Source organism: Perognathus longimembris, chromosome 9 (assembly GCF_023159225.1).
Source record: "Perognathus longimembris pacificus isolate PPM17 chromosome 9, ASM2315922v1, whole genome shotgun sequence".
Lineage (NCBI taxonomy): Eukaryota > Metazoa > Chordata > Mammalia > Rodentia > Heteromyidae > Perognathus > Perognathus longimembris.
Window position 1 is genome coordinate 27,435,595 of NC_063169.1, and position 72,089 is coordinate 27,507,683.

Sequence of the window (72,089 nt, forward strand, 5' to 3'; positions counted from 1 at the left end):
TTTGTTCATCATGAGAGAGGAGGATCAAATTTCAGTCTTCTACATGTGAATATCCAGTTTTCCTGGCACTCTGTTGAAGACATATGTTTTTGGTTCCTTGGTAAAGAATCAGATGGCTGTAGATGTGTGGGTTTGTTTCTAAATCTATCCTATTTCACTGGCCTATAAACTACAAAAAGCCCCGCATTTGGAGTGGTTATTTTAGTGATGGAATCTAGTGAACTTTCCTGCTTGGACTGCCCTCTACCCAAGATTTTGTGAATCTCAGTCTCCTTAGTGGCTATGATTATTAGGCATGAGCCATCAGTGATCAGCCATACCTGTTTCTGTGCCAGTAATATGCTGTTTATTACTAGGGTTCTATAGTATAATTTGAAGTCAGATATTATAGCTGACATCTCTCTTTTTGCCAGGCTTGTTTGGGCCATTCAGAAACTTTTGCTTTCGTGTGTACTTTTTGATTGTTAGTAACCAGTATAGACTCTGGATGCTATGATGGAAGTTGCTGTTCAGGATAGAAGATGTGAGAAAGTCTAAGAACTCTGTTTAATAAGGTATAACCAAAACCTTGCCACTTTCCCCTCTTAATGTTTGCTGAAACCTAGGTTCAATTCTAAGTTTTCTGATGCTGGGAAACACCTTTCAATCTGTAGTTTTCTCAGAGATGTTGTGAAACTAGTATCTTCGGACAATATCAGAAAAGATGAGTGACATGGACATGTCACAGCCCATGAACACGTACATAGCATTTGAGACTCTCCTTTGGCATTTGCTGGTTTTAAATTGGGTGTGGAAGCTGTATTAGACCTGTGGTTAAAACAACAAACTGACAAAGTGTTGCCTTAAAATTTTTTCTTATATAGTTAATACTGTGGTATTGCCTTTCTTCACACTAAGAATTTCACTTTAGCTTTGTTGTATTTTGCCCTGTGTAAGTTTTTTTTTTTGGGGGGGGGGAAGTCCTGGGGCTTGGACTCAGGGCCTGAGCACTGTCCCTGGCTTCTTTTTGCTCAAGGCTAGCACTCTGCCACTTGAGCCACAGCGCCACTTCTGGCCGTTTTCTGTATATGTGGTGCTGGGGAATCGAACCCAGGGCCTCATGTATATGACGCAGGCACTCTTGCCACTAGGCCATATTCCCAGCCCCACTGTGTAAGTTATTTTTAAGATAACATGTTCCTGCCCTTTCCTGTGTTAAGTGCCTTAGGAAAACTTTTGGTCAAATTTTATAAAGTTCTACTCTGTTATAGCTTATTTATTTACCTCTATGATGAATCTCAAATTCCTTGTCTATAGACGTTGCTACTGTGGCCTTCTGTGCCTGCTCACATTTTCCTTTCTTGTCTAGGAAGTAACCCTCAGTCTGATCAGGACCTAGTGTTGGGGTGGAAGGAGCCAATGCTCCCATGCCAGATGGGTTCATGCTTTGGAGAAGTGGACTAACTCCATCTTCCCTAGCAATGACAGCAAGCTTACAACTGGTCCTCAGCCTTGGTATGTAGAATGACTTCCACGTTCCACTTCCTACTTCTAGTTTTCAATTCTTCAGCCCTGTTTATTATGGCAGTGCCTACATACAGAGTGGGAAATCTATCAGCCACAACCAAATAAGACCATCACATTAGACTTCTCCAATTCTTTCTTCTGTATCTTAATTTGTGGCTGGTTTTGCCACTACTTGGCCTAGTCTGTCCTCATTCTCAATTCTCTGTGTTCTGTAATAAGCAGTTGTTGGACCCTGAAGAGTGCTTGTGAAGTAGAAGTAGGCTCCTTCTAGAGCTTGTCTGGCAACAGGAAGGAAATAGTGGAAACTTCAGGCATAGATATATGTAGAATGACAAACTGAGAAAATTATTATGAGTTACCTCTATGGTGTTCTTGAGATATGTGCGTAGAAGAATAACAGGAGGAAGCAGGGAGATACCAGAGAACAGAGAAAGAATATAGTGGGTTTTACAGAAGAGTGAAAGTCTGAAAGACTGAAAGCATGGAACAAACTCCTGAATATGTCATTTGATCCTTCAGATTCTTAATTTTATCATCAACAAAATGGATAATAATGTCCCTAGCTCTAAAGGTACTGAGATTGGGCTAACTTCTGTTAAACATCTGGCACAAAGAGAGTGCTCAGTAAATATTAACTATTAGTTATTATTATTCAGCTGAAGTGTGAAGGCCAAGTAGGGGGCAACCATGCTTACATTCTGAAGGAACAGTATTTCAAGATGGAACAGTAGTTTCAAAGATGGTAGCTTATAGAATCTATCAGAAGACCAATGCTGCTAGAACTCTGTGAGTGAGTGAGTCGGCTGGAGAATGAGGTGGGTGGGACCATATGGTTGCTGTGGGCTTTCTCCAGCCGTACTTAGCTGCATGAGTGCCAGCCTAGGGAAAGCAGATGCTGGATTCCTCCAGAACTAGTTTTTTCCCCTACAAAATAGGAAAGAAAGGATGAGGATTTTCAGAGCATATATGATAGAGTGGTTCTAATGAAAGAAAACCTAAGGTAGAGAACATGAAAGATAACTGAAACTAACAAATAGACCAAAATTTTTAAAAAGAGGAAACAGATTAGTGACATCAAATTTACAGGAACATCGTCTCTATAGTGTTTGAATAAGAGACCTAGAAACATAGTAGGTTAAGGTAGAAAAGTAAGGTCTCTGTCGCTAAGATTTAGAATCTTTAAGATTTTGAAGGCAGTTTTATCTCTGGAGTGTCAAAAGCCAAGGTATGACTCTCACTCAGATCATATGGCTGAAAAGGGATGCTAATCAAAGTAACTGGTGTGGAGACAGTTAAGGAACAGAGGAGCTAGGGTCTTTGAGTTACCCTATGCATCCTACCACTAGCCAATAAGGTAGCTTTGTGCAAATTAGAAAATGTGCCCATTTCTTAAAATGCCTTATCATCACCTGCAAGACTTTGTCAAATTATCTATGCAAATCAATGATCTCCATCACTGAGCAGTCCTCTGGCTAGCACAGTTCTACCTGTGTTGAACTGCATGTGGGAGTAGAAGTCAGGGTGAAGATTAAGTTGTCCCAGGGATTAAGTTTGGTAGAAATTGATGGAAATTGACCAGAGGCTATTGTCTGAGAGTTAAAAGGAGGGGCAATGATGAGGAGCCTAGTGGAAGAAACCTGAGAGCTTTGTTAAGATGGAGAAGAAATGATGGTGTAGAAACAAGAAGAGGGTACAGGAAGAGCACACCAAGCCCACCTGTGTGATATTTAGGGGAAAAGCAGGCTCAGTTCAGAAGAGAAATGGCAAGTTCTTCATTTAGCTCAAAATTTTCTCCTCCATAAAGTATTTCCTAGTTTTTCTCAACTGGAAATATTTTTTTCTTCCCTAAAATCTCTGCCAAATAATTGATATATTTTTACCACCATATGTTTTGCTGTTTTAACTATAACTCATTTTGATAGGTTCTTGTCTACCTTAGCCAAATGTTTGCTACCGTCTGGTACCTCTTTGTATCTACTATAATGCTGTCTTCATTTATTTAGTTGTAAAATGGACTTAATAAACGTTAAGTGAATGGATAAAAACTACTTTTTCATTTTGTTTCCAAGTCCTAGTAGAAATAATTGTTCATGTTTTTGAATTAGTTGTATGTATATTTGATCTACAATCATTACAAATATAAACTTTGGGTATGTGTACCAAAAAACTGTATTCATGAGTGTTGTCTTTTTTCTCTTATCAGAGTTATTCTTTCTTTTGTTGCTTTCTTCTACTGACAGCAATAATTTCATACTCTTGATAATAGTTTCATTAAAAGAATCCCTTTATGGGAGGCAAGCACTCTTGCCACTAGGCCATATTCCCAGCCAAAGAATCCCTTTATATCTTACCTTTTTTAAAGCAAAAACCATTTTGTTCTTTTAAATGGTTATTATACACAACAATGAATGGGAATTGACAGTTTTCCTTTGTAATTTTAAAGATATCTTATTCTTTTGAATATTTAGAAATCTCATGCTATTATTTTGTTATTAATTCAATTACATATTTTGATTTATAAAAATTTGGAATAGTGACATTTATCTTGTTTTGAGGACAGTCGAAATTCTGAATAAGTATTTGGACAACATGACATAGAGTGTGTAATTGTTTGATATTGTTAGATTAGTCTTCATCATGATGATACAGCATACATTCACTTTGGAACAGTAAATGAAAAGTTTACACATTTCTTCTTTGGTTTCTTAAGAAATAAAGTTTGGTTTCTAAAACATAAAAAAGAGCTTCTAGTTTTTAAATAAGTGATGCTAGAAAACTGGAAATGCACATGCAAAAAGTTTAGAGACAGAGATTCCACCCATTAAAACTAACTCAAAAACCAGGTACTAACTACTCAGGAGACTGGGCTCTGAGAATCACAGGCCAAAGCTGGCCTGGGAAGGAAAGATCATAAGACTCTTATCTCCAATTAACCATCAAAAATCTGGAGGAAGGGCTGGGGATATAGCCTAGTGGCAAGAGTGCCTGCCTCGGATACACGAGGCCCTAGGTTCGATTCCCCAGCACCACATATGCAGAAAACGGCCAGAAGCGGCGCTGTGGCTCAAGTGGCAGAGTGCTAGCCTTGAGCGGGAAGAAGCCAGGGACAGTGCTCAGGCCCTGAGTCCAAGGCCCAGGACTGGCCAAAAAAAAAAAAAAAATCTGGAGGAAGAGCTGTGGTTCAAATGGTAGAGTGCTGGTCTTTGTTTTGTGCAAAAAATCTCAGTGATAGAGCCCAGGTCAAGTCCCAGGACCGACACCCACCTCCATAAAAATAAATAAATAAAAGTCCTAAGTCAGAATGGATCATTAGCCTAGATAACCTTGGGTATTTCAGATACAACACCAAAGGCATGATCTCTAAAAGAAATAATTAATAGGCTAGATTTAATTAAAAGTAAAAATTTCTGTTCTGGGAAAGACAAAGTTTACAGAAAACATAAGACTTTCTGAAATATACACTTAACACATAGAACAGAACAAGAAAACAAACAACTGGATTAAAGAATGGTAAGTGATATTAAAAGACACTGCACTAAAGATGATATACAAATAATCACTAAAATGTTCCACTTTTGGCATCATTAGGGGATTGCAAAATTAGAGAGATACCACTGGACGCCTACTACAATGGCCATCATTTAGAACACAAACAGCACCGAAGTCTGGCAAGGATGTGGAGCAACCGGAGTTCTGTGGTTTAAAGAGTTTGGCATGATTTTACAAAACTAATCCTACTCCAATTACACACCCCAGCTCCTTGGTATTTATTTACTCAAGTGTGTACAATTTTACGTCCACACACAAAAATCTGCACATGAATTTATTTTTTTTTCTAATTTTTATTATCAAACTGATGTACAGAGAGGTTACAGTTTCATTCATTAGGCATTGGATACATTACTTGTACTGTTTGTTACCTTGTCCCTCATACTCCCCTCCCCTCATCCCCTTTCCCTTTCCCCCTCCCCCCATGAGGTGTTCCATTCACTTAGACCAAACAGTTTTGCAAGTATTGCTTTTATAGTTGTTTTTCTTTTTTTACCCTGAGTCTCTCAATTTTGGTATTCCCTTTCAGTTTCCTAGTTCTAATACCAGTATACATGGTTTCCAATATACTCAGATAATGTTACCGAGAAAGTGTAGGTACAACCACAGGAAGGTGATACAAGAACATCATCTATAATTGATGCTACAGATACACATGGTACGTTGAAAGTAATTACAACTGTGATTTAACAATCGTTTCCATAACATGGAGTTCATTTCATTTAGCATCATCTTATGTGTTCATAAGGGTATAGCTAATGGGCTCTTGTGATCCTCTGCACATGAATTTATATGATCATTTAATGGTCATATCAAAGTTGGGAAGCAACTAGAATTTCTTTCAATAGGTGAACAAATAAATTGTAGCATACCTAGAAAGTGGAATATATTCAACATTTACAAGAAATTATCAAGCCATAAAAAGATATGGAGCAACCTTAAATGAATACTATTGTGAAAAAAAGCCAATCTGAAAATGCTGCATAATTCTAACTATATGAAAAAGAACTATGTAGACAGTAAAATAAAAACGAAAGAGATGAGTAAGTGGAACACAGAAGATTTTTTAGGGCAGTACAATTTTTCTGTGTGCTACTATAATGGTAGAATCATGTCATGTAGATTTTCCCAGATCTATAGAATGTCTGACACTAAATGTAAAAGCTGATGTAAACTATGGACTTTGGTTGATTATGATGTGTCATTGATTATAACAAACATATCACTCTGTTGGGCGATGATGACAGTGCGGGAGGTTGTGCATATGTGAGCGTAGAGAATAGATGGAAAATCTCTTTTCTTTGATTTTGCTGTGAAGCAAACTGTTCTAAAAATATAGTCCTCTTATTTTCTTTTAAAAGTTCTCCTGGTGTTCAAAACAAGATTATTTTCTATGGGTGATGTTACTGGCCCTTCTTGATTTGACCTTAATTAGTTTTTCTGTCCTATTTTATCTCCTATCATATCTTTCCATAACACCATTAGTCCATGCATCTATGTATCCATCCATCTGTCCATCCATCCATTTGCCTACTCACCCATCTATCCATCTACCCACCTGCCTACTCATCCATGCATGCATGCATCTATCCATCCACCCACCCATCCATCTGCCCACTCAAATGCCCATCCAACCATCCACCCACTCATCTACTACCCATCTAGCCATACACCCACCCACTCATCCATTCACACATTCATCAACCATCCTTCCACCTTCCCATCCATCCATCCACTCACACACCCATCGAACTATCTACCCATCCATCCACTATTCATCTATCCACCTACTCATCCACCATCCATCTATCCATACATCCACTCACTTACCACCCACCCACCATCCATCCATCCACCCATCCCTCACCCATCTATCCACCTATGAAATATTTACTTAGATTCTAGATTACCAGATATTGCTAGGTGTGATGGCACAGCAGAGAAAAGACAGACAGTATTGTAATATTTATAAAAGGAAGTAATAATCATTGATTTTTTTATTTTCAGAGTTTGAACACTTAAGGGTAGAGATTTTATGTTCCGTTCCAGTATGATAGGTGCTCAAATACAGCTTGTGGTTAGATATATGAATAAATAACTACTTAAATAACGTTTTTCCATTCTGACACTCAGAAATTTGAATTCAGTTTGCATACTTACATTTCCCTCTGAATACTTTTTTTGAAGATGTAAATAAATGAATACTTATTAAATGCACATGCATTATTAGATTATTATCCTTGCTATTTGGTAGCTCCTTAGTAGTAGAAGAGCAGGTTCCATTTGCAGCTGGACAGCTTGTTAGTGCTTGAAGCCTTTGGAACAGAGAAGTGCTTCTTTCTCCAACTGCTTATTTTCACAGTGACTGCCAGAAGTCTTGGAAGAAGAAATAGAATATCAGTAAAAGCTTGGTTTTAACTGTTTACCAACTAAAAGAACAAAGATTTCTGAGTCATTCCTATTTCAGATGGTCTTAGTTGTCCATCTTCTTTCTTTTCTTTCTTATTTTCCTTTAGGTGTTGGGGGTTGAACCCAGGACCACATGCATGCTAGCACATGCTTTATCACTAAGCTACCCTTCCAGCCCTCAACTTTAATATGAATGTGTAAGAAAGCGAGAGAATAGAACTTAAGAAAAACAAAACAATATGGAGTTTGAACTTAGAGCATATACTTGCTAGTGTTCTATCACTTGAACCAGGCCCCCCAAATTTCAAAGTTTTGTGGGTTTTGCCCAGGCAAGTATAAACTCTGAGCCTCCTAGTTATGCTTCCTTTGTAGCTGATCTGACAGGCATGTAGCACATGCTTGGCCACTTATTGGTTGGGATGAGATCTTGTGCATTTTTTGCTTGGGCTAGACTCAAACCATGATCCTTCCGACCTCAGTCTACTGAATACCTGGAATTACGGGCATGAGTCACTGCAACTAGATGACTAAAATCATATTTAAGAAAAATCTTAAAATATAGGAAATCTATTTGAGAAAGCAAAATAGAGAATCTTCAGGAGCAAGCACCCAGCACCAACAATGATTAACACTTAGCCTGGTATGTTTTATCTAAATCTCTACCCACATTTCATCTTTCTCTCTCTGCTCACCACATGGATTATTTGAAATAAATTTAACATGTAAATATACACACATAAAAATATATGTAAAGGCTCAAATCAACATCAAATAAGTTTAATAAATAACAATTGGTTGATAAGTCTCAAATTTCATAAGATTTCCCGGGCAATTCATTTGTCAAAAAATAACCTTAATTACATGTGTATATAATTATATATAATATTATTTATAATTATGCATAATTTGTCTTGAATACTTTCTAGACTCTTCCAGTTTTATCTATATCTTGAAGAATTTCTGGGTTGTATCCATGAGGAGTAGTTGAACATATCCCTCTAACCTGTGTATTTCCTATAATTGGTAGCTGTAGATACTGGCCAATTAGATCCAGTTAAATTTTTTACAGAAATAGTTCAAGTTTAGTGATGTACACTTTCACTAAGAGCGATATAATAATGTTCAGTTATTTTCACTTTTTGTGATGTTAGTATCTCAGGACAGTCATTGTCTAGATGCATTATTTCATTAGGGAAGGAAGACAAGTCATTGTGATACCTTAGAATTTTAGTGTCCTTTAGAAGCCCATATGGTGAAGCTTTGATCACAAGCCTGTGGCACTATTGGAAGGTAGTAGAACCTTTAGGATGTGGTACCTTCTAGAAGGAAGTTAGATCATTGGAAGCATGTCCTTGAAGAGGATATTGGGTCCTAGTGCATTCTCAACTCTCCTTTTGTGTCTTGGTTACCATGAGGTGAGCAGGTTCTCTTATGACAATGTATTTACTGCCTTGCAACAAACCCAAAGCAACAGGGACACTGATCATGAACTGGAACCTATGAAATTGTGAGTTAAAATAAACATTTCCTAGCCAGGTGCCAGTGGCTCTCGCCTGTAATCCTAGCTACTCAGGAGGCTGAGATCTGAGGATTGCAGTTCAAAGCTATTCTGGGCAGGAAAGTCCATGAGACTCTTATCACCAATAAAGTACTCAGAAAAAGCCAGAAGTGGTCCTATGGCACAAGTGGTAGAACACTAGCCTTGAGTAAAAGAAGCTCAGGGACAGTGCCCAGGCCCTGAGGTCAAGCCCCAGGACTGGAAAAACAAACAAACCTTTCCTCTGTTTTGAAAGTAGAGTAGCTTATATATTTTTGACATACTGGCGGAAAACTAAAACAGTGGCAAGATTCTATTTTCTTTCTACAAATATTGGTTGGAATTCTGTGAAAAGAAAGTTCCCTTCTGCAAACATTTTCTTATCTTGTGCTGTAGTTCATACTGGAAAATTAGGGGAAAAAATGCTTTACTCTTTCCCCAATGTTCCATTTCTTGCAATAATAAATTGATTCCCTCATATTTTCCAAAGTTGACCAATGATCTTTTCTTCCACTGAGTTTTTCCTTTACACATCACTATGATTTAATTAACTTAAATGCAATCAATGTGTTTTAAATATCAAATATATTTGATAATTTAGTAGTCCTGTCATTGGGTGGGCAGACATCTCTCCAAGTTTGATTCTGAAATTTTTTGACATGACCAGGATAGATTTTAATAACTTCACAATGTTCTATGTGCCATGTGAGGCTCATAATTGCCCTTTGATAGAAATCACCCATTTCTATAACAAGCTTCTCACCCAAACTATAATGTGATTTATAAAACAGATTGTTTTCACATATATCTATTTTTTTCTGCCAATCCTGGGGCTTGGACTCAGGGCCTGAGCACTGTCCCTGGCTTCTTGTAGCTCAAGGCTAGCACTCTACCTCTTGAGCCACAGTGCCACTTCCAGATTTTTCTGTGTATGTGGTACTGAGGAATCGAACCCAGGGCTCCATGCATGCTAGGCAAGCACTCTACTGCTAAGCCAGCCCCACATATACTTTTATAGTGACATTATTAAAGGCTTTCCAACTTCAACTTCAATAGATAAAAGTGAATCTGGAGTAATTGTTTTGGTTTGAGATCTTTCCTTTAAACAAATCCACACTAACATTTTGTAAAAGGAAGCAAAAGCAATTTAGAGAAAGTACACATAACCAAAAATGACTTTAGCTTAGTTCGATATCACAAAAATTTTAGTTTACTATGAGGCCACATAAAACACTCTATGTACTTAATTCAGTATCATTTGAAAGACATATACAATTCAGAGATTAGTTCTGGTTTTTCTGGAGGGGGGGGGTGCTTCAAAATTCTTATCACACAAAAGGTATATGTATATAAAATCCCAGTGTCAGTTTTTATCTTTGAAAATTGGGATGCCTATTTTGGGGCAAAAAAAAGTGTTGTCAGAAAGAGAAAGACCTTAGTATTTTCTATACAATACTCTGCATTCTTATCTAGCTTGTTTTGCTTCAGAATAAAATTGGTAGATTAATTTGTAACTTTATCAGACTTCCCAGGTGTATAAGATTGGGTGACAAGTAAAATGTTTTTAGACATTCTTGTTGTTTTCTTTACTATTTTATCACATTCTGTGTATTAAGATTTCTGGGTTTATACTTTTTTGGCATTTTCATCTGACTAAATGGACAGGAGCAGAGTGGAACAGAAATAGCTTTACCCCCAAGTCAATTTCCCATACATTCTAATTCAGGAGTGTGGAGGAGAGACAAATTATGAAGTCCCTATTTTTGTCAAAGTCTCTTACTCCCCCTTATTACCTCTTCATCTCTGAAAGATTTTTATCCTGTCATTAAAAGGACTGCCAGCAATGTGCTTCGATATTTGGGAGTTAGATTCATTATTATGGAGAACACATACATATTTCCCCTTCAGCTAGATGATGAAAAAGTCCTTAACTGATCTAAAAGGAGTCCAGGTTCTGTGCCAACCATTGCCATTTCTATGGGCCTTTGATGTTGCCTGCCTCCTGAGACAAAGATGCTGAGAACTGGGATGGATTGAACCTCTCCCTTAAGCAAAGATAAAAGAAATGTGGGTAGTACATGTATGAACAGTCTGGTAGGAAAAATGGGCCTTTGTTAGTGTCATACTTAGGCTGGGGGACTGGAGAATTTGGAACACCTGGAATGAGACATTGAAGATCTGGTATTTGAAAAATTTCAAAATTTCTTCATAGACAAATGCCATCATTCTCTGTTAGCCATCAATGTAATCAATTTACTTCAGATGCACCACTAAATTTCACTACATTGTATAAGGATTTAGGACTAAACAACATAGCTGAAGATGAGAAAATTACAGATAAAAATGTGGTTCCATCAGTCCTTTGGGCCCAAGTACAAAACAATACAGAAGCCTAGGTGCACCTATTGATGGTTCACTTTCAGACCATAACATCTTCTGATATGTAAAGCCTCATTTACAGTTCAAGGGATTCCATAAGACTGGTTATTTGTTTTGTGTTTTTTGTTTTGTTTTGTTCTTGTTTTTTGGTAGAGAAGAGGATATAGGAGTCATTGACCTCTTTAAAAATCTTCCTGCTCAAGATTTAATTTCCCCAGGAAAATACAGTCACATACACACACACTCACACACACACACACACACACACACTCACACATACACACTTTCATAAACTATTTCAGAGGTGTATGTGCTTCTTCCCCATTTTACTCCATTTTGAGTTTCTGATCCAGTCTATTTCTTAATTTCTTGCCTTTGAGCTCTTTCCTGGTGCTAGAAGATTAAAGTCCTTGCAGAATGAATAGAGCCTGGACCTGATGCAGGCTGGCTTCTAGACACTGAAAAGCCAGTGGCTGTGGAGTTTTGTGCCTGCTCTGGATTTCTCTATGTAACGTGACTATCTGAAACATTTTGCTGGCTTGATTTAGAACTTACTATCTTTGAAGTCTGCTGTGGTTCTACCTGTCCCCTCCCTCCTCCTGTCTCAACTTTGCAGAAACCCCCAGCTCTGGGACAGACATAGCATTCAGCTCACCACCCCTACCTTTACAACCAACAGCTCCTGTGGGGAGCTACAGTAATGACACCTTAATGACAATTTCACTGTCTTTGTTCACAGATTTGAAAGCACTCAAGACTACTGCATTTACATTTTAACAGGAGAATCATTAGTTCCTTGATGGAGAGATTTTAGCTGTTCAATTCATGGGAGGTTTTTTTCTTAACAGTAGGAAACGTTTTATCACAAGTCTAGACAAAGAAGATAAAATATGACTTAATGGCTCCTTTCATGCATATATTTCATTACAGACTGCTTTGTCTTCAGAAGTACAAAGAAGCATCCCACATTATTTTCATAACTTGAAAATAAATCAAATCAGTGTATTTCTTATTTAACTAGTTCACAAAAGTAGTAATATATGAGAGCTAAGAGCTGTATATTAAACTGCAAAGTGTTTTTTTTTCTTCTATAGAGAAGTAATAGAAAATGATTAAAATTACATTGGATAAACATGCCCGGAATCTATGGCAATTAAATTGTTATAAATTTTATTACAAATATTATAAATATCTTTTTCTAGAGGTAAAGCAACTTTGACTAATTTTAATTAATTATTGATCTGAATTTCAGGCAATTATGTAGTTTATTACCTAGTACTTTGGTGTGATTATTTGCTTTCCAATCCTGCTTTTTTGTCGTTTCTTTTTATGTTCGGAATAATGTCTACAGGTATAACTATCATGTTAAAAGCCACTATTGTAACACTCAACTGAAACAGTAAGGCAGACTTCATTGGGTTTATTGTGGTAGGCACAAGATCTGCTTCACTGGAGTTTTGCAGTAAAAAGAGAAGGTTTTGAAGAAATATTCCCTTTGTGATTTTATTTGAGTTTCTGGGGGACTAAATAGAGGTAGTGAGCTATTTCTTGTATTATAGTAAAGCTTAGCAGTAAAAAGATATAGAAGAAAAAGTGGAGCTAGTAGAGTTAGTGATGTCTGTGTGATATGCCTTTGAGACTATGAATTTGATGGGGCTCAGGACATGCCACTATAAAACAGAGCCTGACACTGAGAAAACTGAACAAAAGACAAGGATGTCTTTTGCCTTTCTGTCTGGAGGCAAGATTACAAACACTGAAACAATATTCTATTCCTAACATCACAAAAGAACAATCACAAAAATCAGTTTTCTGATTAAACCATCATAAGAAAACCAACAACACAGAAACACAGAATATTGTCAAAACAACTTTTGCTAGGTTTCCCTCTGGTTTATCACAAATCAGAATAGTATTCCTCCTGTTTAATCACACTTCTCATCAAGCTTAGCCTAATAGTGCACACCTTTTTCCATTTCTCTGGGTTTTCATTTTTAAAGCCTCCAGTGTCACAAAAAACAACAACTTGTATTTAATAAGTTTGCATGCTTGTCTCTTAATAATCTGCCTTGTGCTGTAGGGGTGTCCATGATAAATCCAGTGAGAAAATAATCTTTTCTTCTTGAATTTTCAATAACAAGATATTAACATGAAATTTATTAGCAGCTATTCAGAATTTCTCTAAAGATCACAGCACAGTTTTGAAGACAAAATGAGCTGAATGTGAAGAGTGACACAGCAGCCCAAAACTTTGTCAGCATGGAAGTGGGATGGGAGGGTGCCTGCTTACCATGCAGACAGCCCTAGGTTCAACCCCCACTATCTCGTTTGCCCTCTCCAAAACAAATGGAAATGAATATGGTTTAGTTTTTGGTGCCCCTAGTGCCAGCTCCATAACTGATGATCAGTGATATTTTCTTAAATGTAGATATCTCAGTTCCCTGTTACATTTTTTCCAGGACTATGCATTAGGATTTCATGGTTCCTTAATGCCTGTTGAGTGACAACCTGGTGGAATGCTCAGCAGATCCTTGTTTCCAATATTTCTCTTTAGCTGCCTTGCCTGATTAACAGTAAGTCATCCTTGTATTCACTAAGTTCAGACTCCTTCTAACCACTCTGGAGTGGGTGATTCTCTCCCATCACCTGTGCTTCTGCTCTCACAGCCCAGAAATCAACAGCACCAAACTAGTGTAGAAATGACTTCAAGAGGAAAACATCTTAACTGGAGAAGAATTTTGCCTGAACTTTCCTTATCAGACAAGGAGAGAGGTTTATGTGAGTCTGCTGCTATAAAAACACCTTTGGAAATATGACATCACGGACTGAAACAAACAATCAATCAATAAATAGAATAAGCCTACTAGAACCTTCCATCCTTTAGAACCCCTGTTCCATAAGTGGGTTGGTATGCAAACATCTATACCTAACTGTTCCAGAGTTACCCTATAAAGAATATTCCTGAATATGTAATGGTTTTTCTTCTATTTTTCTATTGTTAATTAATTCATAGATTCCCTCTAATCATAGAACCTATGTTGGTAGAGAAATTTTCTCTCTCTTCATTGTTACAAATTGATTTTAACGTGACAGTGAGAGAGCAGCAACTGTCTAATACTTGTTAAGTCTTCATGAAGATTCCTTAAGCCTATGCTTCTCCTTGACTCTTCGATCATTTTTTACTTCATTCATGAACAACAAATTAATTAGATATAGAATCTGTGCAATGCAGCCCTCACACCTCCACCAAACCCAGTGATAATGGGATATTTCTCAGTTGCACTACTTCTTTGATCCTTGGTGGATTACAGATTATTCTCCTTATCCTAGCTCCCATCTCACTTTCTAAGTCTATTCTGTGTTGTCCTACCCTGCTCTTATCCTTCTCCAAAAGGTTGACAGATACTGTCTCCCTCTGCTGGTGCTCTTCCTGGGGCGCCTGGTTGGGTTCAGCCAATGAGAGGTACCACCAGGAGTTGAAGGGAAGATGAGAAAGAGTCCACTGTTCCTTTTTCTGGTTCATTTTCTCCTCTTCAGTGATAGTAGCTGAGCCCTTTGTAACTTTAAAAGACATACAGAGCCCCAATTCCATGGTTCTAGCTCATGAGGTTCTTCCTACTCTATTTTCTCTTCAGTTCCTCCAGCCTAGGAGGCATCAGCAACTCCAACCTGTGGGTGCCTTTACTTGCCTTATTTGCATTTCCAATTCACTCTGTAAATACCATCTATTAGTTGTTTATTGAACTACCAGGGATGGTTCTTGTTTCCTGCCAGGGCGGGGGGGGGCGGGGATGCTAACAGATACAAAAGGTAACTGAATGATGGTTGTTGGCTTTATTGTGTGTATATATAGGGTAGAGAGATGTGAAAATGTCTAGGGTTAATGCATTTCTTTAATAATTATAAGTGGTTATTAATTTGACCTACAAGTACCTTCTGACATTTGTCTGAGGATATTTTGCACACTCTTAATGTATAGATGTTTAGATTAAATTTCTGTAAGTCGGCCAAATTTTCTTACAATAACATTGGTTTCTGCTCTATGTATTATTTTCTCTCAGGAACTCTGTTTCTTGGTAGGGTGTTCATGATCTTTCCTCCAAGTTCATATGTTTTATTATCTCCATCATTACCTCAATCTTTTAAAAATAATTTTTATCTGTATTGTAAAGGCGATGCATTACTCCAATCTTTTAATCATTTCTTCTATGTCCTGGCAAAGTTTTGAAAAATTTTTATAATTGACTTTTTTTTTCAACATTCCCCATCTATAGGCTGTTTCCATCTTTGTTTTAAATTTGGCAGTCTTGTTTTTCAAATTCAAGCAATCCTTCATTACTTCACATTTTCATAATGGTTTGATCAAGTTATATAAATGCAATTCTCTCTTGAATCTTAATGAGAAAACAAACCAGTTATTTTTCAAGACAGACTACTGAAAAATGGCTATTTTCTGAGTTAGATTATTCCCTACCCCAAGATGTTTGGGGCTTTGGTTTACAAATATATTTGGAGAGATGTGATTTTAGTGTTTATCCATCATTCAAATGATGCAAAATACTTCTCCATGCTTACTTATAATTAACTAAAACCTGACTGGGTTCTTGCAAAGATTGGCATCTATAAACCTTTCTATCAGAAGGACCAGGATTGATCTGGATTGAAGAAATAAAGGGAAAAGGATTTTAAAAGTTAATTTTTGTATCCAATAGGGAAGAATACTCATTACCTTGCTTATGTCATGGTAACCCCTCTCTCTGTATATCACCCCAACAATAAAATAAACATTTAAAAATTTTTTCAAAATACAGTTTTTGCATCTCAGGGGGAGGAGTTGATGACTTGGAGCCTAAATTGCTCCCAGAAACCAAGTTTTACTCTTCTTTTTGTTTCTAGCACAAAATTTGAGGTTTTCTGCTTTTGTTGATTTTTTAAAAGTTAGATGAGCAGATGATCAAATGAATGAATTCAGAGTTTCAGTAACTGAAATAAGTTTTTCTATACTAAGAAAAAAATCAAACTTTTAAATATTCATTGTTTTAAACACACTGTCAACGCAACAAAATTGTAGGTTTAGAGAACAGATTAATTTGATGTTTTTAAGTCCCCAAGTGTCATTTTTATTAAAATGGCATTGTTTTCTAAGTTCTGAATCCACATTCTTTTTCCTTGTACTAAGAACAAATATGCAGATGAGTCATCTGAATTGCAAATAGGCCATGGGAGGCAAGATGGTGTCAAGAAAAGAGCAAACTCATTTAGTGAGGGCAGACCAAAGTCCCATTTCCATCTTTTTAGCTATGTGACTTGCATATGTCATTTAAATGAAGTCTCAGTTTCCTTATCTGAAAAAAATCTGCTTTATCTCTTTCCCAAGAATTACATGGTAACCATGAAAGCACTATGGAAATCTTAATTGTGATTATTATTATAGCTTCATGTTTTAGTTTTAAACAAGATGTTTTTGGAATTAAAAGAGAAACATGGGGAAGACTCAAGAATGTGAGAAAAAACTTAAATGGCTTAAATGCGCTGAAGGCAGAAGAACAATATTTTAACTAAAGAAGCAGAAGTTGGGGAAGTACCTTGAACTTCAGATTAACTACCAGCATGGACCCCTGAAGTCAGGAAAACACTCTTCCTAAATGCATCCAAAAGGGGATAAACAGACCATTCTATGGTGACCAGAGAATAGCAATAATATCAAATCTATCCCCAGGATAAACTTTGTTTCACTAACAAATATGTTACTCTGTGTGTGTGTGTGTGTGTGTGTGTGTGTGTGTGTGTGTGTGTGTGTGTGTTAGTACTAGGGCTTGAATGCTGAGCCTGAGCATTGTCCCTTAGCTTTTCTGCTCAAGACTAGTGCTGTACTATTTGAGCTTCTCTTTCACTTCCACATTTTTGTTGGTTAATTGGAGGTAAGAATCTCATAGACTTTCCTGCCCAGGCTAGCTTTGGACTATGATCCTCAGCTCTCAGTCTCCTAAGTATTGGTGAACGTGATTATAAGTCACTGTTGCCTGGTCTTATGTGGCTTTTCAAGCTCTATTGATCTGTCCTTTCCTTTCCTTTTTTCTTTTCTATTTAATGGGTTTCCTTATGACATCCTCATACATGTATATAGTATACTTGGGTCATATTCACTGCCCATTACCCTGTCTCATCCTCTTTTCCCAGTCTTGCTGGTCTCCTTCCTCTTTCCAGACATTGTCTGAATGGGATTTTCCACAGAATGTCTGAGCTCATTAATGCCATTCATGCTTTTGAGAACTGACTGGGCAGTTTCAGGTGCTAGGACTAAAATGATAAGTTAAGCATAGTGGTCCCTACACCCAGGTGGTTTGTATTCTGGACCATAAAGCTAGTGATTTAGTGATGAAAGCAGATTTTTAAATTCTTTTTTAAAATTTTTATTGTCAAACTGATGTTTAACAGAGAGGTTACAGTTTCATATGTTAAGCATTGGATACATTTCTTGTACTGTTTGTTACCTCCTCCCTCATTCCCCCTCCCCCCTCCCTTTTCCCTTTCCCCCATGAGTTGTTCAGTTGATTTACACCAAACAGTTTTGCAAGTATTGCTTTTGTAGTCGTTTGTCTTTTTACCCCGTGTCTCTCGATTTTGGTATTCCCTTTCAGTTTCCTAGATCTAATACCAGTATACATGGTTTCCAATGTACTCAGATAAGATACAGAGATAGTGCAGATACAACCACAGGAAGGAGATACAAGAGGATCATTAATAATAGAAGCTATGGTTTCACATCGCATGTTGAAAGTAATTACACCAGTGACATAACATAGTCGTTTCTATAACATGGAGTTCGGAACCAACCCAGATGCCCCTCAGTAGACAAATGGATCAGGAAAATGTGGTACATATACACAATGGAATTTTATGCCTCCATCAGAAAGAATGGCATTGCCCCATTCGTAAGGAAAAAATTATACTAAGTGAAGTGAACCAGACCCAAAGAAACATGGACTCTATGGTTTCCCTCATCGGGAATAATTAACACAGGTTTAGGCTAGTCACAGCAGAGGATCACAAGAGCCCAATAGCTATACCCCTATGAACACATAAGATGATGCTAAGTGAAATGAACTCCATTTTAAAATTCTTTTTAAAGTTTCAGTTTTGTTGTAATATTATAGGTAGTCAATATTTAGGAACAATTCCATATGTGAAAATGAAATTAAATTCAGAAAAATGTGATAAAATCATCTTAGGAGAAAAAGACACCAGAAAATAGTTTAATGTGCTATGGATTAATATTATAGTTATCTAATTTAACACAATGTCTAAGTTTATCCTAAAATATCGGAGTTGGAGGCTGTTGTTAGTGTACTATATGCTAAAACATACTAGCTTGCACTTATACTCTCTTTTCAAGCCTAAAACTGCAAACCATCACCATGTATAGTGCCTAGACATGAATAAGGGTCTTGTTTTTATTCTTCTTTGGGAGATTGGAAAGGAAAGCTCTTCTTTATATATACAAATTGTCTGGTCCCTTCATAGTACACTGGGCAGGACTGACCTGCCTGAGCTGTGTTCTCTATGGATGCTGGGTAAGATTTGAGTAACTCATTATGTATGTGGTCTGGGGCTCAGAGGGATGGGTGAGAGCTTCAATAGCAAGCCAGAATGACTCTGAGAACCAGGGCCTCCACGAGCCAGCATGGCTCATCTGGATGGGAAATGTGACTATTCTCTAGAACAGGGTTTCAATCCTGTTGCACATACATCTTTCTATAACAAATATTTTGTAATGTAACCTTAAGTGAAATAAAATTTATAGGAGATATAATTCACGCTATACATGCTTTTTTAAAGAAATCAATAGAATTCTCTAAATAAAATAAATGAAATGAACCAAAAGGAAAGTAATTTATACACTACCTACTTCATCATTATAAGTTTAGGCATAGTGGTGGCATGGCCAAATTAGACAAGAGGCTCACAGTGAATGCACTAGTTACAAATATAGACTGAAAAAGATATGTTTGTTGAAGGCTTCAATCCACAGTGATGCAATTTTCCAAAAATGTTTAACTCTTAATTCAATATATGTTAAGGTTATAACCAAGAAATAGGACCCCTAAATTTTAGATCTATGTGTAAAATAAGGTTAGCCTCTGGGTCCAGAGTAATGGCCAGGTTCTTTGCCAACACACCACAACATTTCTAAATTGTGTAAAAAACAGGATAGGGTTGTTTGTTTGTGTGTGTATGTGTGTGTGTGTAAATGGCCTGTACATTGCACCATATCTAATATCTTTGCCCCTCATTTCACCTTAACAAATGTAGGAAACACAGAATACCTTCCCTTACACATTTTCAAAGTTCCTGGGAGGTGTTACTAACTCCTGGTCTAAGACCTTTAAACTAGTCCCCTGCCATCCTAGAGATGTGATCTGAATTAATTTTCACTTGAATCCAGCCTATTTAAATGAGTTGACCAAATCTGTTTAAAGGAGTTGACATTTTCTTTCAATATCTGAAATACAGAGAACTTGGACTCCAAAATTTTATTTCTAGGAATTAATCCCACCAATTATGTATATACAAAAACAAAGTAGACTTGTAAGATAGGGCAATCAGATGGGAACATTGACTTGAATTTTCTATCACATTAGTTTTTCTTTGTAATGGACTTCTTTGACTGCTTATTAAGATTAGTTTTGGGGGATTTTTGTTTTGTTTTGTTTTCAGTTATGAGGCTTGAACTCAGGGCCTAGGCACTGTTCCTAAGCTCTTTTGCTCAAGGCTAGTGCTCTAGTAGTTTGAGCCACAGCCCCACTTCTGGTTTTCTGGGGGTTAATTGGAAATAAGAGTCTCATGGATTTTCCTACTTGGGGTAACTTTGAGCTATGCTCCTCAGATCTCAGCCTCTTGAGTAGCTAGGATTACAGGCATGAGCCACCAGTGCCTGGCTTAAGATTAGTTTTTAAAAGCTACTTTTGCTCAAAAGTCATAAATAGGCCTGAAAATGACATGTCATCTTGAGATTTGAACCTGTGTGTTACTTAAATTACCTAGTCAACTAAGCACGCTATCCTTAACATACTTTCGCCACATACTAATGGCTGCAATGTTCATATTGTATGGTGTTTAATCATTTTGGAAATGAAATAAAATTAAATGTCCACTTTTTGTCCAGTGTGCTTTAATTTTCAGGGATGTTCATAGGCCAGTCCATTTATCTGAGGTCTTTTAGAGAATAAATGATTATCCAAGGGCCTCTCCTAGCAGAATAAGTGAGAACTTCTTCAAAATCAGACCCTTGGGGCTGCCTTGTGAAAGCTAAGGACCAGTATTGCCTCATATTAGACTAAGTGTCAGGTCACAGATTTCACATACCATTGAAGTTTATCATTTTTAGCATTAAGGAACCCTAAAAGATATAAATATTCTGGAAAACTCTTCCTTACTTCTTGTTTTCTTTTTTCCCATTTATTTTATTTGTTTCCTTTCCTTCTTCTGTATCCTAACATATGAGCTTTTTATTAACAAAACCCTAGCTATTAGCAGAAAAGGGAAAGAAAGTTTCATCTAAAAGCTGACAGAGGAGAAAAGACTTTAAAGTACCAGAGGTATTGCCTTTACATTAAGGTTCTCCTTATAACATATCATAATAGAAAACTCAGACCTAAAGACTTTCTGTGTGTTTGTACTGGTCCTATGGCTTGAACCCAGAGCCTGGCACTGTTCCTGAGCTTTTGTGCTCAGAATTAGTGCTCTACCACTTGAGCCACAGCTCTACTTCCAGATTTATTTATTTATTTATTTGGAGATAAAAGTCTCATGGGCTTTCCAGCCTGGGCTGGCTTTGAACTATGATCCTCAGATCTCAGCCTCCTGAGTAGTTATGATTACATGGGTGAGCCCAGCAGACCTGAAGACTTTTCTAAATGGCATTTACCAATGGTTAATTCCCCCTGTACTTTAATAACTTCAGAAGCACAAAATTGTCACCTTAATTTCTCCAATATTGTGCTAAGTTGTATGAGATCATATCTGGGAAATCATTAATAGCTTCTAAATTAACTTCCCACATGAGATTTTTATACTTAGAGTTAGTTTTCTGGTGCCTGAAAATCACACAAGGTACACAGGTTGACTTAACACCATTTCACTCAATGCCTATATAGGGAAAATAGTAGTTGGGCAGCCTTAACAACCCTATTAAGATCATACATTTTCAGATTCTTATGTGCAACCAAACTGTGTCCCTTGAATTGGAAACATAACTACCAGCAGACAACAGTCTATAGCATATAGTTGCATTAATCACAGATAGATCAGTATCGTAGTTTGTTCAGGCTGCTATAACAAAATACCTTAGACTGAGTAATTTATATACATCTATTCATTTTGACAGTCCTGGATGCTGATTGACATGTGATGGGGAGGGGAGGTGGTGGGTACATGCTGTTTTTTGATGGGGCAGAAGAGGTAAAGTAAAACTCCTCAACTTTTATAAAGGATTAGGTCAAACTTATGGGGACAGAACACTCATGGCTCAGTCACTTCCTAAAAGTACTCACCTTACCTCTGAATGCCATTACATTGTGGGGAGAGAGGGGAGGTAGGTTTCAGCATGGAGGTAGGTTTCAGCATGTGAATTTTGAGGGGACATGAATACTAGGGACATAGCAATCAGTCAGTTTCCCATCTTAAAGAGAAATACATGGGGACCATGAAGTGAAGTTCCTTTCCTTATATGTCATCACCAATTACATCAATCCAGTATTCTTGCTCAAGAGTCTTTGCTTGGTTATCAACATACTACATCTTCTTCTCAGGTCCTTCCATACAAAATCAGTGCCACCAAAGCATTAGGCATCACAGTTTATTTTCTGTTCTCTCTTGAAATGAGCACAATAATTAAAACATTCTATGTCATTTGATATAATGAGAAATCAGTGGACTACCAAGTCAAATAAATTATTAATGGTAATAAAACCATTTGTTTGGATTTTTTCTCCAGCTTTCCCCAACGTATTCCAACCTTTATTGTCTTATTAGACACTTTCAAAGCTGGGTAAGAGGAGGAGGACAGATTAGCATCAGTTCTATGTCACAGAATAGAAAAGAGAGGTCTAGAAATGGTGAGAACGGAGCCATCCATGCTGAATCTGAGGAAGAGGATAAAAGCACTGTCTCTAGATTGTCTACTCCCAAATCTCTCTAACATCTGTCTTAATCAATAGTTTCTTTAAACCAAAAATTAGAAAACCATCTGATACTTCCAGTTTTCTGATAAGAACTGAGCAGTACCTATTTCTTTAACGACAGATACAACAGACAAAGCAATGAACTCAAGGACCAATCACACACCCCATTGGCTTTTGCCAATTCTCATTTTTTACTGGCAGCTGCACTTCAAGGAAAATCTAGTGAACTGCAGGGAGTAGGTAATGGGGGTGTCTCAAGGTATCAGTACATCTGGACCACGGTGCAAAGCAGATAATCTACAGCATTGGTTCAGAATGAGAGAGACAGCAAAAGAGTCACAGCTGAGCCCACAAGAAACCTTCAAACGGGAGCTCTTCTGTTTACCAATCCGCAGACTGTCCTCTGGCTTGAGAATTAAGGAGCCTTGGGCCGCGCTGTGGATCTCTCCATTTACTTAATGAAGTCATTGCATAGTGGAAGTTGTAGGAAAAATAAAAACAGCTATCTCAGATTGAAAGCCTGTGTTCTAGATACCAGGCTGACAGTTTTATGTCTATGATTTCCTCTAGTCCTCATTTCTCAGGATGGATATTTCTTTTTCATTTTGAAGTTCTGCCTGAAGTTGAAGCAAACCATTAAGAACACTAGGGAGAGAGTTTTCTCAGAAGGAAAATCAAGTGGGTACATGTGGCTCACACTTGCAATCCTAGCTAATCAAGAGGCTGAGATTTGAGGATCATGAGTTGAAGGCAGCCTGGACAAAAATGTCCCTAAGACTCTTATCTCCAATGAGTAGAGTAAAAAGTAAAAGGGTAGAGTGGAAGTGGAAGTGTGGTTCAAATGGTAGAGTATAACTTTGAGAAAAGCAATTTAAGTAAGAACGCTAAGCCCTAGGCCCTGCTTTAAGTTTAAGAAAAAAAGAAAAACCAAGTGACTCTCTAAGAAGAACATAGTTTTGATACTATCTCTCTATGATTTGCTGTATTTTGACATTACAATATTGCAGTCTGCCCCAAAGAAAAAATAAAGCAAATAATACATAATGTTTCCAGCCTATGAATTAGCATTCTGATGAGTAGTTTGTAAATTTAATCAAGGGGAACAAAAGCTTCATTATTAACCTGTTTCCTCACACCCCATTGTTTATACTATGTATTTGTTTATTATCTGCTAGACCATACTCTTCATTTGGCTTGAAATGAAAGGATGATCCATCTCCTTATTACCCGTCCTTTGCTGTGTGACACAACAGGAAACAAAACATAGGAACAAAGAAAAAATTCCTTGCTGTCATTTCTCAGCTTTCCCTGCTGCTGCTCAGCTGGGATGTTCAAGATTGAGATTTAATGAAAGAAGGTGAGAAGGTGGAGGAATAATTTTAAAAAGCCCTAATGAGCATGTGTTTAGTTGTATGGAGAGAACTTAGAAGTGGCCCTGATTTTTTTTTTCCAAATCTAATATAACACAGCAACCCTCAAGGTCAAAGAAGCCCAGCATCCTTCTTCCCACCCTCATTCCTTCACTTCCTATCCTGGCAACCAGATTTTCCACTGGGAGCTAACTCATCACATTTAATTTCTGATGGTGGGATGAAAAAGAATCTTCTTCTTCAGCTTGTGGTTCTTGAGAAGCATGTAGGAGTGGTACAGCAGGTTCTTTAGGTTGCTTGCATTACTAGAAGAGCATCATAGGAGCAAAGATGTGTAATCTCACACTGACAGAGTCCTGCTTGGCAGGTCTGCAGAGAGACTGACACCCCTTTAATGGAGAGCACAAAGCAGAGGCACTGCAAAACTGATTGCTCTCATGCTTCAAAAGAGAGCCAATAGCAGCTGTTGAAACTCCAGAACAAGGCTCTGAATTAGAATGAAATCATGTAGTCATAATATCATTCCAAAAACATCTTTAATCAGTGAGCGTTCCAGGACTGCGGTGGGAGCATCACATTGAAAATGTCAAATCAGCTCCAAGAGCCAGACTTGGGCCCAAGCCCCCAAAATGTGAAACAGGGATGTTATGGCTTTACTATTTCCCGAACTAAGGGATTGTTACCTACCCTTTCAGTGAGTGGGAAAGAGGCGTGACAAAAACCATGACCAGTCAAAGTAGAAACTTTGAAGAATGGCTTCTTTTGGATCGGCTATCTCACGGAGGCAGAGCAGTGTTCTCTGTCCACTCTGACTATGAACGTATTGGCTGCTGTGAATTGAGACCTTTCTTTGAAGTTGAAATAGGCAGCCTTAACTGTGCTCTCATCTTCTATGTTTCACTGAGTGAATAACCTAAATTACACAGAACGGCAGTAAATTGGCTCATCATAGCCCTGTTCTAATTTTAAAAGGATAAAGATCGAAAAAATCAAAGAGCCTACCAATGAAGGAACTAGTGAAGCCAGTTAATAGGCTGCTGTGGTCTTTTCCCATAAGGTCAGAGGTTCTAACTCAACCTAGATTTGTAGTGATCAACAATTTGTGTTAAATGATATATATGCCCTCAATGGAACATTCCTAATGACACTAATTGTTTCCCTTTGTCAATTCTTGCTGACTCTCACAGATATACAGGAGATGGGCAGCCACATGTAGGAAGTAAATCACTCCTTCCCATATAAGTGATCCTTACAACATAAAGTCTACTGAGGCGCATTGTGCCTTTGTGATGTCTGCTGCCTTTCTCTCTCCCACTTTCCCCCTCCAGCTCAGAGGGAAACAGTACAGTAGTTTTGTGGCTCAATGTCCTGATGAGCTTAGGCTTTGGACAAATGACATTTGAAAGACATACATACACACCCACAAAAATTGCACTTTCCAAACAACATAGCTCTCTCCCATTCAAAAAAGCATTCATATATAGCAATAAAATGCCAGGTCACAAGTTAAATTTTGACTCTATTTCTGAGCATTATCCTTGAGCTCTAAATGGAAAGTCAGTACAATTCACCAGCTGTCAAGATCTCACTCCATCAGAACAATGGAATAATAAGCATAAGAGTTATAGTTGCTAGAGTTATTACTTGATTCGATTCTTAATGATTGACTCGGTCTACAGGTCACTTTAGACAATCAACAAACTTTCAGCCATTCAGATCCTAGGTTTCTCCTTGGGTTTTCACAGGATTCAGTAAAAAGATCTGCCATTAATCAAAAGAAATTTGGTAGTGGATAAAAGAGGGGAAAAAAAAGGAAAATTAAACTTCCTAGGTAGGGCCAGCAGAGCACAATTTACCACAGGATCTATCTAATTACAGACATATGGCACAATTAGATAAAAAGATAAAATATTGTAACTAATGCTTATTATTTATTTACTATAAAAGTGATGTGCAGAGTAGTTACCATTTCATAAGTCAGGTAATGAGCACATTTATTTTGGACAATGTCACCCCTGCCTTTGCTCTGTTTTTCCTTCCCATCCACATCCACAAGTGGTAGAGTTCATTGTCCACACAGTGTCTAGTGAGTACCACTGCTGATCACCCTTTGCCCTCCCCCACCCCAAGGACAGATAAAGAACAACACAATTCCATGTCCTGGAATTTGTTTCAATAAAAATTATTTTATATGATGAAAGGCACAGAGGCATTGTGTCTTTGTGTTCCTCCCCTAAAAGCATCTTCCTTTGGGCTCTAAGGATTTAATATGTATTTTAGTATGTTTTAGTTTCATTTACACTATTTTTACATGAAGGGATTCAGTCCTATTTTTTCCTTCATGATTTTTTAATAAAAAATGCTATGTTTCAATGCTAAAAAGAAGATTTAGGATGATTTTAAGATGCACATGAGCTGTAAGCATCTCTAATAGAAATGAGAATTCTATTGCTCCTGTTTATAAATAAAAAAGTTGATGTTGGCCAAGTTGAACTATAAGATTTCCATGAAGCACCTTCCACGGATTGCAAGTGGTTACTGCCTTCGAATTTCAGCCAACAAGAGGTTGATTGCTGTGTAGGAGAATGCTATATAAGGGGTGCTATCAGGCTATGTCAGGTGATATGCCTGGATGATGATAAACAGCTGTGCCCCACCATGTACAGATTCGTCCTGGCTAGGTTATGGTCTGACAGTACCCAGAAGCCTCTCTCTAGATTGTCTTGTGACATCACACTGGAAGCAAGAGCTGCTGAGACCCTCCCTTTCAATTACCAGCTGTCTGTTGGACTCATGCTGCCAGGTGGAACAGAGACTGGGCAGTCACTTCTTATCACAGCCTGGGAGGCCCCTAGGAAGGCAAAGTTTTACAAATGTTTCCTTCTGCTAGCATTTGAGGTGAGGACAAAAACCTAACAAACATGAACCTTGAAAGAAAAAGGCAAAGAAATTGAAGTCCCTACCCTCTCCAGAAAGAGCTGAATTTTTAATAGAGATGGGCTACAGCAAACCTCTCTTTCCATCTCTCGGTCATGTTTCCACCTGTGTATGGGTCTGTCAGATCAATCAATCAATCAATCAATCTGTCTCCTATCTATCTTCTAGTCATCCTACCTAGAACGAATATAGCACATATAGAAACACACACATACACATTGAATAGTCTATGTATACACACACGTGCATGCTTCAGCGTGCATTCCTTCTCAAGTGGCCATTTCCCTCATGGGAAAGTGAGAATTAGTTTCTTGAACCTAAAGCAGTCTAAGAGGATTTTAGAAGACTGTGCTGCCCAGCAGGAGGCTAAGTCCTGGCCTGATGTTGTCAAGGCAGATTGCTGCTTTCTTTCCTCCAGGGGGCCTTGAACTTCCCATTCTGCAGCTTCCTGTTCACCAATGTTCCTTCTTTCCTGGAGAAGCTCCATTACCCTGATTCTTGTTCCCTGGCCCCCCAATACGGGGCCCAGACATTGTTATTCCTGTTGGGCTGTGTGAGTAGGGGCAGGAGGGCAGTAGAAATAGGTCAAACTGAGAGGCCAGGGTCGCTGTCTGGGCTAGACTTTGTTGAATCCCAGCGAGGTGTCAGCAATCACGAACCGGAATGGAAGGAACCTAGCGCCCATGGCGGGGTCTCTGCAAACAAGGCGACGTGGCTCCATCAGGTGGAACCAGGCAGTCTTTCCAGACCCAAGTTAAGAGAAATAAAGATGTCTAAATAAGCACGATCGCCGCCACAACCCGCTTGGGCCCCGGGAGGGAGGGAGGGAAACAGCCTCGGGAGTGGCGCTTTCTCGGCCGAAGCCGCGGCTGGGGCTTGTTTGGAGGTTCGCAGTTCACCGTGATAAATGTAAAGAGCAATTAAGGTCTGATCCGTGCACAGGGGAGGCAGACGGCGGCTGATAGTGGAACCAATTAACGAGCATGTCCCCTAATTCCTGCTGCGGCCGCCCTGCACACCACGGATCCCCAGGCGCTTGTAGCGGCCGTCCCCGAGCCCCAACAGCCCCTCTCTCGGCCTTGGAGGAGAGGGGGCGTCCTCCTCTAGCGAGAAGGTGCGGGGAGCGCCCCCCCCCCCGGGGCTGGGGAGGGGGCGCGCTGGGCTCGGGGGCGCGGAGCCAGCCGCTTACGGAGCCCCACTGTTAGCCGCCAGGGATCGAAGGGTGGGGCCCGCCGGAGTGGTAGCGCCGGGCTGGGACTGGACAGAGAAGGCTCCCTGAGTGGGGCTGGGTGGTGCCCCGAGGGCGGTGGACAGGTGTTCGCGCGCAGCCAGGTAGCAAATGGCTCGGGGCTGCGCAACGCGGCGCGATCCCAAGGCGTTGCTCGGCCCCGGGCTCGGCTCCGAGCTTCCCGCGGTGGGGGGAGCGAGGGCGGCCTGGTGCTGAGGCCGTGGGGCGCGAGACCCCACCCCGGGGCCCCGCGTGTCCCGGCTGACTTCTCCCCTCGCGATTCCCTTCCTCTCCCGGCCCACTCTGCTGTCCCAGACGTGACCTCCGCGCAAGGTGTCTGGGGCTTCGCCAGCCAGGGCGCGTGTGATGAATGACCCTGAGGTCGGGGGCGGTGCTGGAACGAGCCCCCTGATGGCCTGGGCAGGGTGTGAGGGTATCCGGGAGGAAAGTGGGGTCGTGGCCGCGGGGGTCCCCCGGGAGCGCGGCCACAGAAGAGGTGGAGGGCGGGTGGGGGGGACGCGCTGCGGAGAGGCGAGTCCCCTCGGGCCCCGGGGCCAGAGGCGCGGCGGGGGCCCGCGCCAGCAAAGTTTGGAGCCGAGGGCGCCGCGCGCTGCTCCCTCCCCGCGCGGTTCCCTCGGCGGAGTCAGAGCCGCCACCGCTGCCAGGGCAGGACAAAGGCTCATTAACACGTGATGGGACCGCGCTTCATAAATGGGACCGGAGCGAGAGGGAGCCAGAGACAGAACACGAGCGAGCGGAGGGAGAGGCAGGGACCGCGCCAGCAGGGCGAGGCGACGCGCGCTCGGGCTGGCGGAGACGACGGGCGGCCCCGCACCGGGCCAGGCGGGGCGTTCACAAGGACTCGGCGCGGAGCCCCAGCCAGGGGCGAGCTTCGCAGGCTGCAACAGCAAAGGGGGCGCCCGTCCCCCGTCGCTGTCGCGTGCTGGAGACCGGGGACGTCAGCGCGCGGACCGACTGAGTTACTGACCGACCGCCCGGAGGCACACCCCGCTCCACCCCACCCGGGGCGCCGGCGCCGCCCCCCCGCCCTCCCCGCCCGCTAGCCCCCGGCCGCCCCTTCCTTCTCCACTTCTCCGCCTCCGTCTCTTCGGGGCTCCCGTGGCGCCACGCCTGTGCCATCCCCTGGCCCAAGCCGGGCGTCTTGGCTCCCTGCAGATCTCTCCCCAGAGTCCGGGGGGGGGACGTTTCGTTCTAGCGGCGGAGCGCAGCCCCTGTGCGGGGGCGCTATCGGTGCCCGGGGAGCTTCTGCCCAGAGGACGGGGGATGCGAAGGGTAAGACCTGACAGAGTTGCCTTTGGAAATACTTTTACCACCTCCCGCCCCATCGGGTACTGACCAGTGTGATCCCCAAGTGTCCTTCATTGGAGTTCTTGTTCCAGGAGAGCGAATCGTGCGTGGCTGTTTACTTAGCCGGATGGCTCCAGCCTGCTAACGGTTGTCTGTGCTGCTTCTGGAGGTTTCTACCATTTACTACTTATTGAATGTGTGTGCACCTGGCTCTCTGTATGCTGATGTCTGTTTGTAGAAAATGTGTAATTGTGCATGCTTGCAAAGCAGGCGCTGGAGTTGATGCCTGTTGTCTTCAAAGCGTATCAGCCAGGTCTTCCCAGAGATATACATTCTTCTGCATCAAACCTAGAAACTAAAGTAAAATGTTAAATGTCACACAAAGAAATGGATGTCAAATAATAGCCCTTGAAGGAAAATCAAATATGCGTGGTACTTAATGCTTATGTTTGCAGGCTGATAGAAGCATTTGACTCAGAGCTAGCCATTAGATGAATAAAGTTGACGTTGTCTTTTCTTCAAGGTATTTGTTGGTGAGGCTCACAGATCACAAATGGATCCCCTCCCAGATGTAAATATTTGCGTGATGGTCAGGAAAGGCTGCCCTTTGGTCATTTGAAAGTTTAAAAGCAGCAGGCATGCTTCTGATTTTAACAGGTCATCCATCTCTCAAAGGCTTTAAGCTAAACACACAGGAAAAAAATTAGTGACCTATTAATCATTTTGTCTCTCATCTTAATTTTATTTCCAAATAAGAGCCTTCTTGCCTTTGTTTATTTCTCCACATGTTAAGCCTTCTTGGGCATTTAATCCAATAAGAGATTAGAGCAGATTTACTGGTTTTAAAGATGTTTGAAAGATATCTCTATGGGTACTATAACTTCTCATTTTTATTACCAAGTGACTATCATTTGAACAATAGAGGAAATGCAATTTCTAGGAAGAAACTCAGTGGACATTGGGTATCAGTGGGGTCACAGATGACATCAATCTCTTTTGCAGAATATTGAGAAGCTCAGGGCATCCAACCTTTAAGGTTCCCATAGGACTTTATCTGATTTAAAGTGTTGCTTTTCTAATCCTACCCTCCTGACAGTTTGCAAGGGAAAGATGTACTGATTGATTTTTTTTTCTCTCTGCCCCCCCCCCCCCTTTCCTTCCTGGTACTCCCTCTGCTCTCTAACTCAGTTTAAAAGCAGTCTTATCAAAAGAAAAGACTCTAACTAGTTTCTTAAATGAGAGAAATAATTTTCTAATGAGATCCATACATGAAGAGAATACATGAACCCCCAGAATGTTAAACAGTCCATACTGCAAGCAGTTATTTGCAGGACACCAGCAAATATCATAGTTAGACGAGAGGTTTGATGTTGCTATGGTCTATGTAAACTAATGCATTTTAGCTTATCAGGAGAACTTACTGTAAACGGACTCTTTTTGTTTCAAAGATGTCTCCCACTCCAAGCATGGAGCTTCCTTGGCTAAGGTACGTATCTAGTATCTGAGGGGTAGAAGTCTCATTGTGTTCTTAAGCCTGTATGAGGGGAAAATAATGCCAGGGGTGGAAATGCTCAGTTCTGACCTTTCAAAATAAAATTACTATGCTTGCATACTCATTGTTAGGAAGGCAAATCAGGAATTCAAATCTTTGAATTTTAATAGCATCAGTATATGTGTCGATAAATGAATGTTGTGACTAGAACCTTAATTAAGCCATACATGATATTATTTAATCCAGTGTATAAAGTTTTTAATTCTGGTGAAAAATTAGCTCTCACATTGGGAGTCGTGCCTGGCTTTGTTTGTTATTCAGTGTTTTCTGTCTTTTTCTGTTCCTCTTCTCCCCATGGACTCTGTTCCTCTTGCATGCCTGTGAGATTGCTTTTCTCTAATAAGCCTTGCTGCAGGAGCACTGTGTTCTTTTTGGCATTTCAAAATGTTAAAATAGTGAAATTGTTAAATGTTACCACCATGAAACTGCCAGGAATGAAATTCTCCAAAGGAACCACTATATTTGTGGCATATTGCAGTCTTCCTAAAGAAAACTCTGAGTCAGTTTACCTATTATCTTAGGAAGGCAGCAACCCCATTGATTGTGTTGATGAGTGTTTAGTATGCAGTGTCAGCTTATTAATTACTAAGGCAAAGCCTGAGAAACTCTTTCAAAACAATCATATGGCATCCTCCTTTGCTTGACTCAAAGTTAATGTTAACCACTGGGAAATTTAGAAAGACTTCTTGCTTATCTCGTGTTGGTCTTTGGAATTAGGACTGGAATACTGTTTAAGAATAAACTATTACAAAAGAGAACTTGTCACTGCAGTTTAGAGTCCAGCACACTTACCAAATGTTTTGTCCCAGAAAATAGTTGGCCTACTAAAGGGATTATTTCCTATGACTAGCTATCCAGGAATGCTTCAAGGAAAAAAAAAGTAGCAAATTGAATTTTTAAATATCTAACAACACATAATTAGTAAAAATAAGATTTAGTTATAGCTTCTTAAATTTGGTTAGTAAGATGGAGACTGTCTTTTAGATTACTGCCTGTTCTTCTTGGGGTAATTATGTTAGCTCACTTGCATAAAGAACACAGATGAGAGCTTGAATTCCCTGCTAAAAGGATGCCATGTACCTCCCCCCCCACCCCAAGTCTGTCTCTTCTATTTTGGTATTCATCATTTTCTAATTGAACTGACAAATAGAGTGAAATAAGCCTTTGGGTTTAAATTATTTATAATTCTGCTTTTGACTGTGAACCTGAGCCCAACATTGTTTAAAAAACTATATGAGGATCAGGTTTATATATTGCATACCTATATTTATACAAATAACCAGCTCTGCTGGTTTTTCTCTTATTCATTGAAGATTTGTAGACAATATAAAGAATAGGAGGAAATAAAAAATAATGGATGAGTTTTGTATTGACAGAATTTTAATTAATATTCCACTACCACTCTGAATCTCTAGTTTTTTCTTAATCTTGTTCTCATAAAAATGTTAACTTTGTTTTATAAGTGCATGGGTACTATTTATGGGGTGTGTAGGGGGTAGAGGCTCAACACTTTGCCATGAGTTGCCATTGAATGCCTTGATGACCATTCAATTCACTTATCTATATATTCTTAAGTTGGATTGAATTCATCTCATAACAGATCAACTTAGCTTACTCCACAATATTTTCTGGACTAAAAGAAACTTTTATCATCCAGGCTATCTACACTTTGAAACTATATGCTACATAATATTAGACAAATAAATGCATAAATACACTTTTACATACATGCATGAGAAAACTTGTTTATTGACATAGATCATTGCCAAAATATAAACTTAGACATGATTGCCTTTTAAAATCCTTAAATATGTCATTCTGATTTTAATTGAGCACTATAAATTTGGGGAAATGTCCAAGTTCAAATAGACTGTACAGATGGACACGGAAGACTTGACTTGAGGCAAAGGAAGCGTTCACCTTGAATCAGAACAAGGCTGTTCTTGTTTTCCAGGCTAAGTGGGGAATCTGTTCCAGACCCATGGGTTCGAAAGACCTTACAAATATGTCCAGATGAGTATCACCACACTTGATGATAATTTTATCATAAACATTGATTGGTTTAAGACAGTTTTTACTAATCTTGCTGATTATGCTTGGGAAATTAGGACTGTACCAGTTGGAAGAAAATATAGGAGGTTATTATCAGATCAGAAAATGCATAGTAAGATAGTTATATTTAACTTATATATAATACATTCTGTTACTATTATGAGGAAGTTAACACCATACAAAGTTTGTGAGAGGGTTATTTGTAGTAGATTCTATCGCCTCTGTTTCCCATTTGAATTATTTGAAGTTAGATGAACTAAGCTGACCCACACGGACAGTAGGAATATTTATGATCTATCAGTCACAAAAGGTCAAAGCCATTACATAATCAGTGTGGTTACTGCTAGCTAGTTCTTGATATAAAATATCTACTAAAAGCTTTCCTGGGTCATATTTCTTCACTGTGAAAAGGGTGTCTCATGGTAAAATAAAGTACATTCTTTAAATAAAGTACATTGTAATGGACAGTTAGTTGCATGTACAAACATATTCTTAATCTACTTTTCATTGATATTTTTATGTTGAAAGTATTTTTCATATAGATTGCTAATGAATAATGTTGTCACGACCTCTCATTTAAAAGTTTTATTTGAACAGGTTAATTAAACAGTGTAGTGATCACTAGTTTCTTGAGGTGCATAGTTGAGAGAATGGTATGGGGTTTGGAGGGACAAATTGTTTACTTCCCAACCCTGAGGAAGTGGGCCTGGCAGGAGCACTTGTTGTGGAGATACTATGAGTTCTATTTTGGCCCTAACTAGAGAAGTTTTCACACCTGTATTTTAGGAAAGCTTTCAGAGTTTTGCTTTCTTTGTTTTGCTTTGTTTTCAAATAAGTAAGTTGAGACTGGTTAGATGAAAATCACTGGTTTTTAGCCAACTGTTCATTAAAAAAAATACTATACCACTGCATCATATTCTGTATTTTTGAATTAATTTCCTAAAGTTGATGTTTCATTTTTTAACGTAAGAAGAGATTTAAGTTCCTTCCCAAATGGCAAGTATTTTTTTTGAACAGCACAGTATTTCATTAATTAATGTCCTATTTCCCCCATTTATTTGGCTTTTTAGTCGTTTAGAGTTTTAATTAATTGAAGAGATTTGATATCATTGGCTTGATTCCTTTTTTTAACTTCAGAAGATAAAATGAATATTGTTTCCCAAATTTGATAATGTAATATCTTTTTTCCCTACTAGCAAATTCTATGCTATTGCTTTTTTTAAAGAAAAGCAGAGGCATTTTTCAAAGATGTGCCAGGCAATCTGTTGTGATGGTTTAATATACTGACAAATGCTTTCACAAGCTGCGTATGTCCATAGTATATTTAAATGTAATTAAAAATATGATATAATTATGAAATCAAGTTTCTCAAGACTTACATTTAAATAGGAGGGTGCTTTTATTTTTTTCAACATTTCTGCATTCTTTTATATCTCACTTCCAGAGAAGAAAATTGTAATGAATATGTATTTTACAAATTGAGTTTTAAGGAGTGCTATATCCAAATTGCTAATATAGTCTTAAAAAATTCAGTCTCAAATTCAGTGTCATTGATCACTAAAAATTTAGGTGGCATGGCTTTGTCATTCATATTTGCTTATAATTTAACTGTACTTTAAAACTAAACTTATTTCTTTAGAGAAAGACTTGATTTAAATCTACTGTGACGTGAGTATTTTGGTTTATCCACATGGTAGCTGGTTATATGGCAGAATTTTGAACTCATTTCAAAGCATTGCTGATCAAAATTTACATATACTTTCTCTAGTTTTTGTATGGGTGATGAGTAAGTGTATGTAGAGAGAGCAAAAGGAAAACTAGAGAATGTAACACATAACTAAGGTACAAAAAAAAAAAAAGGATTACCCAAAGAATTCTGCATGACTGCATATATGGAAATTTGACTTGGAAGATACTCAACTACTTTTGGAAATGACATCTAACTTTCTTGTCAGCCCAAAAGAGAAAATACTTATACGGTTTTTAGTTCTCTATGGTAATCTATCAGTAATCTGAGATCCATTTTCTCTGAAATAATTAGGGTAAGAACAGCTTGCCCAGAGTCATTACTTTTGGTTTTTTCCTGTTCTGTTAGGCTCAGTAGTGAGGAGATTCATCCCTGAGTTGTGGAAAGAAATGGCTTAGCAGTCTTATAAAGCTTTACATAAACTTTGTAAATAGAAGTAAGAGAAAATTGTGTAGGATTTCTAATCTATGTAAGGTGCCAGTGCATATAAACATCTTGAAGCCACTTTCCTTTGCTGAACAAAATACATTACTAAGTTTCCTGGGGGCGCGGAGGGGGTTGGGGGGAGTCTAGAGAAGTCTTCAGCTGTAGACCAAAACACCTTTAGAGGTTCCTTGCTCTGTGATTATTTTCAGGCAGGACTATTGTTACTTATTCTAGTCAAACAGGAATGCCCTGGTTGGAAAGGTCCTCCTGTGGGAGAATACTTTGCCAAGGGCAGGCTCCCTTAGCAATCATTTGAGAGAACCAAAACCTCACGGAATCTTACTTCTTCCTGTTGAAACTCAGTTCTTCTAAAGTTAATCCTTCACCTCTCCATTTTGTTGTTTTTGTCTCTCTGTGTAATCTTTAACAACAGTTCTTAGATTTCAGAATCTCCTGGAGGCCTTATTCACTCAGATGTGTCCCAACTTCATTATTAATTATTTCATAAGTCTGAGCTAGAGCCTGGGACCTTGGTTGCTTGAATCCCCTGTAAGAGCCACTGACTGACCTGTAGACCAACCCTGCATGCACTGACTGACATACCACCAGGTGACTCCAGAGACTATTTTTCAAACTGTGCTTTTACACACACGTCCCAGCTCATTCCCATCTATTTTATTCCCTAGTTTGTTATCTTCACTGGAGCCTGTACTTCCATTCCTGTGTGTATGTATATTTTTCTGTTTGTGTCTTACATTGTTAGTATGCACTGAAAAATTCCTAAGCATTTAAACTAAAATAGGTACTATGTAAAGGCCTAGTTTTGAAAACAATGTTTGAGGAAAACTCTAGATTTAAACAATGATAAAAATGTATTGAAAATTATTCCACTGAGAGAATGAGAGAAAGGAGACTGAATTATTTAGAAAGTCACTGTGTCCTCAGTTTGTATGAATATTTGAACCAATATTCACTTCTCTTGTTAGGTATTCTGTGTTAGTCCCTATAATAATAGAAAATAAGTTTCCATTCTTTTTACTGCTAGTTATAACCTGTGTTGATGATTTTTGTATTTGCCAAATATTTCATAAAACTGATTTCTGGCTTCTAAGACTATCCGTCTTTTAGGCTCTCTTGGCATAAACATATTTGTTTTTGATAGAACTAGTTTTCTTTCCTCATTTGTAATTACTTTCTTGAGGTAAAATTCCAAATATTCACAATTAATTTTTGTCAATAGATTAAATGTTCTCAATGTTCCTTTGCCGCAGAAAAGTAATTAGAAATTTAGTTTTTGTAGGCAGTAGTAATGATCCATTTTAGACCTCCATGACATATTTTATTTACATTTAATTAGTTCAGCTGTAAAATTCATAAAATGTTGTAGCAGGAGGAGAAGTTGCTCAACCACAGCAAGAACTATGTCCAGTGATTGGAATAACAAATTGATTCCTGAGGGCTTTATGAAATTCACTCCATCTAGTGGTTGAATTTTTATATAACTTTCTTGATAAATTGTTTTGAAAACATACTTGCAAATGGAGAAACCTGTTTGGGAAAGATCAATGTATAACATGCACTTAAGTAAGAAAAGTTTTCATTATATCATTTAATTTTGCATGTTGTCTTTAAAAGTCTACCATCAGGTATAATTAGGATTCATTCAAGGCTATGCATTTCGTAGAGATGGCTATCATTGCTATATAGTTAATTGTTATGGTTCATAGTACTCATCCAGAGTAAACAAGATCAGAACAAAATGTGACAACTTGGTCTTTGCCCATAAAATGTTCATTTCCACCAATACAACTTGCCTTTGATACTGAGAGAAAAGGTCTTTGAGTAAATAATTAGTGACACATTTTGTCATTTGGGAATTTTATCAGATGGCTACTTTTTGATACTGAGACTCAACTTCAGTACTATCATGAGCAGCTGGATTTATGTCAAGGAAGATAATCACACTTAAATGTTATTCCATCAAGCTAGATCCAACAAGTTGCTGATGCTCAGTAACATTCATTTAGTAAGCAATGACTACTGTATGCCAAGCAGAGGACCTGCAAAGCCACACAAGGCTTGTCCCAGCTGTAAGAATGTTTGTAGTCTGGAGGGCTTAGACATAAAAGAGACATAGAGAAGCAACTACAAAACTGCTAGCATTACCCCTTGTCTCTCCTGGGAGAAGTTCTAAAGGCATGGCCCATACTCTGTGATAATTAAAATGCCCCTATTACATGTTTTCAAATGTTTCTCTTTAGTCTATGAGGAGGTAGGTAAATGGGTAGGCTTTATTTGATGGCATAGGATAGGATGAAGAATCCTTCCTTTTGCTTCTTTCACCTAACATATGTTTGATAAATAATGGTTAATGATTTGTGTTAGGCCGAGTACATACCTAATAACCTGTATAACTCCATATCCATTAGTCATAGTGCTGTTAAAATAAGAATCATTTGTTGGACCCTGAGATTTACAAATCTTTCTACCTTCATTCCAGCCCAGGATTTAGGAATTGACCTTGGGAATTTCCTCTGGCCCTGAGCGAAATACTCTACCCAGGCTGCAAACTTGAGTGTTTTTTAAGGACATCTAAATGTTTCCATGTAGCAAATGCAGGTTTTAAACTTTTGTTTACTAGCAACTATGACTTCGTATTCCTATTTTGACATGAGAAGGTGTTAGAAAGGTGTCAGACACTGAAGGTGCTCCCTTCCCTTCTCACTGGTATTGTAGAAAGGTGTCATTACTATGCATAGCCTTTGTACTCTACTAATGAAGAAAAAAAAAACATAACAAATAGAAGCAAACTTATCTTCTCTAATTCAAAAACTAATAGGTGCTAGTGGCTCATACCTATAATTCTAGTTACACAGGAGGCTAATATCTGGAGGTTGAGGTGCAACACCAGTCTAGGCCAAAAAGTCTGTGCGACTCAACCTCCAAAATAAACAGCAAAAAGCAGACATGGAGGTGTAGCTTAAGTCAGAATGCCTGATGACCAAGCAAGCTAAACAGATTAAGCACAAGTCCTTGAGTTCAAACCCAAGTACACCAAAACAATTAGTGATGAAGATAATTTAGATTTTATTTGCTAACAATTACTGCAAATAAGGTGTTAATTTGACTAGGCCTTATAGCTTACAGCTAATTGTCTTACTTTGTTCCCACGGATTATGGGTACAGATGCTCTGCAGGTCATGTGGACAATCTTTTCAGCTTTTACTTGTTCACTGCACAAAATTATCATGTAATATTTATGATTCCCCTTCTCCTTAAACCAACTTTCCCTCTTCCTAGTAGTGAAAAAGGCTATTTTACTAAATGTATCTCAGAGCAAAGACCAGGGCTTCTGAGTTATACAAACTGGACTGAAGTGGAAGTTCTGTTACTCATTGGAGACCTAGGGAAGAACATTTTTACCTCTCTAAGCCTCAGTTCTCTCATGTAGAAAAGCATTATCATAACCTCTATTTCATTTAAATATGGAACCAAATATAAAAAGTATAACCAAGGAAATAATATGTGTGTTTAGCCCGATGCATAGGACATAATTAAATGTTCAGATGTTTCTTAGATGAACATTTTGAAGTATCAAGCTTTTCTTTAGTATGTATATGTTCAACCAAATTTCAGATTTGAAGCTGGAGAAATAGACTGCGTTTTTAGTCAGACTTAGTTTGCATGTTTATCGAGTCAAAAAGAAAATGCCCCTTTGTCAATAAATGAGGAGGGAGAAGAAACGATGAAAGCTATGGCGCACCACTGGACGTCATGTAGTATACATTTAGCCATTGGTGTGGAGAGCTCAATAATGAATGGCAGAGAGAATGTCTTCTTATTGAGATCTACATATCTTATGAACCAGAGCAACTTATTGCTTTCTGCTGTTTTGGGGTATTGCTACATAGCTCAGGCTGGCCTTGGACCTTTGATTTCCCAACTCAGCCTCTCCACTGCTAGCATTACAGGCCATTAGTGTCATTTTTCTCTCTGGTTGCAGTGACCACTTCTCATGTGCAAGCTAGTCTTATGAACAATTTGGCCAAAACTTTTATTGAATCACACAAACTTTGTGTATTCTCTGAAGGCTGCTTTGGTTACTGCTTTTGTTCTCCCAGACTGTAGAGAAGGCATCTCTCAAAGACAAGGCAAAAGCACTTGGTAGGAGAAAACATCTAAGAAGTGAAACAAAAATTGTATTGTAGATGGAAATTTTCAGTCAAGTAATCATACCATTTATATTATTAGTGCTCCTTTGTGACATACTGCTTGTTAACCATCATGAAATAGTGCTTAAGCCTATGTAATTCTGAGGCCTGAAATTTCTTGAGCCCTAAAATTAAATTTTAATAGGCCTTAAAATGTTAAATAATAAGGATATCTCACATTAAATTTGAAAGGAAAGCTTCATAAGTGCTTACTGTCCTTATTTCATACTAATTGATACATTTTAAAGAAAAAAAATCCAGCATTCCCTCCTATTGTTAGTAAATAATAGACTAGAGAAATGGTACATTTAATAACCTATGGAGTTTTTTGTTAGAAAACATAAGTAGAACTGAAGCTTTGAAAGTCAACCAAGCATTACCAGCATAATGGAATTTTCTTTCGTATGTAGGGAAAGGAGCTGACATTAATGCAAGGAAGAAAGATTACGTATTTTTGCCTGAATTATTAGGATAATTAAGTCAGTTCTTTATTTTACTTCATTTTCAAAAATGATGGGGGATGACCAAACTATTTTAAGAATTTCAAACCAAGATTTAGAAGACTTATGACCTTTGTAGCTGATGTGGATGCGTTGTTTATCTACTATGCTGTTAGCCATGTCTGTTGAGGATATGACAGACATAATCTAGTTACAAGAGTCAACTAAGGTTTTCCTTACTAACTATAGAGAAATACATTAACAAAGTACTGATGTTTATTAAATTAGTAGGGACCAGACTTGTTCCCAGAAATGTATGAAGAGCAGGAAATACATCCGTTGGAACTGACATTCTTTTTGAGCCCTTCATAAGGCTCTTTCTTGAAGTCAAACAATACAAATCAACAAGGTAGGAAACACTGCAGAGTTGAGCAGGGACTTAGAATTACTGCAGTTGATATCTTGGGCCCCTACTCTGACTTTGACATTGCTACTTTAAAGCATTCTCAATGTAGAATTTTAATAGTGTGGCTGGCTGATATAATCTACAACTTCATCAGGAGCATCTGTCCTTTTGATACTTCTATAGCATTTTCTGCTTTCCAGTACTTAACATTCTATCTATTGTCAGCCTACTATTTATGTCCCTAAGGAGCTAGCGACACAGGCTAGACTACAAGGAGTTTCACTCCATGTGCAGCAGTGATACATACTTAAATTATTGAAATAGCCTTCCAAAGTAAAATAGAGCTTCACTGGAGCAATGAAAACTCTAATAACGGCTGTTAAATTATACTGATGCAGGAATTTAAAGCCTTGTGTTCCTGACTCACTCTGTGATCAGCCTAATCAGAAACCCCATGACAATTTGTTTGCTTTTGTTTGTTTTTGAGACAGGGTATTGCTATGAAGCTCAGGCTGGCCTTGAACTCACAATCCTGCCTTAGCCTCCCAGCTGCTGGGATTATAGGCATCTACCACCACACCTGGCTTCAGTATGGATATTTTATACCGTAATGGTTGTATAAATAAAGATTTGGACTATGGAAAACCTTTTTAAAAAAAAACACAAATCTATGCTTTTACAATACTTGTCAAATAGAAATAGAGCTGTGGCTCAAAGTGCTAGAACACTAGCATGACTTACACCTTAAGTTGGTTATACAGTGGTTATTAATTTAAAAACAGAGTCCTGAGAAGATATACTTAGATGTCATTCCATCCATTACTATAACTGTAATAAAAACAACTGCTTCTTTAATAGGTGCATCTATGTATCCTGCTAGAAATTTCCAATTATACTTTTCCATTAGCAAACAAAAACAAAATTAATGGTAGCTACATTCCCCCAAAGCTGATGCTAGATTACTAATGAACTCTCAAAAACCCACTCTCCATGCAAAAAATAATAAGGTGGAAATTACTGTAATAATCCGAATGTAGAAATAAAAACAAGAATCACTAAAATGCAGAAAACAGTTTTCCTGCCATAGTTCCTATTAACTGCTGAAATAACTCGAGCACAGTGGTGTTTTGACATTACTAAGATCCTCCAACTGCATAAAGTCCATGTTGTTTTAACTATATTCTTTAATTAAAATTGGCTTGTATTGGGCAGCAATTACATCTCCTAACCACACCATGTCCTGGCTTAGCTTTTAACAAGCTGTTTCATTTTAAGAGAAGAGATTGGTTGCATTAAAATGGGAAATTGGTTTTGCATATGTGGTCATCTTTCTATGGAACAAATAGTAGTACAAGTTTACATTACTTAAGTAGATTCATGATCTTTTGTCTTCCCTTGGAAGAAGCTTGATCAGCCTCCCAAATACTGACTATAATTTTAATTCTTGGGAACCTGCCACTAGACAGATTTACCCAGACTTAGTAGGAATTAGTGTTTGTTGCCATTGACAAAATGCCTTAGCTTCTGTTTTTAAAGAGCATAGAAAATGTGAAAATAAGATGCAAATGGCTTTCATCTAGTTACTGTTAATCCTTAAAACAGTACATGAAGTGTAAAAGCAGAGATTCTTGAATATTGCTTTGATTCATCTACAAATCCTCAGCTTCTGGAAAATTTCCTTACTAACTAATGGCCTCCACTTTATCTGTGAAGTGAGGCTAACCCATAAGCACCTGATAGGTTACCATGTCAGTTTAATGACTGAATGTTTGTTAAATTTCACAAATACTGGACTACACTAGACATTCAACAAGAGCTGCTTCTCCAATACCATGTATGTATCTTTGTGTGCTTCATGCTTTTAGCACTAAGACAAAAATGAAATTGAATTAGCAGCCAATGATCGAATTAAGGTAATGCATTTTCTTGAGATATAATTAGTGCATAGGCTATACTTATTAGCATATATTTTATATTCTTGAAGTTTAATTCATATGGGAATATGGAAAACAGCCGTAAGTGCTAAGGAATGATGACAGAAATATTTATTGAGGACTTTTGTGCCAGGTGCAGTACGAAGTTCTCTATGTGTATTTGTCTTCATTTAATTTTCGGAACAATTCCGTGATTTAGGTATTATCATCATCATCACCATCATTATCACTGTCATCCCTGTTTTGCAAATGAAACTGAAACTTTGATTAACTCCCTGGCTGACACTAATCTTGGTCTGCTAATTCCTGATGCAGTGTTCTGTCCCTTGACTAGTGCCCTGGCTGGCTGACATTAGTAGGGAAACAAAAGGATATAGTCACATACCCCTGTCTTAGGATACAGAACAGGTACATCTTAAAGGCTAAGAAAGAGCAGGAATTTCAGAGCTGTACTATCCAATGTGGTAGCCACTAGCCTCATTAGGCACTTGAAATATGGTTGACATTTGGCTCCCATCCCCAGTTTTACCATCTATTAGATGTGCTAGTGGCAAATTACCCTCTGTGTACCTTTCATTGGAAAATAAGGATAATAACAGCAACTTTCTCATAGGACCATTATATGAATAAGCAAGTTGATAGGTGTGAAAGGCTCAGAGTGTTACCTGCCACTGTTAAGCTCTATACATGCTTAAATCAGAGAAACCAGCAAGACTTAAGAGGTACTCCTCATTGTAGAAGCCCAGAAGGAGGAGGCGTCACAGTAAGTCCCAGGTAGAAGCTTAGATGACTAGAAAAGTTGATCACAATACTGTAAGCAATATGAAAAATAAAGTAGGTAGGGTTAACTCATTGCAGCATTAATTGTAATAACAAAGATGCCAAATACTTAACCCTCCCACCCGTAGGTGGGCTGGTCACATTCCTGGAACAGATCCTTAGGAAACCTGCTGGAGGGAGATTTTGTACATTATGCAGCACTCTCTTCCAAGTGAACAGGCAAGGTGCAGAACAGTATGTACAGTGTGCTGCTTTCTACAAAGCAAGTGAGTAGCTAAACAGATACAAGAGCAAGAGATTGACTATTCAATGTATGTATCCTTCCATGTACAAGATACTCTACCTTTTGACTTTGTTTTTTTCACTGTCCTTGCTTCCATCCTTGCTGTGAGCAAGGATGTGGGCCAAGGCAAGAAGCTTCCCTTTCCTGTGCCTTTTTTTTTCTTCCCAGTACTAGAACTTGGACTCAAGGCCATGTGATCTCACCTGGCTTTTTTGCTCAAGATCGGCTCTCTACCACCTGAGCCACAGCTTCACTTTCAACTTTTTGATGATTAATTGGAATTATGAGTCGCACAGATTTTCTGCCCAAGCTGGCTTCAAATCTCGATGCTCAGATCTCAGCCTTCTCTAAAGCTAGGATTTTTCCCTTGGCTTCTTTTTGCAAGGCCCCACTTTAAGACAAGCTGAACATTCCTTTCACTTAATTTCTGTTGTGTTTATTTTACAAACTGCTTAGCAGCCCCAGAGGGTGGGGCAGCACAAGGACCACCCTGGGGACAGCCTCCAGTGTCCTTTTGACTTTTGAATGCTGCAAATCCATTTTGAATACTGCAAATATAATTTTCAAAATTAGCCTGTAACTGGGATGTGTGATGGGAGTTAGTAATTTGAGGGATGATGACTGAACAATGGGAAGCTGTGGAAAACTACCAGTAACTACTGGAAAATATGAGCTCAGCTTTGGTTTTCCAGCCAGTTGTCTACCGAGTTGTCTTTCTCTCCTCTAATTTCAAGAAAAGGCAAATAAGTATGATTAAATCACTGTTTGAGTGTACCAGCTAATAAGATTGAGCTGCCTTCTTACTGGGTTCAGGTGACATTTCTGGGGGTGTCCAGCTGTCTCTCCTGCTTTCAGGCTGGCAAACTACCTAATGGGGGCGAAAAGGCATTATTCTGTGTTTGGAAACTACATTCTAGTTGTGGAAGTAAATATATGAACTGATTAAATTATAGTTAGAGTCCTTAGGCAGAGGGACAAATCAGGGGAACTAGTTATATCTGGCACAGGCTGATTGGCAAGGTCTCTGACATAGAAGTAGCCAAAATTTGAGAGACACAGGGTAAAAAAAGACAAACAACTACAAAAGCAATACTTGCAAAACTGTTTGGTGTAAGTGAACTGAACACATCATGGGGGAAAGGGAAAGGGGGAGGAGGGAGGGGGGTATGAGGGACAAGGTAACAAACAGAACAAGAAATGTATCCAATGCCTAACGTATAAAACTGTAACCTCTCTGTAAATCAGTTTGATAATAAAAATTTGAAAAAAAATTTAAAAAAGAAAAAAAAGAAGTAGCAATGGTACAGGCCTAGAAAGAGAAGATTAATAGGAACAGGGCTTGGAAATAAGTGTTCAGATAGAGAGAGGGGCAAGTGGAAGGAAGAAGGCTGACTGTGTTTGGGATCACCCGAGAACACCAGCCAGTGCAGCTGTGTGGTAAAGTGTAGATTTGAGGAAATGCCAGGAGCATGTGAAAAACAGCTGTCTTCTACACTGGCTGCCTTCTAATTCCTTTGGTTATGGTTATGAGTTATCATATGCAAACTGAATTGTTTAATAAACAAGTTTACAAAGACTAAGGGTCAACTTCTGACATACAGCCCATTAGTGAGATACATAGGGTATGTTCTTGAAGGAATGAGAATGAGAGAAGGAATAGCACGGACCAATAAATAAGCATCCAAGGACACTTGAGACTTAGTTGAAACCACCTGAAGCTGGGTCTCAGAGAGGTTTTGAGTAATAGAAACAGGAAGTACTGGGTACCCAGCTCAGCTATTAGGCCTTTCCTTTTTGTATCCTTCATTTCTACATCTATAGCAACTGGCCTTTGTCCCTGGATTATTGTCTCAGTTGGGCTGTAACCATATTCCATGACTCTGTGTTGTCTGTGCCTGGGAATTCCTGCCTCTTGTCAAGCAGTTAATGGCTATCATGAACCTTGTTCTATGCCAGTGCAGGGACAGTGTGCAAAGCAAGCCCAGACTAAGGAGGAAAGTTCCATTTCCTGAGTAATGAAAAGATACTTACTGGGGATTCAGGCTCTCTCACTGGATTAGGAAGAAGGCCTTCCAGTGTACAGAGCTGTAAGGAGGTGTTTGGCTCACTGTCACAGGAGTGCTGTTCACTATGAGGTGTGGTAGTTCTGCTCTCCTCATTTGCCTCTCTAGCCACAGTTGCCTGTGTCATAGAGCTCATTCGTGTATATGTAGACTAGGTGATCACTATGTAGGCAGATTCATTTAGAACGCTAATAACTTTACCCCAGTAGGGCATTTTCCAAGCACAAAAAGATTGAACAGTTCCTTAGGATAGAAAGCTTGATTCAAGTGGCATGCTTATTTATTTCTTATCATGAAGAATCCCTTGTCCACTATGGACAGAAAAGAACTTTTTTATTCTATTTGAAGTACATACATATATATGCTTGTATACATATATATTTATATGTGTATACATATGCACATGTACATATGTGTATACATGAGCACATGTGTACGTGCACATATCTATGTATAGATACACATATATTTGTATACCTATATGTATACATACACATACACACATATTCACCTAGCCAACCAATTTATTCACAGCCATTCCTATATCCACACATTCTCCATAGTTAAATACTAAGGTAGATAAGGTCTCCAGTAAGGCATTCAATGAGTCTATGTTCTTCCATGTGAGATAAAGTGGCAGAGCCAATGAGAAATATTGAAATTTTTAGTAAATGTCATGACAGAACTCTGTTTTGTTATTCTGGGTGCCCCAAAAGGGTATTTCAGCTGAACCTGGGAAGCAGGAACTAGGGGAAGAAGTGATAAAGTCATGGGAAGAATTGACCAAGGACAGGGAGAAAAAGAGTTTTGAGGAAAAAGAGTGTTGAGGCAGTCGAAACAAAGACACTGAGCTGAAAAGTAATCCTTTTCATGTTTTATTTATTTATTTATTTATTTTTTTGGGGGGGGGGCCAGTCCTGGGCTTGGACTCAGGGCCTGAGCACTGTCCCTGGATTCTTTTTGCTCAAGGCTAGCACTCTGCCACACTTGAGCCACAGCACCCCTTCTGGCCGTTTTCTATATTTGTGGTGCTGGGGAATTGAACCCAAGGCTTCATGTATAGGAGGCAAGCACTCTTGCCGCTAGGTCATATTCCCAGCCCGTGTTTGTTTATACTTGTTAGCATTTGTTTATTGTATCTTATTCCCCATAATTAGGTGTGTTTATGTGCTGCAATCCAAGTGTGGAGGTGAGGGCTAGAGGCACAGGCAGAAACCACACAGCCATCTTACAGGGCTTTGCCCTTGGGTGAAGAAGATGGGAAGAGGAAAGCTTTGTGTTTAGGGAGAAAAGAATGTGAAGAGTCTAAGTGAATGGAACACCTCATGGGGGGAAAGGGAAAGGGGGTGGGGGGAGGGGGGTATGAGGGACGAGGTAACAAACAGTACAAGTAATGTATCCAATGCCTAATGTATGAAACTGTAACCTCTCTGTACATCAGTTTGATAATAAAAATTTGAAGAAAAAAAAAAAGAGTATTGGGGCAAGAGAGCGAGTGCCAGAATCTGAAAGGACCTCAGCCAGGCTGATATACAGAGTCTGAAAAAGCATGGTCTAAAAGAGGAAGCTATGTAAGAGTGCAGGTTTGATCTTTAGGGCAAACAGCTTGAAATGGAGGGAAGGTGTCATATAATCAGCCATCCCTCTTACTGAGATCACATCAGCAGCAAGGTGGCAGTGATTAGAAGGGTGAAGACCAGAGAAAGGCAGGAAAACTGATTGGAGGGTTGGTGACCTAATTCGGTTAAGCAATCATGATGGCCTGTACACGAAAGTGGAAGAATGTCAAAGGTGGACCACATCTAGCTCATTCATTCCAAATTGCCTTTCTTTCTTTATTTTTTTTAAAGACACAAGGTATTCATTTGAAAATCTTTTCTTTGACTCTCTGTCCCGTTCCCACTCACATAAATCCTGGCTATATTTGGCGTAAACATCCTTCCCCTAGGAAAGCCTCCTTTGACCCTTAGACTGGTTACTGCACAATGCCTTGCCATCCCAGGTGGAGCTCGCACCACATTTATTCAGAATAGCCATGGATCTCCTCTACTAGGTGGCACACTTCCTGTGGGCAGTGACTTCCTCTATCATGCTGTCCAGGCCCTAGTGTCTGATAGACTAGTTGGTATACAGTGGGTAGTGTATTATTAAATGGGTAATCTATGAATACTAAATGAATTGTTGATTCAAATAGCAGAAGGCCCAGAACTTTTAAATTTGTTCCATGAGAGTAGTTCTCCCTCTATTCCCCAAATAATATTATATTATATAGAAAAACAACAAATGACAATTAGTAAGTAAAATATTGAATTTTATATTTACTTTAGTCATTATAGCTATTACTCTAGACTTACATTTCTTGTAAATTAAGATAAATAGCCATCTATTAAGCATTTATACATGCTGAGATCAGTTCTCTGGCTGTCTTACTTTGAAACAACAGTACATTTATAGAGTTATACAACTCTTAAAATTTGGTCCCCTCTTACTAATCATCCTTATTTTCAGTGCCATCATTTGAGAGCCTTGTCCCCTGACATGCTTGTCACCACAGAACTTGAGGCGGATGCTGTTTGAACTATCCTCCGTTAGCATCTTCCCTGATGCTAAAGACCTTGGCCTTCCTGAATTCTTAGTGCCAGTTTGGCATTTCCTGATACCTTTCTTGGTTGATCTTGACTTTTTAGAAGCTCAACTCAGTCATGGAGGGTCAACACCTTCCCTCACCTCCTGTGGATGAGAAACGTGCCGTGGGGGGAGCAGATCTCTCCACAGTTTCTACCCGTCCTTAGTTCCCATCGTTGTCTTTCTCCTCTTCTACACTGTCTTGTGTTTCATACATCCAGTCTTACCTCTCTGACAAGGCATCTTCTGGAGTAGGGATTGTTGAGGGGATCTTGCTCTCCCTAGCCACATCAGCTCAGGATGCTGTGTGAGTAATAGTAGAGGCCGAGAAGCAAACATTTCCTAGGAAATGTGCATTTTACCCAAGAGACATTGGGTGTGACTTGGCCTATATGACCCTGCATATCTACTCAGGACTCACACTGTGACTTCAATCCAGACAGCTTATGTGGTGAAAGGATGATGAGTCTAATGTATGCTGTTCCATCCCCCAGTTGGGGGGAGGGGCTCTCCTCATGCTGACTGATTCCACAAAGACTTGACCAGTAGTGATCAGAAACAGAAATGAAACACCCTGCTAGCACATGTTTGTAAGGCCATAGTGCTTCTGCTTACTGTTCTCCTGGTTTGCTCACCATTCAGCTTCTCTGTTTTCTCTCCCATTAGGCTTCCTTCCTACGGTCCCTTTCTCAGTCCCGTTGAGTCTGGCCTAATCAAAGACTGAGGTTATGAAGTCGATCCTAGATGGCCTTGCAGACACCACCTTCCGCACCATCACCACAGACCTCCTCTATGTGGGCTCGAATGACATCCAGTACGAAGACATCAAAGGCGACATGGCATCCAAATTAGGGTACTTCCCACAGAAATTTCCTCTGACATCCTTCAGGGGCAGTCCCTTCCAAGAAAAGATGACTGCAGGGGACAGTCCCCAGTTGGTCTCAGACCCATCGAACCTTACAGAATTCTACAACAAGTCCTTGTCAACCTACAAGGAAAATGAAGAGAACATCCAGTGTGGGGAGAACTTCATGGACATGGAGTGCTTCATGATTCTCAATCCCAGCCAGCAGCTGGCCATCGCCGTGCTGTCCCTCACCCTGGGCACCTTCACGGTGCTGGAGAATCTGCTAGTGCTCTGTGTCATCCTCCACTCCCGCAGCCTCCGCTGCAGGCCTTCTTACCACTTCATTGGCAGCCTGGCTGTGGCAGATCTGCTGGGGAGTGTCATATTTGTCTACAGCTTCGTGGACTTCCACGTATTCCACCGCAAAGACAGCCCCAATGTGTTTCTCTTCAAACTGGGCGGGGTCACAGCCTCCTTCACCGCCTCTGTCGGCAGCCTGTTCCTCACAGCCATTGACAGGTACATATCCATCCACAGGCCGCTGGCCTATAAGAGGATTGTCACCAGGCCCAAGGCTGTGGTGGCTTTCTGCCTGATGTGGACCATAGCCATTGTGATCGCTGTGCTGCCTCTCCTGGGCTGGAACTGTAAGAAGCTGAAATCTGTGTGCTCAGACATTTTCCCACTCATCGACGAAACCTACCTGATGTTCTGGATCGGGGTCACCAGCGTGCTGCTGCTGTTCATTGTGTATGCATACATGTACATTCTGTGGAAGGCTCACAGCCATGCGGTCCGCATGATTCAGCGTGGAACCCAGAAGAGTATTATTATCCACACATCAGAGGATGGCAAGGTACAGGTGACCCGGCCAGACCAAGCCCGCATGGACATTAGGCTGGCCAAGACCCTCGTCCTGATCCTGGTAGTTCTGATCATCTGCTGGGGCCCTCTGCTTGCGATCATGGTGTACGACGTCTTTGGGAAGATGAACAAGCTCATTAAGACGGTGTTTGCCTTCTGCAGTATGCTCTGCCTGCTGAACTCCACCGTGAATCCTATCATCTACGCTCTGAGGAGCAAGGACCTGCGACACGCCTTCCGCAGCATGTTCCCCTCCTGCGAAGGCACCGCGCAGCCCCTGGACAACAGCATGGGGGACTCGGACTGCCTGCACAAGCATGCCAACAACACAGCCAATGTCCACAGGGCTGCGGAGAGCTGCATCAAGAGCACGGTCAAGATCGCCAAGGTGACCATGTCTGTGTCCACAGACACCTCCGCTGAGGCTCTGTGAGCCTGAGGTCTCCCTGGCAGCACTGGAAAAGAATTTTTTGCCGCTCTGCTCTTTCTCTCTGTCTCTCTGTCTCTCTGTCTCTCTGTCTGTCTGTCTGTCTCTCTCTCTCTCTCTCTAGCTCAAAATCTAGAAGAGTGTGTTGTCTCATCGGTTATATTTTTTAAGTTTACCATGCTCTGTGAAAAAGTGACAGTCACCATGCTCATTTGTCATTCTGCTGATCTATCAATAGTTTAGGTACTCTAACTCTGTGCTCCAAGGGTTTGCAGTAAAGAAAGCTAAGGGTTTGCAGTAAAGAAAACTTGTTGCTTCTGTGACTCTGTGGTCCTTCCAAGTCTTAGTTAAATAAGAGGGAAACCTTTGGCTACTCAATTTCAAGTCTTAAGTACCCATAGAAAAATGCTATCAAGTGAGCAATGCTTTGGTAACCACATCTTTCATTATGATATGTATCTGTCTAGTAGGAGAGATGTCCATTTTTATAATAGTGATAATACTAGAGATATTTTGTAAGATGTACTGTGTCCTGTGAGTTGTGTATCAGTGTCTTCCCTGTATTATTTCTGTCTAGTTTAGCAAAACCAAAAGGTGGACTTCGCTGCAAAAATTGGAGCACAGCAATGGGTATGTGCCAGTGGACCACTTTCGATAAAAACACTTTAGAAACCCTAGTAGTTCTTGAAATGTCTGTTAAAATTGACACTGAAGGAACCATGAAGTTTTATTTATTTTTTTCTGTTAACACGAGAAGAATTTGAAGATGATCTAAAGTACTGAGTTGAGTTCACTGACACTTCGAAAGTTGCTAGTCCTGTGTTTGCATAGGAGGACATATATTATCTTCTGGACTATTGCTGTTCTGTGAGGGTATTAGATTTTAATTAGAAAAGAAGAGGAAAAGCATATTGACTTTTTAGGCAGACATCTGTGACTTTCCATAGTTGCTAGCTATTCCTGGACCTCTTATAACAGCATGTGTCAGTCTTCGTGTATATTGTTTTCACTGTGTAGTTGCTGTTGACTTGAAGAGTATTGCATTCCTATATTCCAGGTATAAGTAGATTTTATGCCCGGGTGGCCAAACAACAGTCTTTCTTCATTCTGTTCTTGGTTACAAAGATGTATTGTCTGGATCAGTAAAGTTGTATCATGTTTGAATGTGACTATAAATGTGTGTATGTGTGTGTTTCTATCTTGTAACTGTTGCAGTAATGTCATAAAGAAAACTGTGACCAAGTGTAAATTCTACCACTTGCTTAAATCTTGTACATGAATTCAGTTTCAAAAGTTGAGTTCTTCCAGAAATCTTGTTGATTAACAATTCTGACCATAGCCGTTCAGACAATCTGCTTCTCTCAGCGATGGGGCCAAGGATTGCTAAGGACTTTTAAGATCAGTGTTTACCAAGGAATCATCAGTGGCAGGATTCCAGTAAAGGTTTGTATTTACAGTGTCACTGTAGGGAAATGAGAGTGTGTAGGTTTGTCAAAACCTGATATGGATCAAGTTCATGGAGATGGAGGCCATTAAAATGTAGTTCTAGAAACTCAGTACAAGAACAGTCTTCAACTGTGCATGTAGGTAGTTTGAATCCCAATTTAAGTAGCACTATAGACATCATGCTACGTAGGAATACCAGATCCTGGCCATGTGGCTAATGAGGCTGAATCAGACAGTGAGTGAGACAGAAAAGGGCAGTGAAGAGCAGCACACTTGGGATTGAGGCCTGGGTAACATATGCTGCTTCTGTGCTTTTCCCAGATGCCTCTGGTGACAGCCCAGCACCCAGCTTTGTCTACATGAGATTGGGCTAAGGAATACGTTTCTCCTCTGCTCCCTTAGCAAGATATGCAAAAGCATAAAGATGATCATGGCTTTGCTTTCTTTGGATACCCCAGTCTCATACTCAGAGCCATGAATACTCAGAATTGGGTCATTTTTCCAGCAAGGAAAGATATCCTGTAATAAGCCACTTGACGCTGACAAATTTTGCATTCAAACATCTAGTCTCTAGTCCTTACAAAGATAGAGCATGATTCCTGCTGGGCTCTGGGACCTGCATAGTATGAAGTGAAATGGAGCATGCAGCTACCTGGTGATTTCTGGCTATCCCAGTATCCAGCCTTGAGGTGGATGGCCAAGGTAGATATGGACTTGTGGGTCAATCTACAGTCTGCCTACAGGTCCCCTCACTTTACAGAAATACAGATGAGGGCTCGAGGTGCTGCTGGAAGAGTAATATGATCTCCAAAGAAGGGGAGACTCTCTCAACCAAGTCCTATCCAGGGTCTAGTCTCCATGTTTAGACTTGCCAGCCTTTGGTCCTGCATCCTCCTGAATCTTGGTCTACGTGTCTGAGTTCACCAGGCAGTACCAACTCTCTTCTCACAGTTATGAAGACTCGGTAAAGATTATTAGTGATATAAAAAAATTAGAGGATTCCTCTTTGAAACTGTATTTGTGTGAATGCCATGTAGATTTTATAGTGTATTGTACTTTCAAACTTAAATCACATATAATAAATTAAGGGACAATGGGGCTGACAGCACTAAACGTGGTGCTTATTGATATTCTAAGAAATATCTGTGAAATATCATCATATATTTTATACAATCTTCATTTAAAAGTATTAAAATTATTTGGGTTCACTTGGATATTTCTCATATCAGTTCCTAACCCAAGTGACTAAAGTGTTCTCCCCAATGAATATCCTCATTAGAGTTACTGTTCATTGTATCATTCATTTGCTAATTCCTTGAGTAGATCCATTAATTTAAATATTATTTAGATTTAAGTATTTATAAGCTCTGGCATCAGATTCGTCATGCTTTCCTCCGAGGATGCTGTGCTTGTCCTTACCAAGCATTATGCCATCACTAGTCTTTAGAAGGGGCCAAATACCAACCTGCTCTGCTGCTTCCAAATAATGATGAATCAGTTCTCACTCAGAGTTGCATTTAGAACAGCAATGCTGGCCCCAAGAAGCTTCAGTGGCTCATTATGTATTAAATATATGTAAAAGAAAGACGAATCTGGGAGACTTGTAGAGATAAACCTGCAACCTAGATGATCCCCAAGCCTCTCTGGTGTTTTGAGCAATGTCTATCTGGGATGAAATGTCAAAGAATGTTGCCACATTGCTAAGCTCACTCTGCAGCAAAGAGGCTCATTCACCAGATGAGATTCAGGCTCCACATGAACAATACTCTAATTACTGTCCTGTTGATTATTTCATGCCATTCCATATCCATAAAAGAGACTACCAATATCATGTGCAAAATTAAATTTCTCATACCTTTAACTGTATATTTGTATGATATTAAACAATCTCCTAAATGCTGGGCAATGGCTGTTCACAATTGTCTTGCACTGGCCTGATGAAATGTTAATGATGCCTATTGTAACATAGACAAAACATTCTATCTACTGGTTTGGGCTGAATGTATGTAAATAGGTCTTAACAAAAAGTCAGATGTGTAAGCAGTGGTTTACAAATCAGTGATTTTCAGACAGGAGAGTTTCTTTCCATTGCTGTGGTATCCTAAAACTTCTCTTCATGTAAACTTATGAACTAGGTCTCCTGGGGATCAGAGTCCCCAAGAAAGAAAACTTTTCCGTGTAATAATAGTAATCAAGACACCAGATCATCTGGATTCTTATTTCCAGTGTTTCAAGTAGAAAACACAACTCTTTATTGTCTGTAAATCTAGCATTATTACTTTTCCTCTTAGAAGAATATTGTATTGTTAGATGTTTGTTGAGCTGATAACATCCTTGCAACTGCTGTAATACCTTTGTTAGTAATGTGTATAATACTTTGTATACAAGTACTAGTAAGATTGTTATTAAATGTAGCTTCAGTCATTAACTTACTATAGCAAAGTAGTGCTTCTATAACACTTACAATGTATTAAGCTCACAGTATACTTTATTTCATTGATGTAATTTAACTGTGACTTATTCAAGAGAAATCATCTTTCCATGTCTACTGTCCAAAGTTACCTGGAATCAAATAAACAGTCTAGATTATCATGAAGAACATATGCCTTTGAATTCTACTTTTATTTCATAGTCTGACAGTGAAATACTTGGGATTTATATTCTACGAGATGGTTGAACAACTACTCTGTTCTCCCCAAAGTACTTATGACTTTATTTAAAAAGTGGCAACAGACTGATTTAATAAATACTCATTTTCAACATAAAATACAGAAAGCCATCATTTACACAGTAGAACAAAAACAGCTGCTATGCCTTTTAACAGTATCACCTTATTAAAGACTTTAATAAATTTTCAATAAATTAAAATTAACCACAAGCCACAATATATTAATTAAATTGAGATTAAGCTCTAGATTTTATAAACATATATTCTGAATTACACAGAAACTCGTGTCCCCATCAGTGATTCTGGCTGGGGAAATTCAACCATCACCTCTAGAACATTCTACAATGAGTTTGTCTTAGGTTGGAAGTGACATACATGAAGTTCTTAGCTCTATCTCGAATTACAGAGAGTGAATGCTTGAGATCATCATTCTTCCTCAACTGCCTATACCTGGAAGATTGATAAGGGACACTGGATGCCAAAATGTGTGAGGGTGGGGTTCAGAAAATCTTGAAAGTACTGATCACTTCAGGGTGCTTTAACTTTCTATCACTGTAACAAAACACCAGAGATAAACAATTTAAAAGAATGAAATGCTTATTTTGGCTCATGTATTCAGAGATTTCATTTCGTGCTTGCTTGGCTCTGTTGCTTTGGTCAGTGGTGACACAGTTCATGTTGGTAGAGATGCCTTCTTACTTCATGGCAGATGAAAAGCAAAAAGAGACAGAAAAGAGCCAGGATCCCAATAACCCTTTTAAGGACATGCCCCAAAGACATCACTTCCTTCCAGTAAGTCCCACCTGTTGGATGATGGGAGAAGATTTTGGAGGTGAAACCTCTCCCAGCTATGTCACAGGTTGAGGAGCACAGCATTCAGCTCCTGTGCTTTTAAAGGACATTCAAAATATAAATTCTAACTGGGTTATGTCAAGTAATGCACCTATGGGGTTTCAGGATACCTAGTTCCCCATAACATACAGAATGGGAAAAGGAAAGATAGGAAGAAACTGATAAACCAGAAGAGTAAATAGAACAACACAATTCCAATTTTAGATTAGGAGAAGTACGGTACTTTATTGCCTTGTACTACATCATTTTCTTGCTTTGAACATAGGTAGTGAAATGTCTGCAGAGGAAACAATTTTTCTCTTAACGTGAATTTAGGTGACTAATATAGCACTTTGGACATTTAATAATAATATGTATTGTTCTATTAACCTAATCCATCAGAAATCAGTCGTATGTCCCATACCTGGTACGTAATATTTTTAGCTATCATGAGAATCAGGAGAAAGGTTAAAGGTACTCAGCTTTGATAGACAGAGGCAGCCAATGCTCTGGAATGAACACTGGAGGAGGAATTATTAGACCCATATGTCTGGATCATTCATTTTCCAGCTGTTTGGGTTCTGTCACAAATCTTGATACATTTATTTATATTTGCTTGCAAAAATGCTAGCCCTGAAAATATTCAGATGATATTAAATGTTTTGAAGAGTGTAATACTGTGACAGACTACACAAATATAAGGGACTAGAAATAATCTGCATTTGAATTCTTCCTTTTATCTTATGTGGTTGATATCTACACTGGTTCTGAAGCTAATACATAAGAATGAAAGCTCTCTACAAAGTGAGAGAAATGATTTCATGAATATATTATTAACTGTGTGCTATAGGTGGAAATAAAGCTTGGTGAAGTCCCAGAGCTAAGCATAAAACCCAGACCTTTTGAACCACAAAGTGCACATTCTTTTTTTTTTCTTTTGTATTGAGAAACAGAACTTATCAAGTGGATCATCAAAAATTCATGGAGCTGAAGATAAAATTAAGTCATCATATTAGATGTTTAACAGATGATTTGAACAAAGAAGAATCAGCTACAACAATAGAAATTATTCTGAAGAGTGAGTAGAATAATATTTAGAGAATGGGCCAAATATATTCCAATTTTGTAAAAATTATTACAAGTTCTTCAGGAAGAAGGAAGATAAGATTAATACAAAATCTTGCCAAGAAGAGTGTGAACAAACACTTAAACATTAAAATCCTTTTGTTATGCTCATCTGTTCTCACACATAAGATATATCAATATACTGAGTCCTGACAACGCTGAAGAGAAAATCATGAATGACATCAGATGCATATGGATGGGAGGAATCTAGAGTATTCTAAGATACCTGTACTATAAGACTGGGAAGTGTTATATGAAAGTAGCTTTAGAAGTCAGGTGTACATGTGAAATCCCAGATACTAGGGAGATGAATTGGGAATCAATTAGAGGCCACCCTGGGGACACAGCAATATCTTGTGTAAAAATAAAATGAAAGAGGCTCACACCTGTAATCCTAGCTACTCAGGAGGCTGAGGTCTGACCATCATGTTTCCAGCCTGAAACTTCCATGAGACTCTTATTCCCAATTAACCAACAAAAGGCTGGAAGTAAAGATGTTCTGCTATGGCAGTGCAGGTTAACAGAGACCAATACAACTTCTTAGAGAGGATAGAGTTTATTGCTGGTGAACCAAACCAAGTTCAGATCCCAAAGGAGGGGAAACCTTTGGTTTTATACCAGTTGGTTAACACAAAATAGGCATTTTTCAGAAATACAAAAGGTCAAGTGGCTGACATCAACTTCTGACCAGGTTATCAATTACTTTCTAGCCCATATTCTTTTTTTAAAAATTAAATTTTATTGACAAGGTGATGTGCAGAGGGGGTACAGTTACATAATAAGGTAGTAAGTACATTTCTTGTCATATTTGTTACACCCTCATTTTTCTTTCCCTTCCCTAGTTCAGGTAAGCATATATACAATATCCAGTATATCAAAATCATATACAGTAACCACGTAGGGTAGCCAAAGGGAATTCACTTAGAACACCAAACGTAACAACAACAATAGAATCCTCCTGTGTCCTTCTCTTGGAGTTCTTTTTGCTTATCCTCATCTTATATAATCATGTGTACATAGCTGTTGAACTATTGTAATCTACTGATAGGTCTATTCTAGACCTTTTTATGTTTGTTTAGTAGTTGTTTGGTCTTAGATACATAATGTAAAGTCGCTGACCCAAACATATGGAAATACCATTTGAAAAGAAGCTTATTTTGCAGACCTGGTCTCTACTGTTCCCCCTACCCCAACAGTCATATATCAAAGAGACCATGCACGTTTGTTCTCTGTGTTCTAGGCTTGTCTCGTTCAACATTGTTTGTTCAAGCTCTGACCATTTCCTTGAAAATACCAATATTTTTTTCATTTCTAATCACTATGTAGTATTCCATTGTGCACAGGTACCACATTTTTTGGATCCATTCATCTGTAGTCAGGCATCTGGGTTGGTTCCATTGCAAATTGTGCAGCGATAAACATGGATGTGCAGATGTCTTTATGGTATCTGAGACCTGTTGTTCAGGGTAGATGCCTAGGAGTGGTATGGCTGGTCATAGGGTAGGTCTATGCTGAATTTTTTGAGGAACCTCCATACTGTTCTCCAAAGTGGTTGTATTAGTTTGCACCCCCACCAACAGTGGAGAACGGTTCCTCTTTCCCCACATCCCCTCCAGCATTTGTTGTTGCCTGAGTTCAGAGAATAAGCCATTCTAACTGGAGTGAGGTGGTATCTCAGAGTTGTTTGTATTTGCATTTCCTTTACTGCCAGGGATGTAGAACATTTCCTCATGCATTTCTTTGCCATTTTTATTTCTCCTCTTGTGAAGTCTCTCTTTAGCTCCTTTGCCCATTTAATAATTGTTTCACTGGGTTTGGAGGGGCTTAGTTTCTTGAGTTCTCTGTAGATGACAGAAATTAGGGCCTTTGTCTGTTGCTGTGCTGGTGAAGATCCTTTTCATATGGCTGGCTGTCTTTCTGGTTTAGTGGCTATGTCTTCAGCTGTGCAGAAACTTCTTATTTTGTAGTAGTCCTATTTGACAAGTCTCTCCCTTATCTGTTGTGTCCCTGGGACTCTGTTTAGGAAGTTCCTTCCTGTGCCTATAAGTTCTAGTGTCTTTCCTACTGTCCTTCAGTAGTTTCAGGGTTTCAGGTCTGATGTTGAGGTCTTTAATCCATTTTGAGTTAATCTTGGTGCATGTTGATAGGCTATGGTCCACTTTGAGTCTAGCCCATTTTCTTTTTTTTATTATTAATTAAAAATGTTTTTTGACATGGTGGTCTGCAAAAGGTATACAGTTACATAATAGGGCCCCCTGTTTTTCTTTCCCTTCCCTAGATCAGGTAGACATACATACAATAAACAGTGTACCAAAAACATATACAGTAGCCACATGGCCTATGCCAAAGGAAATTCACCTATGACTTTAAGTGTAACATCAACAATAGAGTTTGCTTATCCTTGTCTTATATGGAACATACATATATAGATTTTGAGCTATTGTGATCCACTGGGAAGTCTATTTTTGACCTTTATATGTTGAGTAGTTGTTTGATTTTAGTTATATAATGTAGGGTCACTGACCCAAACCTGTGGGAAATACCATTTGGCAAGAAGTTTTTGGTTTCACAGACCTGGTGTCTACTGTCTCCCCTTCCCCGACCTTAACAGTCATATATCAAGGAGATCATGCCCCTTTGTTTTCTGTGTTCTAGGCTTGTCTCGCTCAACTTTATTTGTTCAAGTTCTGACTATTTCCCTGTGAATACCAATATTTCATCATTTCTAATTGCTATGTAGTATTCCATTGTGTATAGATACCATATTTTTTGGATCCATTCATCTGTGGAGGGGCAGCTGGGTTGTTTCCATATTTTGGCTATTGTGAATTGTGCAGTGATAAACATGGAAGTGCAGATGTCTTTTTGATATCTTGAGGCCTGTTGTTCAGGATAGATGCCTAGAAGTGGTATGGCTGGGTCATAGGGTAGGTCTATGCTGAATTTTTTGAGGAAACTCCATACTGTTCTCCAAAGTGGTTATACTAATTTGCACTCCCACCAACAATGGAGAAGGGTTCCTCTTTCCCTGCACCCCCTCCAGCATTTGTTGTTTCCTGAGTTCAGAGAATAGGCCATTCTAACTGGAGTGAGGTGGTATCTCAGGGTTGTTTTTATTTGCATTTCCTTTACTGCCAGAGATGTTGAACATTTCCTCATATGTTTCTTTGCCATTTTATCTTTTCTCTTGTGAAGTCTCTCTTTAGCTCCTTTGCCCATTTCATAATTGGTTTATTGGGCTTGGAGGGGCTTAGTTTTTTGAGTTCTCTGTAGATGACAGAAATTAGGCCTTTGTTGCTGTGCTGGTAAAGATCCTTTCCCATATGGTTGGCTGTCTTTCTAGTTTGGTGGCTATGTCTTTAGCTGTGCCCATTTGTCGAGTCTCTCCCCTATCTGTTGTGCCCCTGGGACTAGCCCATTTTCTTATTAACACCATATCCATTCATTTATCCATCCACTCATACATGCATGCATCACTTAATGCCATATATTTCATAAGTATGTATTGAAAACTACCATGTGCTGGCAAATTTAAAGATGAAAACTACCCCCCCTTACATTACAGAATGACCTAGTATTTGTAAGTACATTTCTATATATGTAAACTCAAAGAAGTAAAGTTATCCTGACCAAGTTCACAAGGACAATTAATAGTAAGTTGTGTCTGCTGAGCTGAAACCCAAAACTTGTAACTCTTAACTCTGAATCTTTCTATCACATCATGCAGCCAGGGGGTATGAGGACTTCAGAGGTCCATGTCTCTAGCCAGATACTAACATCTTCTTTTTTTCATTTTCTAGACAATGGCAGCTCCAAAACTTTATTATATCTATCCTGAGTGCCCAAAGAAATTTCTGATTTTTAAAAATTACTTACCAATATGAATTGTCATGAAAGAGTGACTGAGAAGGAATTGGATTTATAACCAAAGCCAGGCACTACAAGCACAGCCCTGGTTCCGCCTATAGTGGATGCTTCTTTCCAGTCTTATGGTCCCTTTCTGGGTAAACAATTTCATTTCTATTTAAAGAGACAGACTTACCTTTTATTTTTCAACTTGTAGAAGACATAAGGCATCTGGGAAATCACACTCCATAGTGGTCAATGAAATGCAACTTGCTAAAACTGTAACATGCAAATTAGCAACTGAAAGCCTTTCTTGTAGTTGGTACAGATAATAGAATTTACCTCATTTATTTTGAGCTGAATCATTTTCTTTACTCTTCTCACTCTATGAAATATTATTACCACCGTTTGACAGTTACCTGCTCAAGGTCAAACAGCTAGCTAGTAAGTGCTACAACTTAAATTTTCTCTTAACTGCTCGATTACTGAGTTGAGAAGCTAAAGTCCATTTCCATTTAGTGCATTTATCTTATTTAATTAGAGCAATATTTATTATCTACCTAGTAAATCATAAAATGACTTAAGATTGATAAGAAAAGACAAACACTTTCAACAGATAAGCTCAATATGTGCAACCAGTGCTAAAATAGAGAGGCCAATGGTGAACCCAAAAGGAAACAATTAACTAAGGTAGAAAAAAAAAGTGAAACTGAGCCAAGTATTGCAGACCAAGAGATATCTCTCTTAGACAAAAGGAAAAAGGAAATAAAGTGATCAGGAGAGAAACTGGGATTGGATGAGGGAACAAGTGAGAGATATAAGAAAGGACAATTCATCTAGTGAACAAAACCTCATCTCATGTGGCCAGGGCATAGTATCAGAAGAAAAGGGATAAAGGCCAGAGGCCAGAATGCCAGGGGTTGTAGACACTGAGATTCTATAGTCTTGGTGCACCAGCATTTCAATTTACAGAGGCCTGAGTATATTAATAATATTAGCCCAAAATGTAAAAATAGCCATAGCTCTTCTAGTTCTGCTAATTCAGAGACATTTTTACAAAGCATTGTGGGGTAGAGGAGAGAGAGAGAGAGAAAGAGAGAGAGAGAATATCTTTGTACATAGCTCAGTAGATCTCTTGGGGGTTGAAGTGAGGACTCGGTAACCTTTTCTTCATTAACTAGCCATTGTCACTGCAAGAAAGGGTATTATTCACTTGCAACAGAGGGATATCAATTAGTTCCCCCAAACAGAGCAGTCATCAGTCACAAAGTGTTCTGGCCATTATTCACCTGGGCTGGGGCAAACGCTCTGATCCCAGGATGACAGGAACCTTATTGAACACCAGCCCTTAGGGCCTCCAACCCTCTGCCCTCTTGCCCCTTTTGTAAATAAGATTATTGCTGTGGTATTGCCTGGTTTGCCTAAAGGGATACAGAAATCCTTTAGGGAACAAACAGATAAGGACTAACTGAGAAAATCTTCTTAAACTGTCCAAAGCAGCAACCTACACCTGACCCAAGGTGTAATTGCTTTATTCGCTTTGAATAACACAGGCTGATTTTCAATTAGGAATCATAGTTTATGAAATGAAAAAAAAAATCTGAAGACATCTTTTAATTATGCTATAGGGAGAAGAGTAACGCTTTAAAATATTCTGATATTAATTATTTTCCAAATCAATTATGTACTACATGATTTTATGAATATTTTGACATACATGCATTCACAAAATGTGTTTTTAAGGGAAAGAGAACTTTGCCTTTGTTCACAAAGCTCATTGGTTGTCCTCATAAACATAACAATAAATTTTCTGAATTATTTTTCATTCAAAAATTGCTGGTTATTTCAGAAAATGACATAGCCCCCTTAGCCATTTGATTTGCACTCTGATCACTTGTCTTACTAAATCTGCCTTTCTAACATAGGTGACCATGAGCAATCCAATGTGAATACTTCCAAATGTTAATTCCTTTCTACTAATTGGGGGTGGGGGTTGGCAGGATTATTTATGAAAGTTCTCTGAAAAGATCTTTCATTTCTTAAGAATAGGAAAGCCTCTATGTATTTCATCATTATTGAACTAAATCCTTGAAACAGGACACACTTACTTCAAAATGCTATTGTCTTCCAGAAACATTCTCTTGCAAGATGGTGACATTTGTCAAACACAGTTCCACAAAGACCTTAGCACAAATTATCCTTCAGAGAACCCTCAAGAGGATGGGCTCCTGGAGAATTTCCTTCTTGTAGAGCCCCAGTACTGACAATCATTGTGGTGTCCAAATGGAAGGCATAAAGCAGACTTCATCCATGAATGAAGGACTGTGGGATATTTTCTGCAACAATCCAAAAACATAATCTCTCTTTGGACTAATCAAATTATGTCCAAGAATAGGGAAATAGAAAAAGAAATATTAATTCTCTTAACTGATTATAAAAGTAAATTATTTAACAAGATGGCCTCAGGAGATGCTTGACATAGAACAGGAATTTTCTTGAGGATTTCTTGAGTCTGCCTAAAGCAGAGTATCTACCCATCATGCTTTGGGGTTAGAAACAATAAATTCTATGATACATTCACCATTGGAGTCAGCTTCAACAAGTTCCGCCCTGACTTTGTTGTGTAGGTCACACATGACTAGACTTTTTAAGACTGTAGAACTGTCAAAAGAGCTTCCAGATTCTTTGTTCATGATTAAGCATGTACAAAGGAAGTAGTCAGTAACCAGAATATGATGTCGTATCTTACATGCAAAGATGGATAGCAATGCCATAACTAGAAAAAGTTGTGAACCAAAGGACTTGGCACCAAGATTCAACATTATTGTTCCTGTGATTATCTTTTCCAACAGTAAATAGAATAAATCAACTAAAAAAGCAAGCTCTTGTTGGGTACTGGTGGCTCACACCTATAATCCTAGCTACACAGAAAGCTAAGATCTGAAGATTGCATTTCAAAGCCTGCCAGACAAGAAAGTCCTTGAGATTCTTATCTTCAATTAACCAGCAAAAGCCAGAAGTGAAGATGTGGCTCAAGTAGTAGACTGCCAGTCTTGACTAGATAAAGCTAAAGGAAAGCACCATTGCCCTGAGTTCATACCCCAGTAGTGGCAGGCACACACACACACACACACACACACACACACACACACACACAGCAACTAACAATAATAATAAAAAAGGAAAAGTAAGTTTTAAAAGCCCATTCTTTAAAAATAAAAGTAAGCTCTTTCCTCTCTATCAAATGCTACATATTCCAATGAATCTAGTGGATGTCAGGCAATGGGCCAAGAGATACTCAAAACAGTAGGCCAAAGTGATTTGCTGTGCTTTAAATAATTTTTAAAAATTCTGACTTATTTTTCATGTCACTATATATTTGCTCTGGAACTTTGAAGCTGTCTGCACAAATGACTGCAAAGACAGAGCAATCAACTGGAAAATGGGAACTAAAAACATGAGCTTTGTCTAGGAACCCAAGAGCAAAAATGAGGCATAAACAGAAAAGAGTAGGAAAAATGTAAAGGAAAATGAATTTATTCTGACTCTTTGGGGCAAGTGATTGAAGTATAGAAGCTAGAAATAAAACACAGGCCCTTCTTACCTAAGAATGCATCAGTGTGATAATGAGTAGATTGAGCACTACCTAAAGCATTTACATGTCTATATCTGGCTGTAAAAACTGGTCCTCTTGATTTTTCTCCTGTATAGAGAGTGAGTGTTCATGACTTGTGAAACTTAATCAGGTCGAGCCCATTGAAAACCTTACCAATTTATGATCAGCACTTCTTGGCTTTGGAAATAGAAAAAAGCAGGTAGTTATAAAGTTCCCTTGATAGTTACTGTGTTTAAAGTCAACATGACATATTAAAATTAAAATTCATAAAGAAGATAAATGAGGAGGATATTATTTCTTCCCATAAATACACCTGCAATGAAACCAAAAGCTCATAGCCCAGTGTGCTTTGAGGAGTTGACACTCTTCAAGTTGATCCCAAATGTTAACTAAAAGTTCATAAGGGGACTTCAGCGAAGATGGTGGAGGAGCATCAGAGCCCTAGCTGAGCTCCCTCCAACATCACAGTTTTCCAACCCCAGAGAAACTTTTACTCCTAGAAAGACAGCCAAAGTAAGTTGTAACAGTACAGGGATTCTAACCAAGAAGGAAAAATCAACTTTGCTGGTCTGAAAACACAGATTTGAGCTCCGGGCAGTGTCCTGCCGCAGCGCCAGTGCCAGCGCCGGCACAGTACCCCACACTCCACGCACCTAAACCACACCAGCGGTGACCAGGGAGAAATCCTCCAGACGGCGGCAGACACACGCGGATAGCAGGCTGAGCATGGACGGACCGAAATCGCAGAGAAAGCATGAGTACCCCACGAAAGACATTCTCACTCATGCCCACAGAGCAGCTCCTTGAAGATAGCCCTTCCCCCACCGCCAGAGCAAAGTGCCATCTTTGACACTGGCATACGGTCAGACCAGACTGGAACTAAAGAAGGCCTGGGGAAAGCAAGGACAAAGCGGCCATCTTTGAGAAGGGCAAGAGGGACCGACCAGTGAGAGCCAGCTCCACCCAGGAGAACAACCCCTGCCCAGGCGGGGGGGGGGGTTGTCCTGGGGGAGCTCAGCTAGAGGTGCCCTGCTACTGGAAGCATGGAACAGCCCTACAGGAGAACAAACCGTTCCCGAGACAGATAAACAGTCCAGTTACAAAGGAAGCCCAATTCCCAGCCCGAAACGGAGCTGAATTCCATACCCAGCTCTGGCCAGGAGGCTGCCCCACCCAGGAGGGAGGAACCTCCCCCAGGCAAGTGTCTCTCAGCCAGGTAAACCAGGCCAGAGGTGCCCCGCCCTGCTGAGTCCACAGCCTATTCAAAGCCAGGCATTAAAGGCAGTGGCCCCGCAGCAGACAGGAGGAGCCACGGTTCCCAAGACTGTTCATGTCCCCCATCGACAGTGGATGCCCATGGCCTACCTGCTAGCTGTGTGAACCACAGAGACCCAGAATTTCACTAACAGGGGAAACGTGTCAGAGGAGATCCCCCACTGTGAACTGAAAGCAAGTCAAACCAGCCAAGTGGCAAAATAGATTGCAGACCATCACAAGGAAACCAGAGACTGTAGAAAGCCCACCCAAAAAAGGAAGACTTCTTTTTTTTCCTCAAACATTTTTAAGCTTTCCTTTTTTAAAATTTTTTTTATATTTTCATTTCTGAAACGTCATTGGTTTTTTTGTTTTCCACTTTTACCTGTTTGTTTTATCAAGTTGTTGTTGTTGTTGTTGTTGTTCATTTTTCTGGGTTTTTTTCCTTTTTATTTTTTTAAATAATTTTTCTCTGTTTTGTGTATCTGTCTTCCAGTATTTTTTCTTTATTTCTCTCTTTACATTCTCTTTCTTTAAAAATTACTTTCCTATGAATAACACTTCCACTCTTCACTGCTAACTCTCCATTGTCTATCATTGTAACCTTGTTCTTTCTACTGATTCTACTCTCTGCCACATTTCCATGCCACTGAAACTAAACCAAAATCATCACCCCCCTCCCATACATTTTACTCTATTCTATTTACTACCTCTAACTTACCCTCCTGACTTACTTCCAGGACCTCCAGATTCCATTGACTCCTGGTTATTGGATAGAGGGTATCCCCCCTCAGAGTGAATCAAAGGGCTTCATAGAGAAAGCCAGTCCAAAAAGAACTTAATATAAGAACAATAATTGCTCATAGGATTGTAACAAGAAATAAGTAACTACTGAATACAGGGCTCAGGATTGGTTGTTATATTGAAATTGTATTCTTTAGGAACCCCAAATCTAATTTTATATACAGGTATACAAGGTATCTGTATATAATTGTGAACTTCTAAGATTTACACAACAGTGCTTGGTAAGGTCTGCTTTGGGTCTTAAATGGTACTCACAGGTGATTGTAGATTGGCATTCCCAATCCAGATGGGCAGAAGAAACACAAGAAAGATAGCAAACAATGGAATCTTATCTCCCACTCAAAACAAGCAGGAAGCAGAGCAGTCAATCAAAGACATAGAAGAGAACCCTCAAATGCTCTACAAAGTCTACTGATAAACATGATAAATGAAAAGCTTAAATCAATACAGCAATCCTTCCACAAAGTAATAGACGATTTCATGGCCTCAACAAATAGAAAGAAGAATGAAATTCAAGAGTCAAATGAAAAGATAGCTACCCAGCTAAAAGATTTGAGAGACAACACTCAAAAACAAATTAATGAAGTTAATGAAGTAAAGAAGTCCATACAGGACCTAAGAGATGACATGGAAATCATCAGGAAAGACTAGTCAGAAGGGAAAGAGATTCGAAATCAAGTAGCTAGGCTACAGTCCCGACTAACTGAAACACAGGATCAAATCTCAGGAGCTGAAAATTCCCTAGAATCTATAGAAAACGATCAAAAATCAATACAAAACCAATCCAGTCGACAAAACAGAGCATTCCAGAGCTCCAAGACACAATCAGGAAGCCCAATTTAAGGATATAGGTATTGAGGAAAACTTGGAGAAAGAAGTTAGTGGAATAGGCAACCTATTTAACAGAATATTAGCCAAGAACTTCCCAAATATACAGAAGGATAGGCCTATACAGATACAAGAAGCATTTAGAACCCCAAACCGACCAGACCAGAATAGGACATCCCATCGACAAATTGTGATCAAAACAGGATCAATAGAGTCCAAGGAAAGAATCCTTAAAGCTGTTAGGGAGAAGAAAATAATCACATATAAAGGAAAACCAATCAGAACCAACCCAGATTTCTCAGCAGAGACCGTGATAGCAAGGGCAACAACAGAATACACATTCTTCTCAGCAGCACATGGAACATTCTCCAAAATAGATCACATCTTAGGGCACAAAGAAAATCTGTACAAATTCAGAAGTATCAAAACCATACCCTGCATTCTCTCTGACCACAATGGAATAACATTAGAGCTCAACTCAAACAGCCACCACAGAAAATCCTACAATTCATGGAGGTTAAACAACACACTGCTGAACCATCAGTGGGTCATTGAAGAAATTAAAACGGAAATTCAAATGTTTATGGAACTCAACCAAGATGAGGACACAATGTACCAGCTCCTTTGAGACTCAGTAAAGGCAGTACTCAGAGGAAAATTTATATCTCTGAGTGCATACACCAACAAACTGGAGAAACAGCAACTCAATAATTTAAGGAAGCACCTTAATTTCCTTGAAAGAGAACAACAAGCCAAACCACAAGTCAATAGATGGAAACAAATAATTAAAATTAAACCAGATTTAAATGAATTAGAGAAAAAAGAGACATTGAAAGAATCAACAAAACAAAGAGTTGGTTCTTTGAAAAAATCAACAAGATAGACAGACCCCAAGTAAACCTGACCATAAAATTAAGGCAGCACGCCCAAATAGACAAGATCAGAGATGAAACAGGTAACATCACCACAGAAACAACCAAAATTCAGAACATAATAAGGGACTATTTTGGAAACCTTTATGCCAACAAATTTGAGAACTTGGAAGAAATGGATTATTTCCTAGAAAAAAATTCATATCCCCAAACTTAACCATGAAGATTTAAACCTTCTAAACAGACCCATATCCAGCACTGAAATAGAAACGGCAATAAGTGAGCTCCCATCCAAGAAAAGCCCAGGTCCAGACGGATTCAGAGCAGAATTTTACAAGGCCTTCAAAACAGAACTCATACCAATATTTCTCAAACTCTTCAATGAAATTGAAAGAGAAAGTTCACTACCAGACACATTCTATGGAGCCAGTATAACCCTTATCCCAACACCAGACAGGGAGTCATCACAGAAAGAGAACTATAGATCGGTTTCCCTGATGAACATAGACACAAAAATTCTCAACAAAATTCTGGCCAATCGACTTCAACAGGTCATCAAAAAAAAAATAAAAAATAAAAAAAAATCACACACCACGATCAAAGTGGATTCATCCCAGGGATGCAAAGTTGTTTCAATATACGCAAGTCAATATAACCCACCACATCAACTGGAGCAAGGTAAAGAACCACATAGTTATATTAATGGATGCGGAAAAAGCATTCATTAAAATCCAGCACCCATTTATGCTAAAAGCCCTGGAAAAACTGGGATTCCAGCGAACACTCCTGAATATAATCAAGGCCGTTTATGACAAACCAACAGCAAGCATAACTCTAAATGGTGAAAAACTAAACTCATTTCCTTTAAAATCAGGAACAAGACAGGGATGTCCACTCTCTCCCCTTCTCTTCAACAAAGTACTAGAATTCCTAACCAGAGCAATTAGGCAAGAAGAAAATATAAAGGGGATCCAAATTGGAAAAGATGAAGTTAAACTTTCTCTCTTCACAGATGACATGATCCTATACCTAAAGAACCCCATAGACTCTACCCCCAAGCTACTAGAGCTGATCCAAAACGTTGGCAAAGTTGCAGGATATAAAATAAACCCTCAAAAATCAACGTTCTTTCTCTATGCTAATGACCCAAAGACTGAGGCTGAAATCAGGAAAGCAACTCCTTTTCCAATAGCCCCCCCCCCCCAAAAACATAAAATACCTAGGAATAACCTTAACCAGAAAAGTGAAAGACCTCTATGGTGAGAACTTTTAAAACATGAAAAATGAAATTAAGGCAGAACTAAGGAAATGGAAAAACCTCCCATGCTCCTGGATTGGGAGGATTAATATAATCAAAATGGCAATATTGCCAAAGGCTATCTACAAATTCAATGCAATACCCATTAATATCCCAACACCATTTTTTAAGGAAATAGAAGAAGCAATCCCGAAATTCATATGGAACAATAAAAGACCCAGAATCGCAAAAACAATCCTAAGCAGAAAGAACAGTGCTGGAAGAATTACAATACCCAACTTCAAGCCGTATTATAAAGCTATAGTAATAAATACAGCTTGGTATTGGCACCGGAACAGGCCTGAAGACCAATGGAATAGAATTGAAGACCCAGAAATGAACCCACAGAACTATGCCTACTTAATCTTTGATGAAGGAGCTAAAATAATAGTTTGGAAGAAAGATAGCCTCTTTAACAAATGGTGCTGGCAAAACTGGTTCAACACATGCAACAAACTAAAACTAGATCCTTATAAATCACCCTGCACCAAAATCAATTCCAATGGATCAAATACCTTGAATCAAAACAGACACCCTGAAAACACTAAAGGAAGGAGTAGGAGAAACACTTGGGCTCCTTGGCACAGGACGGAACTTCCTGAACAAAGACCCAGAAAAGCTACAAATTAAAGAAAGGTTGGACAAATGGGACTGCATCAAACTGCAGATCTTCTGCAGGACAAAGGACATAACTCGCAAGATAAACAGAAAGCCCACAGATTGGGAAAAGATCTTTACTGGCCATACAACAGACAAAGGCCTCATATCTAAAATAAATGCAGAACTAAAAAAATTACATTCCTCCAAAACAAAACTGCAAAGAACCAATAGCCCCCTCATCAAGTGGGCTAAAGACTTAAAAAGAGACTTCTCTGATGAGGAAATGAGAATGGCCAAGAGACATATGAAAAAGTGCTCTACATCACTGGCCATAAAAGAAATGCAAATCAAAACAACATTGAGATTCCATCTCACCCCAGTAAGAATGTCCTATATCAAGAAAACTAACAATAACAACTGTTGGAGGGGATGTGGCCAAAAGGGAACCCTACTTCATTGTTGGTGGGAATGTAAACTGGTTCAGCCACTCTGGCAAGCGGTATGGAGATTCCTCAGAAGGCTAAGCATAGAGCTCCCCTATAACCCAGCAGCCCACTCTTGGGCATCTACCCAAAAGATTACAAACAAGAACACACCAAAGCCACCAGCACAACAATGCTCATTGCAGCACAATTTGCCATTGCCGTAATATGGAATCAACCCAGATGCCCCTCAGTAGATGAATGGATCAGGAAAATGTGGTACATATACACAATGGAATTTTATGCCTCTATCAGAAAGAATGACATTGCCCCATTTGTAGGGAAATGGAAAGACTTGGAAAAAATTATTCATTGTTGTAACTACTTTCAACGTACTATGTGTAACTGTAGCTTCTATTATTGGTGATCTTCTTGTATCCCCTTCCTGTGGTTGTACCTACACTATCTCTGTATCTTATCTGAGTATATTGGAAACTGTGTATACTGGTATTAGAACTAGGAAATTGAAGGGGAATACCAAAATCGAGAGACACAGGGTAAAAAAGACAAACAACTACAAAAGCAATACTTGCAAAACTGTTTGGTGTAAATCAACTGAACAATTCATGGGGGGGAAAGGGAAAGGGGACAGGGGGAGGAGGGAATGAGGGAGGAAGGTAACAAACAGTACAAGAAATGTATCTTATGCCTAACGTATGAAACTGTAACCTCTCTGTACATCAGTTTGATAATAAAAAAAGAAAAAATATAAGTTCATAAGTCTAATTTATAAGAACCTGTCAGAAACATCATTACTTTTCAAAGGGAAATGCTGGTATGTTGGAAAGCTTTCCTACCCACCCCTCCTTCTAATCCTATAGAAGCATTGGCTGTGTAGTTTTATATTCTGTAACCAGAATTCTTTGTCATAGATGGATATGATGAACTGACCGTGCTCAGCTCCTCAGGGCACAGGGCTCCTCTACAAACATGAAATTGTGTTTGGGAAGTAACAAAACTCTGCTATTCTCAGTAATAGTGGATAGAAATGCAGTGAGTAATGAAATCCAGAAATAACCCCCAGATCCACAAATCCTTGATAGCCTCATATGAAATATTCTGTTCTCATCAAAGATTTTGTTACTGATGCTAACAAGTGGGAGAAGGCTGATTAAAACCCAATGATTTCTCTCTTTCTGCTGTCCTCTTTGTGAATAACAGAAATAACAGGCAAACAAATGGTCAGCAAGCAGACAGCACAGGCATGGCAGCAGAGACACAGCATACTGGAAAATTAGCTCCTGGAGAACAGGGAGAAGACTATTCACAAGGCAGAAGCAAGCCATAGAGAGCTTTATTTCCACTTCACATTAATATTGTCTGTGTCTGTTGGTGCCATAAAGACAAAATACCTCAGCCTAGTATGGTACCTTGGGGCTTCCCCTAAGGCTTTCCAGAATGGTCCTCATCATCAGCTTCAGTGGCTCCCCTCAAAAAGCTGCACATTGCATTCCACTGTGATGTGACAGGAAGATGCCATGCCTGGGTTTGAGGCCTGGCCCAGTAACTTAGCTGTGCTTCTTTTCTCTCCCAAAGTATAAAGTCCCAGCTGTCTGTCTTCTCACTATTTTACAGGGCCTACAGACTGGTGATGAGTTAGTGGGATCTCTTCTTTGGCCACATCATGTCAAGTACCATATGAATGTAAGATTTTATTAAGGGAGGATTTAGAAAATGCAAGAGCAGTCAAGTCATGTTGGATGGAACCTGGCTTCCCATTAAATTTCAATAGGGCTCAATGTTTTTATTCTAGTCCACTCTTAGAGTTTTCCCTAGACTCTTTTCACTTGACTTCCAAGCAGCCAGAAGAGTGTGAAAGAAAAAGAGGCAAAGTTCTGCTATATCGTTGAATTGCTGTCTACTATGATCAAATTCAGCTCCACCTAGCTCTCCCCAGAGCCTCCCAGTGACTCAGCAGCAATCAATCCATGTGCCCAGAATTTATGCATAACGTCAAACTTTTTGCAAATAGACATTGGTTTTTTTCTACAAAGATCATGTGTATGCAAGACTTGAAAGTACTGCAAAAGAAAGTTTTCAGACATAATTTTGAGAATCAGTACAATGTAAATCGAAAACCTCAACTTGTACACTTAACTATTCAAATAGAACAAAATTATATGATGATTAATGTTTTGATATTTTGGTGTAATTACTTCTTGCTATATTGTTCCTGACATTTTAGCCAAGCCTAACCACTGTGAAATGAGCATGTTCTTTTGATTGTCTTGTGGTAGAATCAACCAGAATTTGTTCAACTGTTGATTTATAGTATTTATTCAACAAACATTTATGGGGAAAATATATTACTCATTTTGGGAAAATAACTCAAAGCCCAGTGGAAGTTCTGTAGTTAT

At 39.1% G+C, this 72,089-nt stretch overlaps 1 protein-coding gene across 1 annotated transcript; it reads left to right on the forward strand.

Annotated features, from left to right (window-relative positions):
* The first annotated feature begins 28,930 nt into the window (after positions 1 to 28,930).
* Cnr1 (cannabinoid receptor 1) lies at positions 28,931 to 54,105 on the forward strand. The gene is made up of 2 exons (XM_048353853.1): positions 28,931 to 29,391; positions 48,592 to 54,105. The coding sequence occupies exon 2, from the start codon at positions 48,654 to 48,656 to the stop codon at positions 50,067 to 50,069; it is 1,416 nt and encodes a 471-aa protein (XP_048209810.1). The 5' UTR covers positions 28,931 to 29,391; positions 48,592 to 48,653; the 3' UTR covers positions 50,070 to 54,105.
* The last annotated feature ends 17,984 nt before the right edge of the window (positions 54,106 to 72,089 follow it).

Coding starts and splice junctions, on each gene's coding strand:
- Cnr1 (XM_048353853.1), top strand. CDS start 48,654: ATGAAGTCGATCCTAGATGGCCTTGCAGACACCACCTTCCGCACCATC.